Source organism: Sorex fumeus, unplaced genomic scaffold (genome assembly GCF_029834395.1).
Source record: "Sorex fumeus unplaced genomic scaffold, SorFum_2.1 ptg000008l, whole genome shotgun sequence".
Lineage (NCBI taxonomy): Eukaryota > Metazoa > Chordata > Mammalia > Eulipotyphla > Soricidae > Sorex > Sorex fumeus.
The window spans coordinates 4,041,779-4,113,867 of record NW_026606065.1 but is presented as its reverse complement, the minus strand read 5'-3'; positions in this window follow the sequence as shown (position 1 = coordinate 4,113,867).

Genomic DNA, 72,089 nt, shown 5'->3' with positions numbered 1-72,089 from the left:
AATACATATATTCATGGGAGAGAAATCTATGCTAATGTGAAAAAGAGGGGGGTATTGAAGGGCTGCTTCTCCCAAGAAAGACATAAAAGAACTCCATGGGTTTCTGGCCAGATGCCAGAGAGCTAGGTATGAAATGAATTTTTCAGAGCCTCTCTTTATCTCTATGACACCTTAATTTCAGACTTCTGACTTCCAACTTGGGAGGGAATACATTTCTGTCCAGTCATCCAGTTAAAAGATTACAGCAAACCTGGGAAAGTACCACAGTAATCCAGACAATTAGAAAGAAAATTTGTTCCCAGTCAAGTTCAACTCCTGCCCGGAATGACTCTTTGAAAACGATCTCATGACACTTCCTTATTACTCACACTGTAGCACTGCATGGTCACTCCTGGTAATCCCGGTCTCCACAATCTCTTGATATTTGCTGTTGCAGCCCAAATTCCATGAAATCCCCTATGTGATCAACCCTTTAAAACTCTGAAATGGCTGGAAAGAAAGATGGCAGCCGCATGGGAGCCTTGTGGACAGCAGGTTTGAGCCGGGGGTCGGGGGCGGCAAAAACCTCATGGGAAGGGGGGCATTCCTGCCCATCCTTCACACCCTACCGAGATCACCAGTTGCCCTCCACGAGCGGCTCTCCGGCACGGTCACAACTCCAGAGCACAGAAACCAGTCTCTTAATTATCTAACTTTTAATAGAAATACTTCCAGGGTTAATAAGTAAAATAGCAGAAATTCAAGGCTGCGCGACATCATTTAATTCTTAAACCCAGCTGTAGAAAGCAAATCATTTCACAACGCTTTTTCAGCATGTCTGATTTGGGGGCGGGGGCGGGTCATAAACTCTAAATAATAATGGTGCATCTTTTATCGAAACAATGAGTCTAGTCAAAGTAGATAGAGTGTTAACTAGAACTCATCTGCCTCACAGGAATGGGGAGGGGTGGGAGGTGGGGTTCTATTGGGGTTCGTGGTAGAAAATAAGTATTGGTAAAGGGAAATGTGTTTGATATTTACATGACTGAGACCTAAACCTGAAAGCTTTATAACTTTTCCCACGGTGATTCAATAAAAAATAAAACAACTCTGAAATGACTTTGTTTTACTCTCAGATGGGATAAAATGTGCTCTAAGTAGGACCAGCTATAAAATTTGTGGGGCCAAGTAAAAACTAAAAAATTTAAACTTCCTGCACAAGAAAAAGAAAATAAAATAAATATTTTAAGACAAAAAAATTATATCATTAAATCAAGATCTGAATCTTCTAAGAACAGACCACAAGTTGATGATGCTAACCCTGAATTATTTTTCTTTTTTATTTCTATTATTTTGTTATTTTTATTTTTAATGAATCACCATGAGGTACAGTTACAGACTAACAAACTTCCATGCTTATGTTTCAGTCATGCAATGATTGAGTACCCATCGCTTCACCAGTGCCCATTTTCCACCACCAATGATCCCAGTATCACTCCAACCACCCCCACCCTATGCCCCCAACCTCAACCCGCCTCTGTGGCAGGACATTTCCTTTTGCTCTCTCTCTCCTAATGGATGTTTGGTATTGAATGGCCATCGTTTGGTCTATAGTCTACTTTCAGCACACATCTCCTATCTCGAGCGGGTCCTCCAAGCACCCCATACTTAGTGGTCCCTTCTCTACCTGAGCTGCCTCCCCCTTCCCCCACCCTGCACGTGAGGTCAGCTTCGAAGCCATGGAGCAATCCTCCTGGAATTCATCTCTACTATTCTTGGGTGTAAGTCTTCCATTTTTTACTTTATATTCCATAAATGAGTGCAATCTTGCTATGTCTGTCTCTCTCTTTCTGACTCATTTCATTTAACATGATACTCTCCATGTTGATCCACTTATTTGCAAATTTCATGACTTCATCCTGCCAAACAGCTTCATTGCATTGCATTGTGTAGATGTACCAGAGTTTCGTTAACCAGTCATCTGTTCTCGGGAACTCGGACTTTTTCCAGATTCTGGCTATTGTAAACAGTGCTGCAATGAACATATAAGTGCAGATGTCATTTCTACTACACTTTTTTGCATCTCTGGGATATATTCCCAGAAGTGGTATTGCTTGGTCAAATGGGAGCTCAATTTCTAATTTTTTTAGAAGTGTCCATACTGTTTTCCAGAAGGTTTGAACCAGTCATCATTCCAACCAGCAGTGAAGGAGAATCCCTTCCTCACCACATCCGCACCAGCACCCGTTGCTTTTGTTCTTTTGGCTATGAACCAGTCTTTCGTGGTGTGAAATGATATCTCATTGCTGTTTTGATCTGCATCTCCCTGATGATTAGTGATGAAAAGCATTTTTTTCATCTGCCTTTTGGCTACTGGGATTTCTTTTTTGAGAAAGTTTCTGTTCATTTCATTCCCCTATTTCTGATAGGATTGGATATTTGCTTCTTGTAAAGTTCAACCAGAACCTTGTATATCCTTGATATCAACCCTTTATCAGATGAGTATTGGTTGAATATCCTTTCCCACTCTCTAGATTGTCTTTATATTCTGGTCACTGTATCTTTTGAGGTGCAGAAACCTCTTAGTTTAAGATAGGTCCATTTGCTTATCTCTGTTTCCACTTGCTTGGTCAGTGGGGTGTCATCTTCGAAGATACGTTTAGCTTCAGTGTTGTGGAGGGTTTTGCTGACCCTGTGTTCAATGTACCTTATAGATTCTGGTCTGATGTTGAGGTCTTTAATCCATTTTGTCTGACTTTTGCGCATGGTGATAGGTAGAAATCTGAGCCCATTTTTTCTTTGCATGTAGCTGTTCAGTTTTTCCAGCACCATTTGTTAAAGAGGCTTTCCTTGCTCTGCTTCACATTTCTTACTTCCTAATCAAAGATTAGATGATCATATGTTTGAGGATGTGTGTAAGGATATTCAACCCTGTTTCACTGGTTTGCAGCGTTGCCTATTTCCAGTACCATGCTGTTTTAATTGTTACCGTTTTGTAGTATAGTTTGAGGTTGGGGAAGGTGATGTCTCCCACTTCTTTTTCCTAAGAATTTATTTATCTATTCATGGGGGTTTGTTGTTCCATATGAATTTCAGAAGAGTTTGATCCATTTCTTTGAAGATTTTCATGGATATACTTATTGGGATTGCTTTGAAAATGTATAATGCTTTGGGGAGTATTGCCATTTTTACAATGTTTAATTCTTCCTATCCATGAGCAGGGGATATGTTTCCATTTCCTACTGTCTTCTTATATTTCATGAGGTAGCATTTTGCAGTTTTCTTTGTACAGGTCCTTGATATCCTTAGTTAAGCTGATTACAAGGTACTTGATTTTCTGAGGCATAATTATGAACAGGATTGCTTTAGTAATGACACTTTCTTCTCTCATTATTTGCATATAGGAAAGCCATGAACTTTTGGGTATTGATTTTGTAGCCTGTGACTTTACTATACAACTCTATAGTTTCTAGGAGGTTCTTGGTAGAGACTGTAGGGTTCTCTAAATGTAGTATCATATCATCTGCAAATAGTGAGAGCTTGATTTTTTTTCCTTTCATATCTGGATGCCCTTAACATCTTTTTCTTGCGTAACAACTATTGCAAGTAATCCCAATACTATATTGAACAGAACTGATGAGTGTGAGCATCCTTGTCTTGTCCCTGATCTTAAGGGGAAGGCCCTTAATTTTTCCCCTTTGAAGATAATGCTTGCCATAGACTTGTGGTAGATGACTTTGACTATATTGAGGAAAGTTCTTTCAAAACCCATTTTGGTGAGAGTTTTCAGCACAAACCTGTGCTAGATCTTGTCGAATGCATTCTCTGCATCTATTGGTATGATCATATGGTTTTTATCTTATCTTTTGTTAATATGATGGATTGTGTTGATTTATTTCTGAATGTTAAATCATCCTTGCATCCCCCGGATGATTCCCAGTTGGTCATGGTGTATGATCTTTTTGATGATTTGTTGTATTCTATTTGCTAATATTTTGTTGAGGATCTTCCCACACATGTTCATCAGGGATATCAGTCTGTATTTTTCTTTTTTAGTTTTGTCTTTGTTTGCTTTTGGTATTAGGAAGATATGTGCCTCATAGAAACTGTTTGGGATAGTGTCTGTTTCTCCAATTTCCTGGAAAAGCTTGAGAAGAACTGGCAGTAGGTCCTTTTAAAACATCTTGATGTGGGCTTTTGTTTTCAAGAAGAATTATGATTACAGTTTTAATTTCCTTGATAGTGATAGGTCTATTCAGGTATTCCAAATCTTCTTGGTTCAACCTTGGGAGGTTAAAGGAATCCAGGAATTTATCCATTTCTTCTAGGTTCTCTTGTTTCATGGCATACAGACTTTCAAAGTAGTCTCTGATGATCTTTTGAATTTCATTGGTTTCTGTTGTGATGTCCCCTTTTTCATTTCCGATTAAGTTTATTAGGGTTCTCTCTCTCTCTTTCTTTGTGAGTCTTGCTAGTGGTTTGTCAATCTTGTTTATTTTGTCAAAGAACCAGCTCTTGGTTTCCTTGATCTTTTGAATTGTTTTTTGGGTTTCCATGTAGTTAATTTCTGCTCTAAGTTTTGTTATTTCTTTCCTTCTGCCTGGTTTGGGCTCTTTTTGTTGGTCCTTTTCTAAGACCTTAAGCTGTGAGATCAAGTTATTTATGTTCTTTCTTCCTTCCTGAGAAACACTTGCAGAACTGTAAATTTTCCCCTTAATACAGCTTTAGCTGCGTCCCATAGGTTCTGGTAACTTGTTTCTTTATTCTCATTTGTTTCCAGGTATCTTTTTATTTGTTCCTTGATTTCCTTCCTGACCCACTCATTGTTAAACAATGAATTGTTTATTTTCCAGATATTTGATTTGGTTTTCTACATCTGTGTGTGATTGACTTCTATTTTCAGTGCATCGTGGTCTGAAAAGGGAGTTGATACACTAATTTCTATCTTCCTGATTCTATTGAGGTACATTTTATAACCCAGCACATGGTCTTTTTGAAAATGTTCCATGTGCACTGGGAAAAAATGTGTATTCTTTCTTTTGGGGATGTAAAACCCTGTATAGATCTACTAGCCCTCTCCTATTTCTTGCTTGAAAGCCAATGTTTCCTTGTTGAGTTTTATTCTTGTTGATCAATCTAGAGGTGATGAGGTGGTATTGAAGTATCCAACTGCTATTGTGTTGCTAGCAATGTCCTCCTTAAAATCTGTTAGTTGTTTTAAGTATTTAGCTTTTCCCTCATCAGCTGTGTATATGTTTAGGAGTGTGATTTCTTTCTGCTGTACATATCCGTTGATTAATAAAAATGGCCTTCACTGTCCCTTATAATCTTTATCAACCTGAAATATATGTTGCTGGATACTAGTATGGCCACCCTGGCTTTTTTTGAGGTAGTTGTTTGCTTGCAGGATTGTTTTTAATTCTTTTACTTTAAACCTGTGTTTGCTCTGACTGTTCAGATGTGTTTCTTGTAGTCAGCAGAATGCTGGGTTCAGTTTCTGAATCCATTTTGCCACTCTATGCCTCTTATTTGGTGCATTTAAACCATTGACAGCAAGAGAGATTATTGTCTAGAGGTTTTGTGCCGTCTTTCTGTAGGGTTTTTCTTGTCTTGCAGTAGCCCCTTTAGTCCTTCTTTTAAACTTGGTTTTCAGTCTATGAAGTTCCTAAGTTGTTTATCCATTAAATAGTGTATCGTTCCTTCAAGTTTGAGTGAGAGTTTACCTGGATAAAGTATTCTTGGTGAGGCGTTCATTTCAACGAGTTTTTTTTTTCTCACTATGTCCCACCATTGTCTTCAGGCTAGGAGGGTTTTCTCTGATAGGTCTGCTGTAAATCTAAGAGGTGCTCCTTTGTATGTGATTTCCTTCTTTCACCTTGCTTCTTTCAGTGCTGTTTCTCTATCTCTGGCATTCATCATTGTGACTATGATATGTCTTTGAGTCTTTTTATTAGTCATTTTCAGCTCACACCTTCTGGGAACTTCTCAGCAATGGTTTCTTTAACTGTGCCTTTTTCATTGTGGTTGACTCCCTGTCCTTCTGGTATCCCAATGATTCTTATGTTGTTCCTCTTGAGTTTATCCCCTAAGACTCTGATTCGCCCTAGAGCTATTTTGAGATCTTTTCCCATTGTTTGTTGTTGCCTGTAAGCTTTCTGCAGCTCATCTTCAAGCTCACTGTTTCTGTCTTCGACTGTAGCCATTCTACTGTTGAGGGCACCCACTGAGTTTTTAATTTCATCTACTAAATCCTTTATTCATGATACTTCTGTTTGTGCTTTGTAATTTATGCTCTCATTTCTTCCTGTATTTTCTTGGCAGTCCCTTCACTGTTTCTTTCATGTCCTCCTGCCCCCGCGCCTGACTGTCCTCGCTCGCCAGGACCCCTTGGAGGGGAGCTGGTTGAGCTTTCCTCCCCGCCCCAACCAGGGCTCCGGCAGCCAAAGACCTCCAGGACCAGCCACCACCATGCTGAGACCACTCTCCGCACACCTGAAGGTACCGGCAGAGGGACAAAGCCACGTGGGTTCCGGGGCTGAGATCTCCAAGCCTACTCGGATTGGAGTCGAGCATCCTCCACCCAGATCCTCCAAATTCCAGTAGGCGGGGGTCACACCCACCAACTGGCATTCGTGGCCGCGCGACATCTTATTATGACATCTTATTATCTCATTCCTACTTTGGACAAACTGGCAGGTTACCGAATGTAGCCTGCCCACACAGCAGAGTCTGGCAAACTCCCCGTGGCGTACCCAATATGCCAAATGCCAGTAACAATGATGGGTCTCATTCTCCTAAAGAGCCTTGAATATAATCTCAGGGCTAGGATGAAGGAGACATTACTGGGGCCTGCTCGAGGCAATCGACGAATAACAGGATGATTGTTTTGTGATTTGTGATGAATTTACTGGATGTCTATTCCACCATTACTTTGAGTTCATTGAACATCTTCAACATTACATCTCTAAATTCTTTATCAGAGAGATCATATTCGAGGGTATCCCCTGTGGAGGCTTCTGGAAACTTTTCTTCGTCCTCACCTCATGGTGGGGATTTTTGCTGTTTCTTCATATTGTTGTGGAATTATGGGTCCTTCCAGTTCTTTCTCACTATTCCCTCTTGCTGCGAGAATGGATTCTGGAGCTTAGTCGATGATGGTTGCCTTTTTTCCCTTCTAGAATACTTCCTTCCTCTCAGGCGCTCCTCTGTGACTGAGGCCTATAGTGAAGCTTTGGAGCGGGTGCTCTTTTATATTGGACTCATACAGCTACTTGTGTTCTCTGATAGTTTTGGTGAAATTGGAATAGGCTACTGGACTATTGGCCTATTGTGATTGAGAAGGCCAGGATGTTCTCCACAGAATCAAGTTATGAAGATTGTGATGTAAGTCCTGAGTGCTGGGAAGGGGGTTGGGGGGAGAATATTTGTGGCCACGCCCCCTTCTGTGGAGGCTACTCCCCCTGTTGTAGAGGCCATGCCCCCCACAAGTCCTGGTATGTTCTCAGGTATGTTGCTGCACCTGCATGGGTGGTGCAGCTCAGGCTGGCAGGGCAGGGCAGGGCTGGGGGGGGGGGGGGTCTCATACACCTGAGAAAAAAATCAGAGGAACTAGAAAGGCTGTGCTCAATAATCCTGACTTTTAAATTTACCTGACTGTCAGACACACACTCTTTGTTTAAAGGAGCCAGGAGTCTACATTTTTTGGTCTTTAAAATGGAGAAAAGGCTCTCATTTTCATTTAAATTTGAATTATTCTAAAGTAGGAAAGCTAACTGATATTTAGCAACCAGAAAAACAGAAGCAGAGCTTATATATCTGCACAGATCTATTTATCTCTATTCATTTATTGTACAGAAATACTTTGTCTTAAATTAACTTCAATATCTGTCTCTTCTGCCAAACTGACAGAAACGAAGGCTCAGTTTGATTAGCATAGATTTCTGTAGGATAACATTGGTTTGTCCTTTTTCCTCCACAGTAAGGACCTTAGGTTTACTACATAACACCCGACACAATGCTCCCAAAGCACTCCCATTTCCTTGGTATTCATCTTTAACTGCAATGTGCTCTGCTTTCTCTATCTGTTAATCACTCATCTCTCCTAACCAGAACTTGTGACCTGTAAGGTCAGAACCTTCCAAAGACTCTAAGTTTTGTATTTGTAAGTGAAATATTGCTCTTCTCTTTCCCTTACATCTTTTGCGTAGTTTACTTTAGAGCAATGTTCTTTTTTGTATAGACACTGGAAGACAGTTTATACTATGCTTTTGTAACTTGGAAGTTAATTGACTCTGAATAATATTTATTCCTAGGCATCTGTCATATTTACTCAACTCAAGCCTCAGTTGCCCTTAGTTCCTAGTACCCCTAAAGCATGGTCCTGACAAAGAGACTGGATGGACTCAGGGAAAGTTGTAAGCTACCCTGACATCAAAATGGAACAGGCCAATTGCCATAAAACTTATAAGTTAAGAGCATGGTTGTGGACACATTCTGTCATGACCCAAAAAGAAGTGATTGAACAAGGACTGCAGGGATTAGGAAGGACTAACCTGGCTTAAGGACTGTGGCCTAAGGAGAGACCCCAGGAAAGCCACACTATAAGCTTAATATATCTCTGTGTCTATACAAAATGACTAGAAAGATTATTAAGAAGGAAATCTACAGATGATTGTTCATGGGCTAAGGAAAGAAGAAGTATGTCCTTAGATGCAAAACACACCCTTGAATGAATCTTCTAGCAGGAGGGGATCTTTGTCTTTGAACAGCTTCCCAGAAGCAAGGGCTTTACATGTGTTGATTGTGCTATCTGACCTATGTGGAGTTGCTACCCTCAACACTTGGAAGTAGGGCTCTAGACTAAGGCTATGAGACTGAGTGCAAGGAGACTAACATAAGGGACAGGAGGAGATGGGAATAAGGAGCAATGTGAGACTGGAATGGGATGCTCAGTGAGATTGGAATAGTCACATGGGGAGAATGGAATAAACAGCGAGATGGAGATTGAAATAAATGGCAAATGATCACTTACCAGAGTGGCGGTCCTGTTCCCTCTTTCATGCATCTATTGGCAGCAGCGGTAGGTTGGGGTGGGGGAGTTGTTCATGGCCACTGAATGCAAGTGGCAGGAGAGAGCCCAAGCCACATAATATTGAATACAGTTTTCTTTCCCTGAAGTCAACATTTTGTATGAGACAATTCACACGGATAGTATTTAAAGTAATTTTATTGCAACCATATGAAATGTGCACAAAAATTGCAGTGCTTTGTTCATTTCATAACTACTAAATTAATATAATAAAAATTATTGCATTTGTTAAACACTGAAGATGCATTATATCTGTTAATTTGGAGACTATATGTCTAGCTTTCTTTTTAAAAATCAAACATTTTTAGACAAATTAATTTACATGTGTCTTATATCTTTCTTACCAAGGAGTAAAGTATTATCTTTGATGACAGATTCCAAATGACTTCATGTGCTCATCCAGTTTTTATTCCAACTTTACCAGGCAATCTAACCTCCAGAAAGATTGTATCTCAAGTCTGAATGAACTCTCCACGTTCTCTTTTAGAAGATAAACATGCACTCTATAAACTTCGTTGGCCTAAACAACAGAAACATCTGTTTAGACTCATACGCAGCTTTTGGCTGAATTCAGCAATAAGGAGGCTTAGGAAGTACATTCATCAGCTGTGTTCTGCAGCACCCAAACATCATCATTGGTCAAAATGATGCACAGTGGAGATTACCAAGCATGGGAATAACTAAACTGGATAGTTATTTCTAAACAATCTTTGGTAATACTGTTACACTATCCTCACATCCCACAGTGTTGTCTTCCATGAGAAATAAATTTAGGACATAACTAACTTGGAATGTAAAAGATGCTTGTACTTAGTGTCCTTAATAATTTAAATAAATATAAATATAAAGTCACAGAACAAAGTCTAAAAAAGCTCCCCAACATTGACTTACTCTGGTCACCAACCCTGTATTCAATCCTTCCAACTATACTAAAAGTACAAAGTCTATCACTTGTAAGTATTTGGAAAAGTTATTTATCCTCAGAATTCTGCTCCTATGAGTTCAGTGAGTTAAAAGTAAGAGCAGAAATATTTATCAAGTACCTGCTGTATGGTGTTTTATGAAAACTTCCTACTGTGAGTGTCATAATGGCCCCACAATAGAGATTTTGTTATCTTAATTTGATGAAAGAAAAAACTAAAGTCTAGAAAGTTTAAACAACATACTCATTTAAAAAGTTCAAAAATCAAATCAAATTATAAAATAGTCAGTTTTTACATTCTTTACTTATTTTTGTTTTAAAAAACTTTTTTTAAGGACTATAAACTGCTCTTTTAAATTTCAAATGTGGGGGCCAGAGCAATAGTACAGTGGGTAAGGTGTTTGCCTTGCATGCAACCTACCTGGGTTTGATCCGCAACGTCCCATATGATCCCCCAAGCACCACCAGGAGTAATTTCTGAATGCAAGGAATTACTTGCATTCAGGGGCACAGAGCAACTCCTAAGCATCGTCAGGTGTGATCCCAAAAGCCACAAAGCAAAAATATCAAACAAATAAAAAATCTTCAAATGTTAAGAAAAACTTAATGAATAAATTACAAGTGTTCAATAACCTATTTGATCTGTAAAGTCATCTATAATTTAGTAGATCTTAAATTTCATACAATTTCCAACATTGTAATTAAAAAAACAGCAGGTATTAAGTAGTTGTAAATAAAGAGCAGATATTAAAGAGCAGAAGAGCCCTGTGGAGTGTGCTAGTCGTAAATAAAGAAGAAAATAAACAAAAAGGTACAAGGGATTAAAAAGAAGTCCTTTTTGTTTACTTTTGTACCAGGTTCAGTACTATTTGTTCTTTCTTAGAAAGAAAGAAAATGACTGAAAAAAACTGACAATGTGATATAACACAAACCTAACTTTACACAAACTCTCTGTTTTCCAGAAATACTGCTCTCATATTGACTGGCAAAGGATAAGTCCAAGGAAACTAAAACATGGTAGTCTCTTTTCTAATTGAAACAAAAATTGGGGCCATAAAGATCACTAAATGGACTGGAGCACATATCTTGCATTCCGGAATCCTGGGTTAGATTTCTGCATCACAGAATATCCCCGTAAATGCCAGAAGCATCCAATGAGCACCCAACATGCAATATATCCCAAGCACGGCCAAGTGTGGCATGGTTCAAATGTAGTCCAAAACCAATACTGTCACTGCCACTGTCAATGTCCTCCCGTTGCTCATCGATTTGCTCAAGTGGGCCCAGTAACATTGTGAGACTTGTTACTGTGTTTGGCATATCGAATACATCACTGGTAGCTTGCCAGGCTTTGCCGTGAGGCGAGATACTCTCGGTAGCTTGCTGGGCTCTCTGAGAGGGGCAAAGCAAACAAAAAAACAGAAGAAAAAAAAATATCCATTTCTGGAATTAAAAGTCTTCCTGTACTGGTTTGAGACAAAATTTTCACCAAAATTCATGTGTGAAACAATTACCTTTTAAATATATTACTATAATTTTAAATTTCATTCATCTTTATTTAAAAAGTTAAATATGTAGACACTCATTGTCTATAAACCCAATACTTAAAACCATATTTAATGCATAAGAATAACCATCCATTTTATTTTAGATAAGACAAAATATTTTGTTATTCTAATGGAATATCATTTTAAAAGTATTTAAATATCTATTTATAAAAAACAATCTCATCATAGAAAACTTGGAGTGTGTGGGAAATGTAAAAAAATTTATAACAACCACCTTTTTAAGTCATTTTAAGTTAATGAGAGTAGTGCATTTTTGTGCCATTTTGTTGTTCATTTTGCTGATGTTACTGCTGGCACTGATTTTTTGGTAAATATTCAGACACAAGACAAGAAGATTACAAAGAGTGTTACCAACAGACAATACCTACTTTGGCTAGTTTGTTGATCTCCAATTTAAAGGACAGTCCTCAAGACTTGGCTTTTCATAAGAGCTTTAAGGATGAGATGTTACTGGAGCCCACTCAAGCAAATTGATGAACAACAGGAGGACAGTGCTACAGTGTTTAAAAAAAAAAAGTGCCTTTAAGCACTTCTGCTTTTGTCAATAGAAGCAAAAAATTATTGAATTGTCCAGTTTTGTAAGTTAGACATTATTAAGTGCAAATTCTAAGCAGAAACAGAGACTGAAAGCCAGTGTGGTTTTCAGTAGCCACTATCTATGTTGTAGAATCAACAGAGAGAAATAATTTTTCTATCACTGAACTTGTAGGAACAGGAAAAGAAAAAAGAACATTCAGAGCTGAAATCTATGCTGGGCTACAGAACTCAACTGACAACTGTGTCCTTGGGATTAAGATTTTAATTCAATGACAACCTAAAGTATTCCATGAATTTTTTAAATTCAAAAACTCTCCTCATCTGGGGAGTTTTATTCCAATACAAGTTTCGTTTCAACACATTTAGCCCTTGAGCATTTATTTAGAACACTGTGACATCTTCTGTGTCCTTGCATTTTCAAGAATGTGTTTCATTAAAAAAAGTAAGCTAGCTATAATTTATGGAGACAGCTTTTAAAATTCTGTCAGAGAATATCCCTTGTTTACATGCATTCGTTTTGGATGTCAATCAGCTATTTACTGTTTTATTGATTTGTTTGACTGGCCATGGTGCATATGGTTAAATTGATACTCAAAACCTTTCTTCTTATAGTGCAGTTTCCTCCACTACAATGGCTGAATATCTGAAAATTATATTTCCCCAATTTCCGTACAACTAGGGCTCTGCATTTTAGTAGTCAGATACCCTTAGAAAATACATAAAACATGTAATAAGGAGAATATTTTTTCTCCTTTTGGCTGCTTACAGAGTCAAACACATTTATAATAGGTCTTTGTAGCAATAATAGTTGCTATAATAGTTCCTTGTAGCAATAATTGGGGATCTGGTCACCAGTTTTATGAACATTAGACCACAGTTAAAGCAGCTTTCTATCGCCTTAATATACGTCAGTGCATTTAAGCTTCAGTAGACATTGAGGTCTAGAATTGTAGTCTTCAGCTGCCAATCTGCAAGAGAAAAAACACTGTAAATCAAATCACTTTTCGACCACTTTGGTTATAATAGCTGGTCAACAGGGGTATGCAGGATATGCCACTCCTCAGGTGTGAAAGGTTTGAAAGATGGCATCTCAAAAATGGCAGCTGGTGACAAATTCTTCCCTTCCTGATAATGACATTAAGAAATACACCACTGTACCACTGGGGCCTTTAAGAGAGAGATTTATGTAAAATGTAAAAGTCTATCATAGAATAATTCCCATATTAAGTATTCTCTCTCTCTCTCTCTCTCTCTCTCTCTCTCTCTCTCTCTCTCTCTCTCTCTCTCTCTCTCTCTCTCTCTCTCTCTCTCTCCCCACCCCACCCCCGACTACTACTCTAATTTTGCTTAATATAGTTGCAATGCTTTACGATGTTTGCAACCGGATTATGGCTGATAAATTTTCTTAGATGTTTTGCTATTCTTAGTCCTCTTCTGACTTTGAATAGCTGACAAAAGTAGTTTGCATGAGTTTAGGGTTGCAGATGTGGTCATAGTAACATTAGCAGTACCATTTCAGCTGCATCAAGATCAAAATGCTTGCTGCAGTAGTTTCAGTCTTTCCTAGAACTTTTCTCCCAAATTTCCAGAATTCTTCAGGGTACTTATTTGCATCCATGAATTAACCTCTATTTAAAAAGGATGAAGTGAGTCAAAAGCTCCAGGAATCACTTATACCAGAGAGATGCTACTCTGACCTCGAGTTTTGTTGACATTGTTCAAACCATTCAGGTGCCAGTGCCTAGGTATGGGTTAAAAGAAAATTTAAACCTGACACCTATTTCTCCCTATGACCAAAAACTCACTTTAAAGTGCAAGAAATCCCTGGGTAAGTTGATGTCATGAATTTAAATTTCAATAAACTATAACAGGAAAACTGAAATTCAAGTGTCTTTGTGCCAAAGATCCATGTTTTACAAGTAAATCACGTGGAAATGGTTGATATACTTGAGCAGTGAAGTGCCAAATAATTTTATTCTATGGCTCTTATAACTCAGTACCGACACACATGATTTCGAGCTGATTTCAAGTAGTGACCCCACAAGAATCTGGACATTTCCCAGTGTTGTAAAGCCTTGCGGTTAGTGATGAGAGAATTTCATTGGCTCTTCAATACTTGCTTGTCTAACAGAACCAGTCTATTTGCAGAGAGGATTACGAGTCTTTATCTACTAAAATCCCTGGAAGTGCCTTAAATATGCAAATAAATGTTCAAAGAAAAACACTAATCGGGAAGTTTCTGTTAAGATAAGAAATCTATCTTAGCCCACTGGGAGACTCGAAGTCTTACCACGAATTGGATTAGAACACACAGTTCCAATATTAGTTCAATGAAATTTTACCAGCTTTTTTTTCTCACACTAGTTACATTACAATGATTTTATTTGGAACACAGATAAAAAATGCTTTGCTTCTGATTTGTTTCTGTTCTATCTGCTTCAGAAGTATAAATTATTTAAAGGTTATATAATTGTTATGTTTTTCTATAACCATTATCCACCTGTTAAATTGTATCTCATTTCTTTTACTCTTTGTTTCTGAAAAACTTTGTCCTGCATTGCATTGGGTTTGGGTTTGTTTGTTTGTTTGTTTGTTTGTTGTAGGTTTATTCTAAGGAGTCTCTAGTCTGCACTTTAAATCTCCAATTATAATTTTAGTCTCAACACTGATTATCTCAATTATATAATTTTCATTTCTTGTTTTCCTTTCAGTTATTTTTCCCCTTCTTTTTTAAAAAGAATACTATGATTTTTCTAGAAATTTTTACCTTTTCGGGCTGGAGCAATAGCACAGCGGTAGGGCGTTTGCCTTGCACACAGCCAACGTGGCCGACCCAAGTTCGATTCCTCCGCCCCTCTCAGAGAGCCCAGCAAGCTACCGAGAGTATCTCGCCCGCACGGCAGAGCCTGGCAAGCTCCCCGTGACGTATTCGATATGCCAAACACAGTAACAACAAAGTCTCCAATGGAGACATTACTGGGCCCACTCGAGCAAATCAATGATCACCGGGAGGGTCTTACTTACTCGAGCAAATAATGCTTTTGGTCTTAAACAAAATTGTACTATTATACCTATAACAGCAATTCTTCTTGCAAAATTAAACACCACCTTATGTGAGCTCTAGCAATTAATTTCCTGGATAAACAGGTAAAGGTAAAGGTAAAGGCCCTCCCGTTGTTCGTCGATTTGCTCGAGCAGGCCCAGTAACGTCTCCATTGGAGACTTTGTTGTTACTGTGTTTGGCATATTGAATACGTCATGGGGAGCTTGCCAGGCTCTGCCGTGCAGGTGAGATACTCTCGGTAGCTTGCCAGGCTCTCCGAGAGGGGTGGAGGAATCGAACTCGGGTCGGCCACGTTGGCTGCGTGCAAGGCAACCACCCTACCGCTGTGCTATCGCTCCAGCCCTGGTATGGGTAAAAAGAATCCTGGATAAACAAGCGATTTAAAAACTCATATCCACACAGAAGCATTAACATTGTTGTTTATTACATTCTTATTTTAAATTTTCTAAAATGGGAACAACCTTCAATTGGAAAATAGGTAAATAACTTTTCATATAACCAAGGTAAAGGTAAAGGTAAAGGCCCTCCCGTTGATCGTCGATTTGCTCGAGCGGGCCCAGTAACGTCTCCGTTGGAGACTTTGTTGTTACTGTGTCTGGCATATCGAATACTCTCGGTAGCTTGCGGGCTCTCCGAGAGGGGCGGAGGAATCGAACTCCGGTCGGCCATGTTGGCCGCGTGTAAGGCGAACGCCCTACCCGCTGTGATAGCACAGCGGGTAGGGTGTTCATATAACCAAACAATTGAGTATTTGCTGAAAAAAGGACACGCTATTAGGCCATGAAAGACAGGATGGAATGCATAAGTAAAAGATGTCAGTCTAAAAAGGCTGTATGTGATAGGACTTTATAAGAAAAGCAAAAACATAAAGCCAATAAAATAATCTGTGGTTGTTAGGGGATCAGAGGGGAGGGTTCGGTATGGTAAAGCAGAATTTTTAGAGTTTCAAAACTATTCGGTGTGATATTTAAACGATAGATACATGACATTATCAAAACCATAAAACTACAACACATGGGGCTGGAGCGATAGCACAGAGGGTAGGGCGTTAAGCTTGCACACAGCCAACATGGCCAACCCGAGTTCGATTCCCAGCATCCCACATGTTCCCCCGAGCACTGCCAGGAGAAATTTCTGAGTGCATGAGTCAGGAGTAACCCCTGAGCATCGCCGGGTGTGACCCAAAAAGCAAAAAAAAAACAAAAAACAAAAAACCCAAAAAAACTACAACACACAAAATCTGTAGCACAAAGCATGAGCTTTCACTATTACTAATGAATCAAGATTAGCTCATTGATGATATCAAATGTACCCATATCAATTCAAGATGGTACTAATAGGCTACACTATCAGTGGGATAGAGGAGTTTTCTGGGAAATCATCGTATTTTCTGCTTGATTTTTTTTGTAAAACCAAACTACTCAAAACCGGTTGTTGTTTTTTTTTTTGTTTTGTTTTTTAATTTAATCAAGTGAGATACATTGTTACACAGTTATTCCTGGTTGGGTTTCAGTCACAGCACCGGTCCCTTCACCAGTATACATTTCTCACCACCAATGTCCCCAGTTTCCCTGCATCCCCCACCTCTGCCATGACCTGCCTCTATGGAAGGCACTTCTCTCTTTCTCTCCGTCTCTCTTCCTTTCCCTGTTAGTCTCTCTCTCCCTCTCTCTCTCTTTTCTTTTTGACGTTATGGTTTGCAACACAGATACTGAAAGGTTATCAATACAAAGGTTACCTACTTTCAATAATTAATTTTTGCTCAGAGTGATCATTGTACGCATCTCTTTTTAAAATTGGGTTTTAAGTAAAGTAAAAGTAAAGTAAAGGCCCTCCCGTTGTTCGTTGATTTGCTCGAGCGGACCCAGTAACGTCTCCATTGGAGACTTTGTTGTTACTGTGTTTGGCATATAGAATACGTCACGGGGAGCTTGCCAGGCTCTGCCATGCGGGCGAGATACTCTTGGTTTTAGAATAGAAAAAATGATGTAATACTTTTTTAAAAAATCTCCATTCTTCAGGGAGCTCGGGCCATGATGATTTTTACAGTGTTTGTTTTGTTTTTTGTTTGGGGGCAACACCCAGTTGTACTCTGGGCATACTCCTAGTGGCCTCCAGGGACTATATTGGGTGCCATGGATCAGAACCTAGATAGCCACATTAAGGCAAGTAAGCATATTACCCACTGTATTATCTCTCCAGCCTCAGCAATTGTTTAAAGTTACCCAACAAATGTCTAAGTGGATAGAATATTTTCTTTTGTCCTTGTAGTTTGATACACAATAAGTTGATATTGGGAGACAAGCCCCTTCTGATCTGCTTTGAGGTGCCACAGTAATTCCTGGGCTTGGCCTGGGTGGATGTTCCCAGAGCATTCAGAAACCTGTCACAATGTATATTTACCATCACAGGTCAATGCTGCCCTTGGACAGGACCCTGGCACCGGATGTGTCCAACAGATGTGCAGGTGATAGCCTATTCATTATGATCAAAGGAAGAATATCACCCTATCTATAGAACTATAATGAAACAATATAATCCTATCTATAGAACTGTGAGAGAACACATGTCTGTATGTGATCGTTTGCATGTCTTCCCTGTTTGCTCAGTCTATATAAAGCTTGCTGTTTGCTCAATAAATCGGGCTGGCATTACGGGACCCCCACTGTGCTCGTATGCTTATTTCTCTTTCCTTGGAGGAGGCGGTGGTAAGGTTATCTCTTTTTCCCGGACTCCTTTCCTTTAGCTGGAGGGAAGTTCGGCCCTATCCTCAGGACTCTGAACAGCGGCCTCTTGCTGGACAAGGCAGCATGCTGAACAGAGGTCAGGAGAAGACCCCGACAGGTTAGTAGGGCTCTACAGGGTACAACTAAATGTACAAAAAAGGTATTATTTTAAAACAATACATAATTGTCGATTTGCTCGAGCGGGCCCAGTAACGTCTCCATTGGAGACTTTGTTGTTACTGTGTCTGGCATATCGAGCGATAGCACAGCGGGTAGAGCGTTCGCCTTACAAGGGGCCAACATGGCCGACCCGAGTTCGATTCCTCCGCCCCTCTCGGAGAGCCCGGCAAGCTACCGAGAGTATTCGATATGCCAGACACAGTAACAACAAAGTCTCCAATGGAGACGTTACTGGGCCCGCTCGAGCAAATCGACGATCAACGGGAGGGCCTTTACCTTTACCTTTACCTTCCATAATTGTATTCAAAAATAGATTCATGCTAAACAGTTTTACATTACCGTTGAGGCTTTCCACAGGATCATATGATATGCCCAGAGGCATTTGTGCTTACTAAATTAATTTTCTAATCTTGTTGTAAATAGAATTTAAATGATCATTTAATTTGCCAGTTCCATGTGCTTACTGACTGGTACACTCTCAAAGTCATAGTTTCATTGATTGCTAGGCACTGATTTCATTGATGCTGTCAGTCTGCTTCTCTTTATAATTTACACTGGAGAGATCAGCTTAGCTGCATAAAAGCTGAAGATACTTAATATACAAGTAATATCACCTCAGAAATATGTTAATGTATTGATTTTATGCCCCTGACTCAAGACTAAGAAATAAAAGCTTTCCCCCCAAAAAATCACTTTTATTATGTTGTGATACAGAACATTGGGAAGAAACTTTAGATACTTTCACCCAGACAACTGGTACCATTCTTTCCTACTTACTTCATACTATTTATTTTTCCATATATTTTTTTCTTCAGCTCTATTCACTTTATTTCATTGAAATTTCATTTATTACTATTGCATTAATAGACACTTACATTTTCTAGGTGATACACCTTACCCATATCTAGGTGATACACCATATCTATAAAGAACCCAAAGTAAAATCTTCTCACAGGTTTGAGAACCTAAAGTAGTGGTTCTTTTTTCAAAATACAGTATATATAATACTATTGGTATAAACATAATTTTGTAGCACATAATAGTAGTGGATGATAAGTATATACTTTACTTAGCATTATAAAATATAATGTGTTTATAAAATCTATGATTTTCTGGATACTACTCCTCAAGGACAATTTTTTTTTCCTTTTTGCTTTTTTTTTGTTTGTTTTTTAGTTTGAGGCTACATCCAGCATTATTCAGGAATCATTTTTGGTGGGGCTCAGGGGACCATACACGGTAATAGAGATTGGACCCAGGTTGGCTGCATGCCAAATAAGCATCATATCTGCTGTACTACATACCTGTACCTATCCAACTCCAGTTCAAGGATAAAGCCCACCTGGATTCTGTCTTAGGGGTTATATAACAAAAAATACACGCATTTGTGTACTGTAAAAGTATGCTTCAAGATACCCTCTACCAGATAAATGTAGTGCCCATGTAGAATACCCATATGATATTTTTTTTCCAATATCTAGACTAAGGAAAGTTAGAGTAGTACACTGAGACTTATACCTATATCTACAATTCAGCATTGTAGGATTAATGATCTAAAATTCTTTCTCAGGTTGTTTAGAACATGCTTACTTATTCTCAATTAACATATTGCAGCATTAACTTTCTTGGATCCATTATGCTGCCTAACAAAATACTAAAGCAAACAAAATTTAGTATATGTATTGATAAACCAAAAAAATCAGATAATATGACAGAAGATCTAAAACAAAGAAATAAATCAGCTTAGCCACTTGAATAGAGATGAAAAATAAAGTCTACGTAGAAAATGATTACTTCAAAGTCTCCATAGTACTAATTCTACTCTCTGGAGACTAAGAGCTCATCTTTTGGCAGGACTTAAAATTTTTCAAAAACTTAACAAACAGATTGGCATATCTCATTAATTATACTTGCATAGTTCTAACCAGTTTAGCCACCCCCTGTATGATTTTCCAGTAGGTTCTTAAAGAATAGAAAAGGGGTACTTCAGTGAGCAATACTTTTCTTTGAGGTAATTACTATTGCCCTCACTTTTCAAATAATAATCAGAACTGAGTTGTCAAGTGTTCTCCTTGAAGTCCAACAGATAGTTGGCAAATGAAGCAAGAGCTGGATCCCAGGCTTATCTAGCTCTAAAACCTGTGTTTTCCCCACTGTCTTTCCCTTTCTTTATAAAACAAAACTTAAAATTAAATAGGGGCTCTAGGGAAAACTGATCCATGATATTTCTATAATTCAATGGACACAGTCTTTTCCAAAGAAATAAGGGGTTAATTTAAAAGGGAAGAAAAATTTTTTTAGTAAAGGTTTCCAAAAAGTTTACATGAAAACAATTTTAGCATTTTGTACCTCTATCACTCTTCGGAAGAACATAGGATAAATTTCTAACTTTAGAAGAACACAGGCTCTAAGAAGTGCCTTATAAAGTAAGGTTCGTAGCATATGGAATCCCAAATCCAGTGAAGCAAGTTTGGGTAAGAGAGTGGGTGAGGAATAAGGAAAGGAAGGTTAAAACATAAAGTTCAAGGGTGCAAATTGGGAATAAGTATACAATCAAAGCCAAAAGACCTCAATGTCTTACTATTAGTAACAGTATTTTAAACACCATGGATGGTTTTGGACAACATAATGAACTCAGACAGTCTCTCACCCTGTTCGTTCCATTCTAGGTGTGGGTCCCAACGTGGAGTTCTTTGGGCGACGCTCTCGGTCCTATCTTGGCATTAAAATCACCGACAATGACCTAGTAGAAGGTGTGTTGTTTTTTATAGAACGTCTCCAGCTCCATGTAGAACTTCTCAATTTCTTCTTTGCGGTAGTTGGATGTTGACATAGACGATGAAGATAGAAACTGCAGGCAATGAGCCACATCTATTCAAACGTAAATGGCTGATTTGGGTTGTTAGGCATTCAAACAAATCAATGCTCATGGCCAAGTTCATGTTGACTAGGACACCGACACCACTGTTGTCTGCAGTAGCTGACTCCCACCCTTCTCCTCCCTTGTATCGCAGTTCCAGAAGGCCAAATCTATATGTTGGACATGGGAGTTTCCCGGTGGACAGTTCTACAATGAAATTGAACACATCATATTCAATCACCGGTTTTGCCTGACCAATGTCTCTGTTGTCCCAAAATTCCAAACAAGATCAGACCACCATGTCCTTCGTGAGAAATTCTACTTCACAGAGTGGGTAGAAATGGCTGCAAAGTTTAAGAAGAGAACTCCCAGAATGAGGACCAACTGGGAGCTGTTGCAGCAGTATGGGAAGATGCTGTCATTGACAATGTCAGAAGCAGAGATCCTCTGCCTGCTTCCCCCAGTCTCTGGCAACCCAGAGACAACATCAACAAAGAATCCAATCAACTGGCTCAGCACCTCCATGATTGTGCAAGAAACGCTGAGAAAGAGAAAGCCACAAAAAGATGACTCTTTTCAGAAACTCTTGAGCTCATTCACCAACGTGGTTTGGCATGAGCCTCAGGCAATCTCAAGCTAACGTCCAAGCTCGCAAAACTGTGCAGAGAAGCAATAAAGGAATGCCTCAAAGAAAGAAGAGCAGCAGTGCTGGCCAATGAGGCAGAAGCTGGGAAAAGTCTTCGCAACACCCTCCTGTCCTTTGCCAACTGCAAGATGAAGATGTCTGCCCTCCAACATCCTGATGAATCTATCGCATCTTCCAGAAGGGCAATGGAAAAAGTTATCCACAACTTCTACTAGGATCTCTTTGATAGCCACGTCCATCTACTCATAATACCAAATTCCATAAGATGGGTATGTAGTTCCCAGCATTATCCCTTTCAAAATCTGACACATCATTTCATCAGTAAAGAAGTGTACAGTACCCGGTCCAGACAAGGTCAGACCCAAACACCTGAAGAATCTCCTGCCAGTACTCATCAATACACTGACTCGGCTTTTCACACTCTACTTGTTTGAATGCCAGGTTCCAACCCAGTGGAAAACCAGTAGGACCATCCTGTTGTACAAAAAGGGAGACATCCATGACATTGGTAACTATAGCCTGATCTGCCTGCTGTCTGTTATCTACAAGTTATTCACTTGAGTCATCCTGAATTAGATTGGCAGAACACTAGACGAAGGACAACCATGCAAGCAAGCCAGGTTCTGAAAAGGATTCAGCACAATCTACCATATCCACATGGTGACCAAGCTCATTGAGGTTTTGCAAGAGGTCAAGATGCTGCTCTGTCTAACGTTCATTGATTTAAAGAAGGCCTTTGATTCCATTGAGACTGAAGGGGTCATAGAAGCTCTAGCCAAACAGGGTGTTCAAACTCAATACATCAGGATCCTCCGTAAGCTGCATTATGGATTCACCACCAGGATTTCACCATTCTACAAGGAACTTATCATCAACATAAAGAGAGGGGTCCAACAAGTGCAATACCATTTCACCAAAACTCTTCAGTGCTACCCTCGAGAATGTTATGTGACGACTGGAATGGGAAGGAATAGGAGTGAAGATAGACACTTGGCGAGTATATCACCTCTGTTTTGCTGTTGAGATCATTCTAATAACACCAAATAACAGCCAAGCAGCACGAATGCTGGTCGACTTCGACCCTTCAACTATGAGTCTGGAAAGGTCAGACTGTAGCTAAATTTCATGAAGACAATGTTCATGAGAAACAAACTCTACTGATGTTCTATTTGCCCACAATGGAAAGAACACATTCGAATGCAGCAGTTATGTATACCTAGGCCGAGAACTCAACATGACAAATGACCTGGCACCTGAACTGCACAGGAGGAACAGAGCAGCGTGGAACGCCTTCAAGAGCATCAAAGAAGTGGCTAAGAGGACGAAGAACCTCCGATTCCAGGCACATCTTTTTGACTCCACTGTTTTTCCTGCACTAAAACATGCCTCAGAGACCTGGACCCCACAAAAACAGGATGAGAACGCTATTCAAGTATCCCAAAGAGGAATTGAAAGAGCTATGCTTGGGATATCATGTTTCACTCAAGTGAGAGAAGGAATCCAAAGTTCTGACCTCCGTTGATGATCAAGAATCAGGGATGCTGCCTCGTTTGCCAAGGGGTCGAAAATCAGATGGGCCAGAGATGTACTGCGATTTAGAGACAACTGCTGGACTAGAGTTGTTAGCGACTGGATTCCACAGGACGTCAAAAGAATGCATGTCCGACCACCTACGAGATGGTCAGACTTCTTCATCAAAACCCTGAAAAAAAAAAGCCTGGTTTGAGGCTATTCATGTACCTGGAGCGAGCAGACACCATTAGGCAACACTAGCACAAGACAGGGATGAATGGAGACATTACTGGTGCCTGCTCTAGCAAATCGATGATCAACGGGATGACAAGTGATAAGTGATACAAGTGATTTTCAACCACAGTGCCTAAAAGGAGGAAAAAAGAAGAAAAATGAAAAATAAAAAAGTGCCTACCATGGATGCTGACTGGAGGTGGGAGGGAAACTGGAGACCGAATTGGTAGAGGGAAGTGGACACTGGTAAAGGGATTTATGTTGAAACATTGGATGCCTAGAACTCAATCAATCATGAATAACTTTGTAACCTTGTAACTTACAGTGATTCAATTTGAAGATCAAATAAATTGGAATAAGAGTTCCTTACCTGAGAATGATACACAAAAAAACTTTACTATTATCAATATTTATTAACGTTTATATTGACCATAGAACTTGTAAGAGTGAAGAAACACATACAAAATACAGGTATTGAATCTAAAAAGGTTCTCAGAAGCAGCATTTGTGAGTGTGATTTGTGTGAAGACCAGTCAGTTTAAGATACTACAAGAAGGAATGGGGGGCAGGGGGAGAAATGAGGAAAGGAAGAAAAAGTATCTTAAATTCAGGTTTCATCTATGAAGAAGTCTGTGCTTCTGTTTCATGTCATCATTAGTTTTTCCACAAACCAAAAATGATCTGGCAAAGGCAATGTGAGTCACCTTTCCAAAATATTGAGAGATAATTTGACTCACATCTCAAAAATCACCTTCATTTTTCCCATTTATTTTTGGAAATAAAAACTGGATATTTTTGTAACAAAGTAACTTGAATCTTTGTTTAGTTTAATGGCAAATTTGAGCTAATGTACAAAATTAGCAAAATGAATCATAGTGAACTTTCTCAGACCAGTTTTATTAAGTTTCTACTTTATAGTCACCCAAAGTTTCTCATGGGAAATATGTCTAACTTCCAACGCCATCTGCCATGGTCTTAGCAGTACTGTAGTTCTAATGAGAAATGATTGATCCATTGAACTTGATTGTCAAATTAAACCATATCTAATTCTAATTCTAAGACAATGATTAAAAATGTGAATAGTTGAATTTGATTCAGAACTATCAAGCACGCTAACTTCAGACAATTAATCCTGCTGGAATCTTACTTTCAAAAGACCAGAATCATGGAAGTATATTTTGGCTTTAGCACGCAGACATTTTTCCATTGCCATAGTCCTTTGTTATAAAATCATTTCCTTAAGAACTTTCTGAGAACTCTGAGACTTTTAAATCTGTATCCCCTTTACTGATGTTTCAATTAAGTTACTGATAAAGTTATAAGATAGTTACTTACGTAAAGAAAAGAAAATACCAGTTTGTTATTTATTATTCAACACATAATATTATCATATTTAAATTACTCATCTAACCTATTTTAAATTACAGCTAGGTTTATTTAGTGACATCACCATTAACATCATATTGCCACATTCCTCTTTGAATAGTGTCTAAAAGAGAAATATTTGCCAGAAAATACCAAGCAGATTTCCATTTAAGCTGGCAAACCAGGTTTTAAGAAGCATAGGTTTAATTTTTTTCAGTAACAGAAAATTTTGTGTTAGCTAAATTTAAGTGAATTAATATTGTGAGAACTATTATAAGAAGTGAATAATAATAATTAAATTTTACTGAGTGCTTACCTATGTATAAAACACTTTCACAAAAATCCTTGGAAGAAGTACATTTTATTTTCAACTGAAAGTAAAAAGTTGACCAAAATTCTCGGAGTTCTGGTATCTTTCTACAGTCCAATACTAGTTTCCAATTTAAGTTTTAATTTGTTGAATAAAAAATTTGAAGACAACTAAATATGATCATGTTACAAATTCCCCTATTAGAGGAGAGAATAAACTGCTAACAACAGACATTTCATTTTTTATATCTCTTCTCTGTGAAAGTGGTGGTTCCTATGATTAGGTCTGATATTCAGTGTGATTATAAAATACCTAATATTTAAAGTGCAATCGATATGTGTAACTCATTTAAGGGTGCAGTTTTATGGTAGATCACCTGCCTTACAAGCATGAGGTTTCAAGCTTATTCCCATTCACTACCCCGGGATAACAAAATGGTTCTGACATTGCCACTGAGATCCTCAGTGTTACAAGTGTTTGATATCCAAAACACCAGAACCAAGTGTGTGCAAGCCCTAAAACAAAGCTAAGTATGCAATTATGACAAACAAGTCTGTGACCCCTGGCCAACATAATAACAAAGAAAAGGTGGCAGGAGATAAATTATATTCTAGATTTCCAAAAGGCCCAGACAATGAGCACTGAGGCATTAAACTAAAATTTTCAATATTGTCTGGCATAAGTTGAAAATAATTTGTATTTTCTTTTGCATTTTTTTAATGAATCACTGTGAGATAGTCTCTTACAAAGCTGTTCATGATTGGGTTTCAGTCATACCCATTCCTCCACCAGTGTACATTTCCCACACTAATGTCCCAGTTTACCTCTCATTGTATATTAATGGAGGAGCAATAAGATAGCAATTTCACATATTGGAGCTTGATATTAATGAAGTTAAGCTGAACTAAAGTCATTTATTTTTTTTTTATTTTTCTTTTTTTGATTTCTGATTCATACCCAGTAGTACTTAGGGTTTATTCTTTGCTCTATGTTCAGGGATCACTCCTGATGGTGCTCAGGGGACTATATGGGATGCTGAGGATTGAACCTGGGTTGACTGTTGCAAAGCAAAGGTCCTACACATTGTCCTATCACTCCAGCTCTTCAAGAGTCACTTTTGGTTCTATAGGAAACTAAATTGTTTCATAAAAAGTATTTTTTTAACACGCACTCATGAAATTTCTCACCAATTTTTTTTCCTGTAGAGCTTAATAAACATAACAAGTGATTTTGTTTGGTATGCTCCTTGTGTTCTATTTCCTAATCTATTAGATTATAAAATTATTAGATTGGATCTGTGTTACTTTCTACCTCATTCTACTTACATCCATGTTTGTTTTGGGGACTAAACCTGGTACTCAGGGGCTACTCCTGGCTCTGTTCTCTGTGCTTGGAGTCACTCCAGAAAGTGACCAGGGGACTCTGCAATGTTGGAGATTGAGTTCTCAATAAAGCATGTACTCATGTACTCGGTCCATGCCTTCTCTCTCTATGCCAACCTTTACATCTTTAAATCCATTCAATTAGGGGCAAAATAATATCTCAGAAAATGAACCTTAGTTTGTTGTTTATAGTAACGAATTAAAACAAAGGTAAAACATCTCAGTTTCCATGTGTCAGACATTCTAGGCATTGTTTTAACTCTATTTACTGTTTTTCTCACAAAATTACATACACGATTTGGAGGCTGATGCAATACTTCTCGCTGGAATTTGATGGTCTTTTTCCAAGGCTTGTCTTACTTTCAGCTGTTTATAAGTCTGGGATTCTTGTATTGAGGATGTCAATTTCAGTATATCCTTAGCCTCTTGGTGTGGTCCACAGATCCTTGCCATATGACCACTCACAGGTCCTCTGTCTGGACAACTGTTTTTGTGGCTGGTAACGGTCACACCAGGCAGTGCTCAGGGCTTATCACTGACTTTGCCCAGGGACCTTATATGGCGCTAGGGATCAAACCAGGGTTGGCCTAACACAACACAAGTGCCCTACTCATTATATATCTCTCTGTTCAGACACTAGTTTTTTTGGTGAACTTTATTTAAACACCATGGTTTACAAAGTTGTTCATAATACAGCTGTTTCTGTCATTCATTGTTCTAGCACCAGTCCCACCATCAGTGTGACCTTTCTGCCACCATTGTCTGCAATTTCTCATCGACCCCCGACACCTGCCCCCGTAGCAAGCACGCCGTGATATAATATTGCTTGTTACAACAAAATGGTGGCTGGAGCGATAGCACAGTGGGTAGGGCGTTCGCCTTACACGCGGCCAACATGGCCGACCCGAGTTCGATTCCTCCGCCCCTCTTGGAGAGCCCGGCAAGCTACCGAGAGTATTCGATATGCCAGACACAGTAACAACAAAGTCTCCAATGGAGACGTTACTGGGCCCGCTCGAGCAAATCAAAAAATACTCCAGTAAAAGAAAATTTGTAAAAAATGTTATAATTCATAATGATTATAAAAACTATCCGTCTGGGGATTTACTGAGCTATTTCTTGCTAGTTGAGACTTCTACGTTATTATTACTATTATTATTATTATTATTATTTTGCTTATTGAACTTAGTGAGCTTTTATGCTACTTTCCCATTTAATTTCTGAGCTCCCACGAGGCTGTCAGTATTGTGGAATTTGGAGGCGTCACTCCCGGACTCAAGGATCTGTATGTAGGACTAGATCGATTCTCAGCCTGCCCCCTCCCAAGGAGACCCCAGAGTTTTCAGCCTGAGAAGAAGCATACTGGACGTTCTATCAGCTTGGCATCCTTTCTGAGATTAGTTGTGAAGAAACCACTACTTTAAAGCCACTGAGTATTGCAACAAGGCAGAGTTCATCTTTTAAGAACTTTCATCTGATTATACCAGACTCTTGAGATTACCACAACATCAACTGTACCAACATCTGCAAAACCCCTTCTATACATGTAATCTGTCAAGGAAGTGAGGTACCCTACCAGCATCAGTTTTTCATGCAAGCAAAGAGAGAAACATTCTTGAGTGTGATTAAAGTAATGACCAGCTCAGAGTGTCATTCTACACAACAGAGAATGACAATACATTTTATTTACTTTAAACTTCTTTGAAAAAAATTAAAATTCTTTGAGTTCTTGGCAAACTAAAGGTAAATATTGGCGAATTAAAAAATAATTTAAATAAAGTAAACTTTTGGATGATTTCAAAAGACATTCTCAAACAGAAAAGTGATGACTATTTTAAAAAATCGTTCCCTCTTTATTCTTTTCTGTTGTTGTGATGACTAGAAATTACATACACTTGATTTCAGTGCTTTCCTGATTATTTGTAGTGCTTAGCAGGAATAACACGTATAAATCGTGGTACTTGTAAAAAGCTGGTTGCTGTACACCATATGTTGATCATTTTGTTGTTACAAAACAACATAGGATCTCAAAGAGCAGGACTGCGAGGAATTTGAATGTTCAGAACCGAGTCAAGGATTGATTTTTAGAGCCTCACATCAGGCTTTTTCACTAAATTTCCCTCATTCCCTCAAGAGGTTTGGTTTTGAGAATAGGCTTAGCAGCAACATGCACAGACCTCATAATCTCACCATATTTGAGGTCTAATTTAGAGATTAAAGTCTTAATTATTTTCTATCAGAGAAATTATTTTCCTAATTCATCTTACATGTAAATTTCTGTATTTTAAGTCTTTTTGGAAGAAAAATACAATTTATAGATGACATAAATGTTCTCGGATTAGATTTGGGGACATAAGTAGAGTAAATACTAATAGAGACAGCAGGGAATTGCTAAATCTAAGCCAGTAGTGGGAAGATATGAATATGTCATTTATTATAGATAAACATTTAAGTAAAGTACTATTCTGAAAATGTTTTTATGGTTAAAAGGTGGCTTTATTATGAAAATAATGAATTTTTTGTTTCTGAGAGATATCATTTCATAAATGATTTTGCAATTCAGATGATTAGTTCTAGTTAGTAACGTAAAAGTTATGAAAAGTAATGAAAACATCAAACTGAAAAATTTTGCAGAGGTATCATGGAAAGAATGAACCATTGGCGAGGAAAGAGACATCCATCCACTCACACTCTCATCTGCTCATGAGCTTTTGAAAGGTATTTCACTAGCAGAGAATTCGCTTCAGAGTGTGGGTGTTATAAGCCAAAACCATCTAAGTTTGTTTTCACTGATATTACCAAAAACTCATGATCTGTCAACAGAGTTGTAATGTCATAAATACAACCAAGAAAAAAGTACTTGGTACTCAGAAGTGGAATCACATCTCATCTGGAATTGATATGTTCCCTCTGTAATGAGAACTTGAAAAATAATCACCTTCAACATGATATTATACACCTACAAAATATTTTAAAAGTATAAAACAAAAAATTCCCATTCTAATATATTACATACTATTTCATACTTCTAATAAATCTAAAGAAGCCATTCTTAATTAGGCCAGGTTAAAAAAAAAGTTGCAGTTATACAAAGAAGCAACATATTGTCTTTTCAAGTTAAGATAATATGTGATAGGTAATTTTTACTATTAGTTGGTTCGTACTAAAGTTAATCAAGTATTTCACAATCACAATCACAACCATCCTGTTATTCGTCGATGGCCTCGAACAGGCCCCAGTAACGTCTCCTTCGTCTTAGCCCTGAGATTTTTTTAAAAAGTGCCATATTCAAGTCTCTTTCAGAGTTAGGAGAATGAGACCCACCATTGTTACTGGTGTTTGGCATATTGGGTATGCCACAGGGAGTTTGCCAGACTCCGCCATGTGGGCAGGATACATTCGGTAGCCTGCCAGTTTGTCCAAAGTAGGAATGAGATGATAAGATGTCGGTAGCTTCCGAGAGCTGGGAGCTTCCGGGAACTGGGTTTTATAGACTCTGAGTCTTGGCCCTTGATGGGATCACACTGCACCAGGGGGCCAGTTGGTGGGTGTGACCCCCGCCTACTGGAATTCGGAGGATCTGGGTGGAGGATGCTCAGCCCCTATCCGAGTAGGCTTGGAGATCTCGGCCCCGGAACCCGCGTGGCTTTGTCCCTCTGCCGGTACCTTCAGGTGTGCGGAGAGTGGTCTCAGCATGGTGGTGGCTGGTCCTGGAGGTCTTTGGCTGCAGGAGCCCTGGTCGGGGTGAGGAGGAAAACTCAACCTGCTCCCCTCCAAGGGGCCCAGCGAGGACAGCCAGGTGCGGGAGCAGGAGACTCTGCGCTGTTCTCTTCCGGGAGCTGGGTTTTATAGTCTCTGAGTCTTGGTTGTTGATGGGATTACGCGGCGCCAGGGGGCCAGTTGGTGGGTGTGACCCCCGCCTCAAGTATTTATCTCACAGTTTATTTCCCTTCATATCTGAAGGTGAACTTTTAAAGCAGGAATCCATAATATATCATTTTTTTTCTCTTTCATAAAATTTGAAGGAAAATTAAAGCATTAGCTACTTCTCTTATTTTTGAGCAATTTCCTTGTATATACAATTGTGTTAGTACATTTAAACATCTGCTAGTGTTTGGACATCTGTTTCACTTTAATTTTTTAAAATTTATCTCTTGCTTTCATATATAACCAAATAAAACAAAAATCATCTAAAAGTACAATATATTGTGAAACACTATGACATCACAAATTTTTCTAGTATCACTCTAGACAACCAAAAGTATTATATTTATAATAGAATTATAAACTAGAGAAAGTTAAGATTATTTGCCTAAGTAAAAACCTATATGTCTAACAATATTTTTTTCAATAAGACATTTTATATCTTCTAAGAAGTGCCTTAGACTTACAAAATAATGCCGTGCTGACTTGTCACTGCATGCTTATGCTGAGACCTTTTGTACCTCCGTTCCCAGAAAGCTTATGTTCCCTATATAACACAATTTTCTTCAGAGCATATTTTTTTGCTGGCCAAAATGAAAACATTTAATATTCATATTATAAACACTTTAATAAGTAAATACATTATATATACTATGATTTTTATTATATAGAACACTGTGATTAGGTAGGAATAATTATTACGATCTTAAAAAACATTTTGGCCACACCTGGAAATACCCAGTGTTTTTTCCTGGTTCTGCAACCAAGGATCACTTCTGGTGAGGCTTGGAAAAACATATGGATGCCTGAGATGAAAACCAGGGTAGTCAAACGCAAGGTAAGTGCTATCTCTTTATTATTAGATAGATGCCACACTACTTTTATATTTTACATATAAAAAACCCTCTGGGAAGTAAAGTAGCTGCAAAAAGTATTACCAAATCAAGAAGCTGTTTACAGGTATTCAACTCAAATACTCCTTTGACCAGAGAGGCAAAAGAGATAGCACAAGTTATATTATTCAATTATCTTGAATTTTAACAAAGGATTTATTAAAGACTTTTCATTATAGGGGGCTGGAATGATAGCACAGCGGGTAGGGTGTTTGCCTTGCATATGGCTGACCCAGGTTCGATACCCAGCATCCCATATGGTCCACCAGGAGTAATTCTTGAGTGCAGAGCCAGGACTAACCACTGTGCATGACCAAGTGTGACCCAAAAAGTAAAAAAAAAATTATTATAGTTTAAGTAATATGGAGCGATAGCACAGCGGTAGGGCATTTGCCTTGCACGCAGCCAACATGGCCGACCCGAGTTCGATTCCTCCACCCCTCTCGGAGAGCCCGGCAAGCTACCGAGAGTATCTCACCCGCACGGCAGAGCCTGGCAAGCCCCCCGTGACGTATTCGATATGCCAGACAGAGTAACAACAAAGTCTCCAATGGAGACGTTACTGTGCCCGCTCGAGCAAATCGATGATCAACGGGAGGGCCTTTACTTACTTATTTACTTAGGTAATATGGATACAATACTGTCAAGGTTTATGGTATTAATGTACAAAGTTATTACACCCCACCACCACAAAAGTGTCCATGAATTTCCACCACTGTTCCTTGTTCGTTTGCATGTTTGTTTCTGGTTTTTATTGTAAAAATTTGCTGTTTTCATTATTTTGAATTATAAGCTTCTAGAGAGAATAATATATTTTTTAATTGAATCACCATGAGATACACCAGGCGGTACACATTACAAAGCTGTTCATGGTCGCACAGTCATACAGTGGAACAACACCCATCCTTCAACCAGAGTACATTTCACACGACCAGTACCCCCAGGATTCCTCCTACCATGCCTCCACCCAACCCCTAGGCTGTCTCTGTGACAGGCACTTCCCTTTTCTTTCTCCCTCCTGTCTCTCTCCCTCCCTCCTTTTGGGCATGATGATTTGCAATAAAGATAATGAGAGCTGATCATCTCTCTCCCTTTACCTTTTTTCAGGACACAGTTCTTATCCAGAGTAATCGTTTCCTACTATATTTTTCACAATGGTCTCTTTTCTATGCCAACTTTGTAATTGCAAACCAAGTGTTTAACGTCCACACTGTCCATACTGTCCTCCCGTTGTTTATCGATTTGCTCGAGCAGGCCAAGTAATGTCTTCATTTTGAGACTTGTTACTGTGTTTGGCATATCGAATATGTCACAGGTAGCTTGCCAGGCTTTGCCGCACGGGTGAGATACTCTCGGTAGCTTGCCGGAATCGAAGCCAGCTCTACCAGGCTAGCTACGCACAAGGCAAACACACCCTACCACTGTGCTATCACTCCAGCCCACATAGTTTTGTTTTTGTTTTTGCAGTCAATCTTATCAGAGATATTTTCCTTGAATGGATAAATTTGGGACTGAGACCATTATTCAATATTTAAATTACACACAAAATTTGGAGAGGACTTCAGCTGAGTGATGCCACAGTACCTCTCAAGGCCAGTACTCTGTTCTATTTGAAATTACTTTGACAGCTGTGTAGAGGGGATTGGGGGTGGGAGGGTGTTGTCAAGGTTTGCTCCTACATTGGATCTTATGGATCAACTTATGGATCACTCTTGGCAGGCTCAGAGGACTTCATGAGGTGCTAGAATGGAACCAGGTTAACTGTGTGCAAGGCAAATGCACTACCCGCTGTTTGGTGTATTATTATTGCTCCTGCTCTGAGAATGACTTTTAGAACTAAGTGGCCACTTCCTTCCTAAAGTTTCAAATCAATTAAGCAAATATTAAGTAATAGTATTTTTTTATGCCAAGTATTTTCAGGAATAGAACGACACTAGTGGTCATTGACTTTAGTGTTAATGTTTATTTCCATTCAAGGGAAATATCTCTGATAAGTTTACCTGTTAAAAAAAAGCTGTGTATTCTCTTGGTCTACTGGTTTAAAATAATACACAGTAAAAGTAACATAAAACAAGCTGTAAGTAAATATTAACTAATTTGAGGTTAAAATATGCATATAGAAAGATGATTATTTCTTAAAATAGTTTTTATGAAGATCCTGAAAAAATACTGCTTCAAATGCATTGACATTCTGAGGTTTTATTTACCAAGGCATATTTCTGCTCTTCTGGCATTTTTATTTTAAATCATATTTGAAATAGATAAAACTTTATTGAAGAAAAATATTTATAGCAAATAGTACTAACATATATTTAAATGTGTACTTAGATGATTCAAATACTAGAATTTAGTCTTTAAAAATCTGCCAATTCCCAAATAATCATGTTGTTAATAACTTCTGTGAATCTTTCAAGGAAAATTAATTCTAAACAAAGATATAAAAATAACTTATTTTTGTTTTTCTTAAAAAACGATTACTGGTTGGGACCGGAGCAATAGCACAGTGGGTAGAGCATTTGTCTTGCATGTGACCAACCCGGGTTCGATCCCCGGCATTCCATATGGTTCCCCGAGCACTGCAAAAAGTGATTGCTGAGTGCAATCCAGGAGTAAGGGGTAATCCCTTAGCCTCGCCGGGTGTTACCCAAAAAGCAAAAAATAAATAAATAAATAAAAATAGAGATTACTGGCTTGCTCTTCAAACCTGAGTTCTTCCTGGCACACACATCTCACCTACTTGTATTTGCTTTTTTGTGAAGTAATTTTCACTGACAAGCCTAATTTTCCTCTTGAACAATTATTTCTCCTCTATCCTTTCAAGGTTCTCAAAGGAAGTTTCATTTAGTAACATTTACCTTGCTTAATTTAAAAATATCATTTTTGTTTTTATTGTTGTTTGTGTGGGGTATCATAATTAGATTTTTTTAAGGATATACTCTCGGCTTGGTGCTCAGGAGATTATGCAGTGTAAAGATCAAACTTGGGGCTACTGAAAGGAAAGAATGTACTCAAACCTACTGAATGAACACTCCAACCCCTCATGTTAATCACTTTTGAATAGCTGATATGTTTATTTTTTATTTTTTTACATTTATATTGAATGATTGTGAGATAGACACTTACAAAGCTGCATAATTGGATTTCAGTCATACAGGATTCCAACTCTACGATTAACGGGAAGTCAAGTGATTAAGTGACAATTCTACGAAATATTTTCATAGAGACTATAAAACCCAGCTCCCGGAAGTGAATGCAGCCACACGACATCTTATTATCTCATTCTTACTTTGGACAACCTGGCAGGCTACCGAATGTAACCTGCCCACATGGCAGAGTCTGGCAAACTCCCCGTGACGTACCCAATAAGCCAAATACCAGTAACTATGATGGATCTCATTCTCCTAAAGAGCCTTGAATATAATCTCAGGGCTAGGATGAAGGAGACTTACTGGGGCCTGCTCGAGGCAATCGACGAATAACAGGATGGTCGTGATGGTCGTGATGAGTATTCCAACACCCATCCCTCCAGCGGTGTACAGTTTGGTGTACATTTCCCAGCAGCAGTGTCCCCAGGTTCTCTCCCATCACCCCTACCCCAACCACCTGCCTGCCTCTATGGCAGGTGCTTTTCTTCTCTCTCTCTCTCTCTCTCTCTCTCTCTCTCTCTCTCTCTCTCTCTCTCTATGTCATTCTCTGGGCATTGTGGTTTGCAATATTGATAATGAAAGATTATCGAGAATAGCTCTCTACCCACTTTTAACCCTCAGATCTTGTCCAGTGTGATCATTCCCAGATATTATTGTCATAGCTTCTCTATCTTCCCTAACCTCAGCCCCACACACACTTGTGGTTAGTTCCAATGGCTCAACAATTCAAGCATATATAGAATTAGATAGGTAGTTAAAATATTTCTTACTGTGTCTTTTAGCAACTCATATTTTTATTTTGAAGTTCACTTTTTACTCTTTATTCTTTCCAAATTATTTTGTAAATATTTAAGCAGAGTATCTATACCTGACAATCTCCTAATCATCTGATTAAAATTTAAAATACCAGCAAGGTGGATGGAGAATGGGCACTGGTGGAGGGATGGTTACTGGATCATTGTATAACTGAAACCCAAGCACAAAAATGTATAAGTCTGAAACTGTACCTCATGGTGTTTCACTAATAAAAATTTTTTAAAAATTAAATTAAATATAAGCATTGTGTCTATAATTTTATTACATCAGTATTTAATTGATCATCATGTAGGTTTCAGGTATGCACCATTAAAAGTAAATATGTGAGTGGCTTGGAGATAGTACAGTTATTAGGTTGCCTGCCTAGGACGCACGCAGCTAGAGTTCAATTCTTGGCACCACATGGTCCCCACCATCTCCAACTGCAGGCCTAGAGAGTCATGATCACCACTGGCTGTGGCTCTCAAGGCACCTTAGGGCTGGCAGGAAGGCCCAAGTGTTCACTGTAATGTAAGGTCAGAGAAGAACTCCATTCTCTGTTCCTTGCACTGAATTACAGGATTGGATTGGTTGGCCTGAATTACTTGTTTATCTGTCTCAGGTCTACTGAGCACCACATGGAGGCCTCAGTCTCCAAATTAATATGCAAATATACAATAGTAACTTCACCACTAAGATCTAATTCTATTGTCCACCCCATAATTTATCCCTCTTGCTCAACTAACACACCTCTACTTCCCCTTTCTTTCAGGTAACACTAATTGATCTTAAAGGCTTTGTGTTTCTTTGTGTCACTGTAGATCTTTTTTTTTTTCAGTTTTCAGGTATTTTTAGTGTATCAACAAACAAAAAATCTAAAGAAAACAAACTTATAGGCACAAAGAATGCATTGGTTATTACTACAGATTTATGAAGAATCTTTACACTACCTTCCATAAAAATCCCTACTAAGAGTTTACAATTGTTTCCTTCTCTCAACAACCTCTCCAATACTTCAGTTTCTTGTCTTTTGGATAAAAGCCACACTCCCAGATGTGAATCGACAAGTTTTGGCTTTCATTTATAAGATTTGCATGTCCCTAGCACTGAGATTATTAACATATTTTCATGCTCCTATTCATCATCTGCATGGGTTATTTGGGGGGTGGGGGGGCCTAAATCTTCTGCCTGCTTATTTTAGATTTGATATGTTTTTGCTTTTAAATTTTATGATTTTCTTATAACTTTTTGTATTAAAACATCTTGCAAATAAGAATGCCAACTATGCTACTCAGTGGGTCTTCTCATTGTGATACAAGTTTTCTCTTTCCATAAATATTTAAGTTAAAATAGTATCATATATTTTTTAATTTCTTTGCTTTTTGAGTCACACCTAGTGATGCACAGGTGATACTCCTGGTGCATGCACTCAGGAATTACTTCTGGCGGTGCTCGGGAGACCATATGGGATGCTGGGATTTGAACCCGGGGTGGCCGCATGCAAGGCATGCAAGGCAAATGCCCTACCCACTATGCTATTGCTCCAGCCCCTTTTCAATTTCTTGGAGATTGACTCTTCTCTTGGTTTATGTGCCATATATGAATGAGAAAAATTAGCTTTTAACTTCGCTTCTAACTTCTCTGCATAACATGACTTCCAATTTCATATATTTTGTGGAAAATAGGCAAGATTTAATATTTTTTTAATAATTAAGTAGTATTCCACTGTGCATATATACTTCATTATCTATATACTTTATATTACATACATTATATTATATGCTCACCTATTGCTGGATCTCTGTTGTTTTCAGACCTGGATTATTATAAACAATGTTATAATAAACAGATGTGGATAATTCTTTTCAAATCAGTGTTGCTATTTATTTTCTTTGGTAGAATTTAGGATGTAGTTTCTAAATTATATGATAGTCCCAGTTTTAGTTTCTTGAGAAATCTTCACACTGTTTTTAATAGAGGCTGAATTGATTTACATCCACATCACCAACATTCAATAGGGGTTCCCTTTTCCACACTTCTATCAGTCACTTGTTGTTCCTGGCCTTTTTACTAAGTCATTCTCACGGTATTGAGGTGATGTGAAGTAAATAAGAAAGAAATCATGAACATAAGAATGCAATCATGAACATAAGAACACAATATGTGAAGAGCTCTCAAGCTGACGTGCTGGTCTGAACTTCCTATAGAGGATGATCTGAAAGAGTGTAGTCTAAGACAAAATCTGTTTTCGATATCTGAAATTGATATTCTTGTATTATAACATCTTCACTAGAAATATCAAGAAATCCCTGTCTCTGAGGCAGTGAAGAAACACAGGAGATAAGGAATTGAACATATAAAAATATGTTTCTTGAGAAAAATAATTATTAAAATAATGTTGATAGGAAAGGGTAAAAAGAAACCTTATATTTGGTTATAAGGATTTAAAAGATTATCCCTCTATCACCACCAAGAATAAACTTACTCAAACTAAAAATGATTTCATTTTCTCACTCTATATTTTTTGCTGTCTTTATGAAAGCCATTTTGTTGTCATTATTCTCTAAATTAGAAACTCAGTACTGAAAATGTTGAAGGTAGTTTGATTATCATAATTCCTCTATATTATAATTTACTCCTAATGATTACCATATTAACAATTTAAGGCACCTAAATTTCCCAATTTTGTAAAAATAATTTTACTTGTATATATTTTACCAATGGATTTGTCTATAAACATTTAGGTAAAGGCCAAGGTGTGATAATAGTGTTTATGAAGTTAGAAAAATATTTACTGCACTTTTAAGACAGAACACACTGTCTTTTAAAGTATTTGCCATGAGAGGAAATGAAGGGATGTGCTCACACCATGTGAAGGCAGGCCTTATCTCTGAGGGGAAGGTTTTATGACCAAATCCTGCTCCCCACAGCTGGGTCCGCTTGGAAAGCATAGAAAGACAGGAAGAGTGGAAAGTCAACAACCAGAAAATGAGGTTAGGGCTCTCCAGGGTAGAATCAAGAGGAATAACAAACTTTTACATACAAAAGAAAGTTTTGCAAATGAATTTGACATTAATCATGGAATTTCAGTGTGTTTCACTTTATTTAATTATATAAATTGTGTTTAAGAGAAATTAATAAATGTGATAACTTCGTGGTCAATAATTCCAGTATCTTAAATATTGAATCTGAATACTTTTTTGTACAGGAAAAGTCTTCATCTTTAGAAGTGTGATATTTTTCACAATACATAGCTCCAGATATTAGGGTAGAGTTCTTATTGTACATTATAAAACATAGCATATTCTAATTTTTGAAATCATATCATTATATAAGAAATCATATTTTCAATAACTGGAGAACTCTGTTATTCAGTAACTATTATTTTAAAATTACATTTAATCTATTTAAAATTTAGGTTTGGTATTATTTAATAAAAACATATAAAATTATAAGATATGAGCATCAATGTCAGTAAAATGTAGTTCAGTCTATGTACTTCAGTTGTTTTTAAACCAGAATCGGATATTTAGCCAAGAATTTTACTAAATCTTTAATATCTTACTAAAATAATATTTTAAGATGTGTGCATTTAGTTAATTTATTTTCTTTTTCTGCCATTACACAGTATAAAATTTAATAACTTTTAATATAAAGATAAATCAGAAGTTCTTTAATAACTTGGATATGTTAGTACATATATAAGCTCTGCATTTCACATTACTCTGTAAACTCAATCCCTATTTCCTTTCAATATATATAACAGATTTTTTTTCCTGAAAGTAAAGAACAAAGGCTATGTTAATTATTATAAAATAAAATTCTCAAAATATCAGATAAAAATAAACATTTCTAGTTCTTTTTTTAATTGGATCATTTCCACTGGTTTTAAAAACATATTACAGATTTAAGTAGTTATTTAATGTCTATAAATAATCAACCATTGTCTAAAATTTCTGATGCAAATTCATTAGTAGCCTTCTAGAAGTATTATTGTGAATATACAAAAATTAAATAAACCTGAGTTTCGGTCTTTGTCATAATTCCCAATCCTGTGTGTCTTTTTCTTTAACTAATTTCCTTCCTTTCAGGTACAAACCCTGTACCTTAACTCATTTCCCTTTGCAGGATTCTCTATCACTACTACTCTTAGCATTAATATAACCAGTGCAGACAGTTTGTACCTCATCAATGAAAGAGGTTATTTATTCATTTGAAAATATGTTTTATGGATGAGAACTTTAAGTACACAGAAAACGAAGCAAAAATCAGAGACTAACAGCATTGACCATGAATGCAGGTGCTGTTTAAAAGTCTCCAGCACTTAGTACATAAAGAAAATTTTTACATCTCTTATGAGATTTTACATGTTTATACTGAGTAGGTTCAGATATGCCTTAAAGATGCAAACTCCCAGGAAATATCTATATTTATCTGGGGGATAAAGAAAAAAAAGTGAGTTATTCATATTTACAGCACAAATGGGTCTGAAAACATCTGCATCTATCAAACTGAAAACTAAAACAATAAATTCGTTTGAATGTGACAAATATAAATCAACTGCAAATGATGTCCAAATTGGAAAAAGTTTGGATTTTGTCACCATCGTCCAACATTTGAGTTTAGATTAAGAACAGGCTCATTTTCTACTGTGTTTCTGGAAGGATCACTTAGTCCAGCTGCGAGGAATAAAATTTTGACTTATGTCAACTAGATTCACACAATTTGACAACAGATTGCTAATCTAAGCATAAAAATGAATTTTCCAGATTCTTAAAAAAATAAGTAAATTTTGCTTTAAAAATATATTTTAATATATAAATTAAAAGAACATTATGTTTTATATTTGTACATTAATAAATTATTATCTACCAATAGAATTTAGAGGATATATAGTAAAACTTTCATCTAGTACTTGCTTTAAAAATAAAAAATATTACTTCTATTGCTTACTTATATATCTTAAATTACTACAGTGTATCTGAAAGTCAGTTTTATTGTAGCTTAATATTGTTTTAAATTTTTTAAAAAAATCATTTTAAAAATATAAAGGTAAATGTCATTACTGCCAAAAGATGAAAGTCTCTATATAAAGGTAAGGTAAAGATAAAGGACCTCCCGTTGTTCGTCGATTTGCTCGAGCGGGCCCAGTAACGTCTCCATTGGAGACTTTGTTGTTACTGTGTTTGGCATATCAAATACGTTATGGATAGCTTGCCAGGCTCTGCCGTGCGGGCGAGATACTCTCGGTAGCTTGCAGGGCTCTCCAAGAGGGGCAGAGGAATCGAACTCGGGTTGGCCATGTTGGCTGCTTGTAAGACGAATGCCCTACTGCTGTGCTATCGCTCTATATAAAATGTTCTAAAATTATTTTAAAATCTTGCCAACACTAAGGAAAGGAGAAATACTTGTTTGGAAAAAAAATAAGTAGCATGAACCCTGAGGTAATATGAATATAACTCAAAGTCTTTGAGTTCTTTAAGTTGTTTTGTTTTGTTTTTAGACCAACCCAGTGGTGCTCAAGGCTTACTCATGGTTCTGTACTCAGGGTTCACTCCTGGTAGGATTTCTGGGACCATATGGGGTTCCAGGATTGAAACCAGGTTGGCTCCATCCAAGGCAACATGCTACTCACTGTCTATCTCTCCCAATCTCTTACCTATCATTCTTAAAACCAAAAGCAATTCACCAACCCACCTATCTTATCAAAGAGGCAGGTACTAACCTCTCTGCCATCCTCTCTACTCATTCATATTTTAAAAAGAAAATAAGAAAATAAGTTGTCTTGGGTCAAAGGAAAAGTTTAGACTTTGTATTTGCTCTTGTATCAATTGTAGCACTGTAGCACTGTCCTCCTGCTGTTCATCCATTTGCTCCAGCAGGCACCAGTAACATCTCCGTTGTGAGACTTGTTACTGGTTTTGGCACATCAATATGCCATGGGGAGCTTGCCAGGCTCCGCTGTGAGGGTGGGATACTCTCGGTAGCTCGCCAGGCTCTCTGAGAGGGATGGAGGAATCGAACCCGAGTCAGCCTCGTGCAAGGCAAACGCCCTACCGGCTGTGCTATTGCTCCATCCCCTTGTATCAATTACTGACTTTAAATGATTGTAAAGATGTGAAATAGCAAAAAGAAGGTGAATTTCTAGTAAATATGAAGGACTTAAAGAATTCTTACTTAACTTCTTCTGGTTCCTCATAATTTTTCATTGACTTATTCATTCCTTAATGATTAGATAACATAATTGGAATAATAACACTTCATTAGAAAGTGACACTACAATAAAATAGAGACCCTTTCATTTAAGTAACTTAACAATATAGACTTTTTTTTCATGACTGAAGATAAAGTTCTGGTGTTCAGTAAGGTGAGAGACTTTTCTCTATACAATATTTCAGGATCTTGGCTATAGCTGTACTATTTTTATTTTAAAGTAATTTTTTTATACTAGAAGACCACATCCAGTAGTGTGGTCCTATCTGTGCTCAGGGATGACCCCTGGCAGTGCTCAGAGGACCATTAGGAATGCCATAAATTGCATGATGCCAGGCTGGCCACATGCAAGGTAAGTAAGTGCCCTACCAGCTGTATCTTTGTTCCAGTCCTAAGTTATATCATTTTTAAAGTGTGTCAACTAATATCACTCTGAATAGTTGTATCATAGTGGACTGGGAAAGGAAAGGGAAAAAAGACACACGTAGGAATATTTAATAGACTAGATCTAGGTCCTAAATCCCATTTATTTAACCCACATTATGCAAGGGAGATTGAATGATATCAATAGGTAGGTGTCCTAAGAAGAGAAGTAAAGTTTGAGTATATAGTATTTTCTGCATATCAAGTTTTGAAAGAAAGCAACTACAAAACAACGTGTACTAAATTCTGTAGCTTAGATTTATTCTTAGAAGGAAAAGATAAATATTTGTTACAATAATATTAGTATTAGTACTATGAGAAATGACCAAACTCACAAATACTGTGTTTAGTGCATGAGCTCAAAAGCTCTGAAAATGACTTTTCAGCACAATATAAATGCAGATTCATCGGTGTTTAGACTATTATTTGCTTCTGTGATCTAGCTAGACATTACCCAACATCTTCTATGTTCAGTGGCCTTTATAGGTAAAATAAAATAATAATGTTAGCTACTTCATTAATGATGTATTATGGATTAAAGTATTACTCATATAGCAATTAGTCTTAATGAATGGTAAATGTTTAACAGCTGAAGCTTGTCATAATGCTTCTATTTTAATTCCTTATTTGGATGATTTTCAGTTTCTTTAAGCTTGGGGAATTACGAACAAAATGAAAAGGGATTTCAGTAGCGAGTCAATTATCCATGGCTTCAGTGATTTACTAAAATTCGTTTTTTCCAATAAGGTTAAATGGGAAACTGGGGTGAAAGGTACAAGAAACAATAGCATATCCAAGCCAGTCACTCATACCGCATTTTTAAATTCGGCTCTACTTTCACCACTAGACGTGAAAAGTTATTATACTGAAATATTATACTGAAAGAATTGGAAAAGGAAATTATATGAGTGTTGCACTATTTAGAGTCTAATGGAATTGTTAGACATGGATTTGGGATCAAGGAGCTGGGGAAAAAAGTTTTAAAGTGGCCAACCATGGTGATGATGGGTGAAATCCTGTGAGTACCACTGACAAGGTATAAAACACATCCAAATATAGAAACTCCAGTGGAGCAAACAAAGGGATTCAAATTTCCTAGCACTGCTGGTGCAGCTTAAATTAATAGTTAGTTATATACTCACTGGCAATTAGAGAAGACCAACCTGAACTCTTGGTGATCTTTTTTTTTTAAGTTATTGTCCACTTTAATAACTTCATTGAGATATATTTTCACGTACTATTACATTCACACCTCTCCTCTAATGTTTACAATTCAGGGTTTGTAATACAGTCACGTAACTATACAACCACAATTAGAGAAATATTTATCACTCCCCCACCAAAAAGCAAAACCAAAAATGAAAACTCTGTATGAGTCAACAGCTACTCCAGGTTCATCTCAACGTTCTCTACATGAAAATCCATGTTGTGGACTGACATATAAATGAAATCTTGTAGTCGGAGGGATAGTACAGTGCTAGCATTACACGCATCTGACCTGGGTTCAGTCCCCAACACCCCATATAGTTCCCTAGTCTGGCAAAAGTGGTCTCTCTGTACATAGAGCCAGAATTAATCCCTGAGCACCATGAGTTCTGGCTTCAAAACAAACAAACAAAAATAAAATAAATCATATACAAGGTTGTTTGTCACTGATTTTTCTCTTTGTTTTCTCACCATAAGTCTTTCAAAGGACATTAATGTTGTACTTTCTATCAGCACTTCACTTATTTTTATGACTTAAAATCTTCTATTGTATTTTTGTTATCTGTTCATTGATTGTTGAGTTTTTGATTTGTTCCCACTCTGGCAATCATGAATACTTCTATTTATCACTGTATCACTACTGTCATCCTGTTGTTCATCGATTGCCTCGAGCAGGCCCCATTAACGTCTCCTTCGTCCTAGCCCTGAGATTTTAAAAAGTGTCACATTTGAGACTCTTTCAGGGTCAGGAGAATGAGACCCATCATTGTTACTGGTTTTTGGCATATTGAATACGCCACGGGGAGTTTGCCAGACTCTGCCGTGTGGGCAAGATACTTTTGGTAGCCTGCCACTTTCTCCAGAGTAAGAACTAGTTAATAAGATGTCTTCCGGGAGCTGGTTTTATAGTCTCTGGGTCTTGGCCGTGGATGGTATTACACAGCACTGGGGCAGTTGGTGGGTTTAACGCCTACATGCTGGAAGATGGGGGATCTGGGTGGAGGTGGTCCCAGTCCCAATCCAAGCAGGCTGGGAAATCTACGCCCTGGGTCCCGCACACCTGGGTTCCTCTGCTGGTTCCTTCATGTGTGAGGCTTGTCTAAACATGTGGAGAGTTAGGACTAAGCATGGCTGTGACTGGAACCGGAGGTCTTCAGCTGCTGGGTCTCTGCTCGGGGTGTACAATTTTTTGTGTGTGAACAAATATTTTGTGGTGTTAGGGTTGAGATTTCTTTGTCAAATAGGAATCATTTATTATTGTTATAGTTATAGCTAACCTTATGGGTGATATGCTGGCTTATGATCATTTTGATTTATAGTTTATTAATGATAATAATATTAAAATGTCTTCATGAGTTTGCTGGTCACTATAACTTTATCTTTGGGGTTCTCATGAGAAACAGAACTAAAATGAAGTTATACGCAAGAGAAGTAGTAAAGAAATTAGTTCATAAAATTGTGAAGATTAGCAAGTCCAAAATCTGCAGGGTGGGACAACAAGTTACAAGATTCTGGCTCATCTCAGGATCTCTGCAGTGATACACTCTGGCTGTACGGAGGGCAGATTTTTTATTCTAGTTAGGATTTCAATTAGTTGGACAAGAACCATTTGTCTTAAAGAGAGAAATCTGCTTTATTTAATGTCCATCAAATTAAATGTTAACTTTATCACCACCTATCTTATATAAATATCGTTGCTTCAAATCTATAAAAATTAAAGTTTGGGTGAAGAAAATGTCTAGGGAATTTTGGGAGCTTCACATTCAAAATATATACATGCACTCATGCAAACACAGAAAAGGTATGCAACCTTTAACCACTTCTTTGCCCTCTGCTCAGACATTTTTGCACAAAACACCAGGATCTCTGCAATCTTCCCCTAATTTTCCCCCTTTACTTTATATCTTCACCAATTACTTTGATACAAAAACAATGTCAGTTTACTTCTCTACTCGAACACTTCTAGGCTCCAAACATAAACAAAAGCCAATATCATCATGATGATCTTCAAGGCTGTATAGAATCTGTTCTTGTCTCTAATTCTACAACTACTTACTCGCTCCAATCCTACTGGCCTCCATTCTACAGTCCCACTTGGCATAAATAATTGCCTTTTACATTGCTCATCTCATCTGGCTGAAATACTTCCTCAATTTTTGTAAGTGTTTGCAGGATGTGCCACTTCTCCAAGAGGACAATCTCCCAGCCCTATTCACAAAGCACCAACATCTTTTTTTATTTTTATTTTTATTAGTGAGACACCATGAGGTGCAGTTGTAGACTTACAAATTTTTGTGCTTGGGTTTCAGTTATACAAAGATCAAGTACCCATCCCTCCACCAGTGCCCATCCTCCACCACCACGGATCCCAGTATCCCTCCCACCCCCCATTCCCCCATCCCCCCTGCCTCTGTGGCAGGGCATTCCCTTTTGTTCTCTCTCTCCTATTGGGTGTTGTGGTTTGCAAAAGAGGCAATGAGTGGCCAACATCTTTTTACTACCACTTCACTGGTGCTTTCTCCGCCACCCTCTTTCTGGTGCAATAGCATTTAGGAACATGTAAATTAAAGGTAAAGTAAAGGCCCTCCCGTTGATCATCGATTTGCTCGAGCGGGCACAGTAACGTCTCCATTGGAGACTTTGTTGTTACTGTGTCTGGCATATCGAATATGTCACGGGGAGCTTGCCAGGCTCTGCCGTGAGGGCGAGATACTCTCGGTAGCTTGCCGGGCTCTCCGAGAGGGGTGGAGGGATCGAACTCGGGTTGGCCATGTTGGCTGCTTGTAAGACGAATGCCCTACCGCTGTGCTATCGCTCCAGCCCATTAGGATCATGATAGTTCTTTAAAAACTTGCTGAATGAAGAAACCCTTAATTTGACCTTTTGCAGACTCCTCTCCATTGTCAGGTGAAGGACCCTTACCACAATCTTGACACATGCACACACTCCAGTTGTACCATTGTGGCTTGCTTGTACCACTCTGGCCTGTTTGGACACTGAAACAGTTTGCTTTTTAACCTTGTAAACCTTATAGCACAGCGATTGTACAGCAGGTAGGACATTTGCCTTGCATGCAGCCGACCCGGGTTTGATTCCTCTGTCCCTCTTGGAGAGCCCAGCAAGCTACAGAAAAATATCCTGCCTGCACAGCAGAGCCTGACAAGCTCCCTGTGGTGTATTCTACATGACAAAAACAGTAACAACAAGTCTCACAATGGAGATGTTACTGGTGCCTGCTTGAGCAAATTGATGAACAACAGGAGAACAGTGCTACAGTGCTAACCTTGTAAAATTGTAAGCTGTAAGATGGTCAGGCAAGGTAGTTTTTGGTGATAAGTACTGAATTCTTCCTTTAGAAAAGTAAAACTCTACCTTACAATTTTGGGTTGATGACTCTCTTCGTTCAGCTTCAATGACTAGTACTTTGCTGAAAAGTGTGTTGCAGACGAGATCATATTTTAAACATTTTGTTACTTTTCTGCCTTTGTTCTGGTTTCAGTCTATGTATCAGGTATGCCCTTAATGAGATAACATGTGTACATTTTATTTTAACATATAGAGTCACTGGTTCTGAAAATATGGGAACTGTACCATCAGCAGCATCTATAGTTAGTGAATGAGAAAAACAGGATTTGAGATATCATAACTCATCTCCCATGAGATTTCTAGGAATCCACAGGCAATTCTTGGGTTTATGCCATTGGCAAATGTTAATCAATTGGACATATCCATCATACCCATAATTCAATCGATGCTATAAAAATGCATTTTGTTTATTTGTTTTTGTTTGGGGGCTACTCCTGACTGTGTTCAAGGTTGGTTGGATTAAGAGGGGAAATGCAGTACAAGTAATCAAACCAAGGTATACCACATGCAAGACAGCACATTAACCTGTGTAATATCTCTTTTGCCTAAGACGGAGATTTTTGTCATGGTGAAACTTTGTTTAGCTAATTAGTATCTTAGTTTCAAAATAAAGAAAAAATTAAGATATATACAAAACTCTAACATGAAAATCAATCCACAAATCTTCCATATATGTAAGAGCCTATAAAATCTTACTTTAATAATTTTAACATAGAAATATATCGAAGCATTATTGCCTGTAGTCCTGTAACTTTGAAAATACTTTTTGATTCACTCTGTAGTATGAACTTATCCTCATAACAAATATGTGTAAAAGAAAATAAAATTAAGCTCCGCTTAGGTCCTACCCACTTCCACACTCCCACAAAAAAAAAGTATGATAGAAATTAAAAGAAACTCTCAAGAAAAAAGTAAGAATAACCAAATGTGACACATCTAAATAGATATCTCTCGTCTATTGCACAATGTAGTGTGTTTCATGTCAAACAGTGTTCAGACAGATTAGTAAAACAATGATTCATGTTAAGTAAAATGTGAAGAACATGACACATTGTGTTTAAAACACCTTTGTTATCGCAGATTCAACTTATGAAAAACTGCTAGCAGCTCATTTTTTTCCTGACTTTGGTAAAGTAGCATACTTTCCTGGAATATTGAAAGGAATGAGCAAAAACTAACATTAGCCAAAAGAGTCTCTAAAATGTTTAAAGCTTCAAAATATGTACTAAGCCTGTTTTCTGAAAGCTATGATGTGAGAAACATAAGAATTGACAGAAACATTTTCATCATCTCTACTGTTTTGTTCCATGAATCTAAACTCAAATTGCGTTTAAGAATCAAAGTAAATCTGTGAATCAAACAGCTCTTTTTTTCACATTTATCATAATGGAGCAGTTTCTGGCAACTGACAAATGCAAAACTGATTCTGGTTTGACATCTCCAGTTGAATAATTTAGGCTGGCAAGGTATTACAGCAGGCTGTGTCTCCTTAATTCTCATCTTCCTGCTGAAAATTCATTGCAGTTTAAGGGCAATATTCAAGGAAATAAGACAGGTGCCATAAACATAGGCGAGCAGGTAAAGATGAGATTCCAAAATCCGTAGCTTTCAATTGTTTTTCAATTCAAGAAGACAAAATTACAGATATCTGTACAGGAGTGTTTCTAATTTGGTAAAGAGAAAACTAGTACCTCAGTTTGATAAAGGAGAAGCAGTAATATCTAAAGGAAAATAAACAGGAAAACACTATCACTCTTTTAAAACCTGATAGTAGACCAAATATGAAGATTATGGGAGATTAATTTGGGATTAAAAAAAAAAGTTCAGCTTTCAGGGACCAGAAGTGAAACTTAGAAGTAGAATACATGCTTTGCATAGAGGAGGTGCTGAATTTAATTCTGGGTTGAAATTACATTGTGAGTGATAATAATTTTAATTGTTAAACACAGAACTATTTATCATGTGTTTCACTACAGAATAGGGTTCTTGTATTTTTTAATTGTCAAACATTCCTTTAAGCCATAATTTTAAGAGTAAAGGTAAGGTAAAGGTAAAGGCCCTCCCGTTGATCGTCGATTTGCTCGAGCAGGCCCAGTAACGTCTCCATTGGAGACTTTGTTGTTACTGTGTCTGGCATATCGAATACATCACGGGTAGCTTGCCAGACTCTGCCGTGCGGGCGAGATACTCTCGGTAGCTTGCCGGGCTCTCCGAGAGGGGCGGAGGAATCGAACTCGGGTCGGCCATGTTGGCTGCGTGCAAGGCAAACGCCCTACCGCTGTGCTATCGCTTATATTATCATATTATTTCAATGTGAAATGGAAATTTTAAAGTTGAAGATCTAAAAGTATTGAGGGGAAAATGTCAGCACAATTCATATATTTATGCTATGAGAAATATCTAGAAATAATAGAATGGAAAATTACTTGCAATACAACTGAAATACCAGATTGTTGATTTTCAAAAGTGTGAAGGAAGAGTAAGTCTAGGAATATATATAAGCAGAGAGTATAAACAAATCTATCAGAAAAAAGACTGTGGATTACAAATTATTGTTTAAGATATGATGAGGATGAACTAATTCGGGAAAGTTACATGCAACATTAGAAGAGTTAGTGTCTGCACTTGTCTAATTTATTATTTTTTTATTTTAGACAGTATAGTCTTTTTTATTTTTATTTTATTTTTATTTTTTTGGTTTTTATTTTTATTTATTTTTCTCTTTTATTTATTTATTTTTTTATAGACTTAAAAATTTTTGTGCTTGGGTTTCAGTTATACGATGATCAAGTACCCATCCCTCCACCAGTGCCCATCCTCCCCCATCACGGGTCCCAGCATCCCTCCCACCCCCCATACCCCCCATCCCACCCTGCTGCTGTGGCAGGGCATTCCCTCTTGTTCTCTCTCTCTTCTTTTGCGTACTGTGTCTTGCAAGAGAGGCATTGAGTGGCAATCATGTTTGGTCTATAGATTACTTTTAGCATGTCTCTCCCACCCTGGGAGGGTCTTCACAACACCCTTTATTTGGTGCTCTCTTCTCTATCTGAGCTTCCTTTTCACCTAGCACATGTGGCTGGCCTTCAAGTCATGGAGCAAAATTCCTGGTACTAATCTCAGCCATTCCTGGGTGTTAGTATCCCATTTTGTTGCTTTATGTTCCCCAGATGAATGCGATCTTTCTGTGTCTATCCCGTTCTTTCTGACTCATTTTGCTTAACATGATACTTTCCATGTAGTACCACTTATATGTAAATTTCATAGCTTCATCTTTTCTAACAGCTACATAGTACTCCATTGTGTAAATGTACCAAAGTTTCTTTAACCGGTCATCTGTTCTCGGGCACTCAGGTTTTTTTTCCAGATTCTGGCTATTGTAGAGTGCTGCAATGAACAAACAATTGCAGATGTCACTTCGACTAGTATAGTCTTTTTTAAAAAAAATATATGGGCTTACTACTACCATCTGGCTGGAAAGATAGCACAGTGGTAGGGTGTTTGCCTTGCGTGCAGCTGACCCAGGCGAGGTGGGTTCGACTCCTCCGCCTTTCTCAGAGAGACCGACAAGCTACCGAGAGTATCTCGCCTGCACGGCAAAGCCTGGCAAGCTACCCCTGACGTATTCGATATGCCAAAGACAGTAACAACAAGTCTCACGGTGGAGACATTACTGGGTCCGCTAGAGCAAAGCGATGAAACACGGGAGGACAGTGCTACTACTACAGTCATCATAACATATACTGCCTTGACAAGACTAATAACAAAAATTATTTTATATAATATAAAGTAAACCAGAATCATTGAGAAGTATCCTAAATAGAGACTATATATAATCCTTTGTATAGAACTTAAATTCTACTCTCCCAGCTTATAGAGTAATTCTCCTCACTGATTTCTCCCAACCAAAATTTACCTTATAAAACCCATTTAGACCCCACTTATACGTAATTGTTTTTCTGTTTGTTTCTTTGGTTTTGAGATCACACCTGACTGTGATTAGGGTTTGCTCCTAGTTCTTTTCTCAGAGAGCACTCTTGGCAGTGCTCATGGGATCATCTATGAGTCAGCTATGTGCAAAATAAGTGCCCTACCTTATACCTGCACCTTAGATCCAAAGTTCCCTGAACAAAATTGTATTGACTCTGGGAGAACCAAGACACATGTGATAGCCCATTACATCATCAACTATTGATCCCATCTATTAAAGTGATATGGATTTACTTCAATTTTCTCTTCCATCTCAAGAAAATATAAAAATGTTTAAATTTATACTTTAAAAATTAACTTTTTATCTAAATTTAAAAATTTTTGAGCATTAACATTTGTTGAATTTTATGTGCCATCATTCGAATGCTTTGTTTTCCATATTTTAGTTCAAAATGTTACTGTTTATTCAAAATGATATTGTTTCTCCAAAGTAATGTCAAAGTATTTTTTAGCACCACTTACCAAGCAAGTGGAAACAAAGATAAACAATGGGACTATATTAAACTAAGATTCTTCTGTACTTCAAAACAAACAGTGACCAAGATAAAAAGACAACCCAGTGAATGGAAAAAATTATTCACCCAATACCCCTCTGATGAATGGTTAATATCAAAGATATAGAGAGCACTGGTAGAACTTTACAAGAAAAAACTTCAACCACATCAGAAAATGAGGAGAATGACCAGAAACTTCCTCAAAGAAGAAATTAAAATGGGTTGAACATAAAAAATGCTCTAAATCACTACTCATCGGGGAGACACAAATCAAAACAACAATGAGATATCATCTCTTACCAAAGTCTGGCACACGTCCAAAAGAACAAGAACAACCAGTGTTAGCGTGGATGAGGGAAGAAAGGGACTCTCCTTCATCATTGCTGAGAATGCAGACTAGTAGAGCCTCCATCCTTTTTGGAAAACAATATGGACATAACTCAAAAAACTGGAAATTGAGCTCCCAATATTACCCAGCAATACCACTTCTGCAGAAACACCATCTGCACTTCTATGTTTAGTGCAGCACTATTCACAAACAGCCAGAATTTGGGAAGAACCTGACTGCCTGAAAACAGGTGACTGAATAAAGAAACTATGATATATCTATACAATGTAATACTATATAGCTGTTGAGAGAGGAAAATGTCAAGAAATTTGCTTATAAATGGACGGACATGGAGAGTATCATGCTGAATGACATGAGTCAGAAGGATACCTAGATCACTTGACACCCCCTTGCTCATCGATTTGCTCGAGTGGGCACCAGTAACATCTCCATTCATCCCTGTTGCATGATAATGTAGCCCAGTGGCATCTGCTCACTCCAGGAACACGAAGACCCTCAAGCCAATTGTTCAGGGTCTTGATGAAGTCTGACCATCTCGTAGGTGGGCAGTCACATGATCTTTTGACGTCCCATGGAATCCAGTCAAAATGTCTCTTGTACAACAGTCATCTCCAAATCTCTTTATGTGTCCAGCCCATCTGATTTTCAATGCCATGGAAATGAGACAGCGTCCCTGATTCTTGACCTTTGACAGAGGTCAGAACTCTGGATTCTTTCTCTCATTTGAGTGAAACGTGATACTCCAAGCATAGCTCTTTGGATTCCTCTTTGGGAGACCCAAATAGCATTCTCATCCTGTTTTCGTAGGGCCCAGGTCTCTGAGGTGTATGTTAATGCAGGAAGAACAGTGGAATCAAAGAGATGTGCTTGGAGCCGGAGGTTCTTCGTTCTCTTAGCTATTTCTTCAATGCTCTTGAAGGTGTTCCAAGCCGCTCTCTTCCTCCTGTGTAACTCAGGTTCCAGGTCATTCGTCATGTTGAATTCTCGATCTAAGTATACATAACTGCTGCATTCGGAGATGTTTGTTCTGTTGGGAGTGATGGAACGTCAGGAATGAGTCCATTTCTCATAATCATTGTCTTTGTGAGATTCAGCTGTAGTTCGACCTTTCCACACTCACAGTCAATGTTGGCCAGCGTTTGTGCTGCCTGGCTAATGTTTGGTGTTATTAGAATGATGTCATCAGCAAAACAGAGGTGGTGTAGTTGCCAACCGTCTATCTTCACTCCCATTTCTTCCCATTCCAGTCATCGCATGACATTCTCGAGGGTGGCACTGAAGCATTTCGGTGAAATGGTATCACCCTGCCAAACCTCTCTCTTGACATGGATGATCACTTCTTTATAGAATGGTGAGATCCTGGTAGTAAATCCGTAATACAGCTCACGAAGGATCCTGATGTATTGAGTTTGTTCGGCAAGGGCTTTGATGACCACTTCCATCTCAACAGGATCAAAGGCCTTCTTTAAATTAATGAACATCAGACAGAGCAGCATCTTTAACTCCTGAGAAACCTCAATGATCTTGATCACCGTGTGGATATGGTCAATCATGCTAAATCCTTTCTGGAACTTGGCTTGCTCGCATGGTTGTCCTTCATCTAGTGTTCTGCCAATCCTATTCAGGATGACTCTAGTGAACTGCTTGTAGATGACAGACAATAGGCAGATCAGGCAGGAGTTGCCAATGTCATGAATGTCTCCCTTCTTGTACAGTAGTGCAGTCCTGCTGGTTTTCCATTGGGTCGGAACCTTGCATTCAGACAGGTAGCATGTGAAGAGCTGAGCCAGTGTATTGATGAGTACTGATGACAGGTTCTTCAGGTGTTCAAGTCTGACCTTGTCTGGGCTGGGTGCTGTTCTTCTTTACCAATGAAATGAGCGTGTCAGATTTTGGAAGGGAAAATGTTGGGAACAACATATCCATCCTGCAGAATTTGGTATGTGGGCAGGTAGACGTGGCTATCGAAGAGATTCGAGTAGAAGTCATGGATAATCTTCTCCATTGCCTTTCTGGAAGATGTGATAGATCCATCAGGACATTGGAGGACAGTCATCTTGGTCTTGTAGTTAGCGAAGCACAGGCGGGTGTTGTGAATGCTTTTCCCAGCTTCTGCTGCACCTGCGAGCACTGCTACTCTTCTCTCTTTGAGGTCTTCCATGATCGCTACTCTACACGGCTTTGCGAGCTCCAGACATTTGTTCACGGTTGCCTGAGGCTTGCGCCAAACCACATTGGCGAATAAGTTCAAGAGTTTTCAAAGACAGGTGTTTTTTTGGCTATCTCTCTCTTGGCATTCCTTGCACAATTATGGAGGTGCTGAACCAGTCAACCATATTCCTTGTCAATGTTGTCAATGACGGCATCTTCCCATGTTGTTGCAATAGTGCCAAAGAGCTCCCAGTCAGAAGGAAAGGACCAGATATAGAATGTTTCTATTCTTTTGTGGGTTATACAAAAATATAGTATGAGGCCAATAGCCAATGCCAGGGAAAACAGGGGCCTGGTGGACAGAGATCAATGGTCGGAAGCTAGTGTGACACAAGTGTGTCAGGGGCCAAGGAAAGAAGGGAGAAAGAAGGGACCAGTATGACAATAGTAGTTGAAAATGCTCACACTGGACAAGAACCAAATGTTGGAAGTAGGTAAAGAGATTTACATGATCACCTTTCAGTATTTCCGTCTCTGAATTGTAAACCATAATGCCCAAAAGGAGAGAGGAAGTGGGAGAGAGAGCAGCAGAAGGGGGAAGGATAAAAAAGAGTGAAGAAAATTGCCCACTATAGAGGGTCATAGGAGGGAGTTAGAGACATTGGTATTGGAAAACATACACAGGTTAAGGGACAGGTTTTGCAACATGGTATGACTAAAATCTAATCATGAAAAACTTTGAAATTGTGTATCACACTATGATTCAAGTAATTTTTTTAAGTTTTGTTTCACCAGTAGTGCTCAGAGCTTACTTCTGGCTTTGTGCTCAGGGATCACTTGTGGTGGTGCTCAAGTGACCATATATGATGCCAAGGATTGAATATGACTTCTCTGCATGCAAGGCAAGTATTTTACCTGATGTGCCATCTCTCCAGTCCCATGTACAATGCCTCTGATCTTTGAAAATGGATTAAAGACTTGATTTTTTTTACGCCTGAAACTATAATATACATAGATTACCTAAAGATATGCCAACACTTTAGCATTAGAGATTTATTGTCAATTCAGCTCCACAGAGAAAATAAACAAAGGCAAGAATAAACAAATATGATGACACGAAGCTAACTTTTTACATATAGAAAGAAATCGCAACAAAAGTAAAAGTTACACTAACAATTTGAAGAAGATAATTTCATATCATGCATCTGGCAAGAGGTTGTTAACCAAATTATATAAATAGGCACACAGCTTAAAATAAAAAAGTCAAACAACCTAATTAAAAACATAAAAGGAAATGAGTAGGAAGTTTTCATAAGAAGGCATACATAAAAATCTTTTTAATATCACTTATTATTAGGGAAAGGCAAATCAAAATCACTCTAAGTGATCCGCTCACAAGAATGAAAATAATTATATCAAAAAGATTGAAAGCAGCAAATTCTAGAGATGATGTGGAGAAAAAGGAGCTCTGGTATGCTGCGGGTGGAGATGTTAGCATGTGCAATCTCTACAGAAAATGGTGTGGGTATTTATTTCTAAAATAATTACAGAAAAAATAAAATAAGTATAGAATAATTTTCTATTAATCAGAAGAATCCATATGATCCAGAAGTACTACTCTATACTTTAATTTAAAGGACATAAAATTGCTCCTCAAAATGATATTTGCAACTATATAATCAATGCAGTATTATTAGCAATATTAAGAACATGTAACAAACTTAAATGCCCACAGAATTGAATTAAAAATAAAGAAGCCTTGGCAGGTATACTCAATGGAATACCACGCTTTAATTAAAAGTGTGATGAAACAACAGCCCTATGAACCTAGTGGACAGAACTTGAGATTATTATGCTAGGTGAAATAAGTAAGGATATGAAAGATCCAATTAGAGGATATTTTTACTAATTGTGTAGACTATTAAAAACTAAAACAAATTAGCCAGAAAAAGTAACAAAGTAACTGCCAGACATGTGAAACTATGGGGGTTACTAAAGCCATAGGTGGATGGATAGGAGGAATGAGTAGAGGGGGTATTTTTGGTGGTGAATTTTATTATCAAAGTAGTGAAATTAAAACATATAAATTTAGCAAAATTAACATTAGTCTCAATTAACCACATTACCTATCATCAATGATCAAGAATTTAGTATTGCTTTTTATCTCCTGAAGACACATAATTAATGCACAGGTCCTTTGGTTAGAGTAGAGCTAGTGGTGTAGAAATTAAATTTTTATGCCACCTTGAAAACTATATAAAAAAAAAAACTTATAGAACAAGAGTTTTATTCTCCACTTCTCCCCTGCCTTAAATCTAATACATAAAATACCCTTGTCTAATACTTCCGTGTAATCTTATCTAACCCTAAATACTAATACCAAGATTTACATCTATATAAATGTACCACTGCAATAAATTCTTAAATGTAAAGAAAGAAACAAGCAATGCGACAATCAAGGAACATCATTGCAAAATATCTATATAAGCTTTTGACATGTGTAAAATTTAAGCATTTGACATTATTTTAAAATCATAGATCACATATTTTATAATACTGTGTCTCCATTCCACCTCCTTTCTTAAACAATTCTTCTATTCTTTTTTATTTTTAATGCAAAACTTCTGGGAGACCCACTCACTGAATGTTTCAGTCTTTCGTTTTTGAGAAATGGGTCCCATACCAGTAGAAGATTTTAAAGGGATTTTTTTTTCCCAAAGGAACCATACCAAAATTAAGTAACTGTTCAAATTATTCTAGGAAAACCCTCCCTGCAAGTTGGCCAGGCAGGATGAAACTGGATAATGTTCTTTAAAACCTAAAGAGACAAATAAGACACTGGGGAATTAAAAGAAGTGAAGTGCCAAAAAAAAAAAAAAAAAAAAATTCCCCACAAGGAGGAAGAAGCAGTTTAGGAGCAAAGCAGAGTTCAAAAAATAATGTCTTTTAGTGCCTGCTTTCTTAATAATGACCTAAATGACTCAGAAATTTCTTTTTCCCTCTATGGTTTTTATAATTAAAGCTTTGTTCTTCAGTGAAAATGAAAATAACTATAGTAAATAAATACTCTTCCTAACAATTCTGTTTCTATTAGTCAAGGCATTACAAATATAGCAAATGTGATATATATGACCCACTAAAGATAATTTACTATGGAACTAGAAAGTCTACATTTGATAGGAGCAAAACCAAATGACTTAGTCCTTTACTGTTTTATCAGCATGTTCAGTAATATTTGTTAAAGGAAATTCTTTCCAAAGAGAACTTTTTGTATTTGAAAAATAATTTAATTCTAATTGATGATTTTACTAACACTAAAAGTTTGTTTATTAATCCCTTCCCATCCTAAAAGTATAGCACTGTATAGCACTGCACCCCGTTGTTTGTTGATTTGCTCCAGGGGGCCTAGTAATGCCTCCATTGTGAGACTTCTTGTTACTGTGTTTGACATACAATGCATCACGAGTAGCTTGCCAGGCTTTGCGGGTGCAGGCGAGATACTCTCCGTAGCTTGCCAGACTCTCTGAGAGGGGCAAAGGAATCAAACCCTGGTCAGCTGGACTGGCCGTGAGCAAGGCAAACGCCCCACCTCTGTGCTATCGCTACAGCCCCATCCTAAAAGTAATAAAACAATAAAACATAGAAAAGTGTCCAACTTCATTCACTGGTTTGTGTAGGATCAAAGCTGGACTTGAATGTATCATTTATATCACAGTGTTCTGTCTGAATGCCATTCAACATTCTTATAAGTTAGATGTAACTAGAGTAAATACTCAAGCAGATAAATATTTTAATTATGTCTATCAGGACGCTAAGTATAAATAGAGAAAGTTTTATCATCCTTTCCCAAAGAGAAGTTTTGATAAGTTTGACATACTTTATATAGAATTTACCCAACCGGTATTTTCATTATAATTTACTTCTTTTGAAATCTTACAGTCAAAATATCCAACCATAATCACTGTATCACTGTATCACTGTCCTCCCGTTGTTCATCGATTTGCTCGAGCGGGCCCAGTAACGTCTCCATTGGAGACTTTGTTGTTACTGTGTTTGGCATATCGAATGCATCACGGGTAGCTTGCCAGGCTCTGCCTGGTTTATTATCCAACCATAATAAACATGTCAAATGTATACCATTTCTATAGAATCAGCAGAAGTACTTTAAGAATCCTAAATGCTGTTAATTTAATTAACTCAGGTTGACAAAAAATAGAACGTAAAGCATAAACTTATGTACTGTGACTGTCTGATGTATATTCCTAGATTCAAAAATATTTGGGCCATTCTCAGCAGTGTTCAGAGCTTACTCCTTTCACTGTGATCAGGGATCACTCTTGAAATGTTCAGAAGACATATGGAGTGCCAGAGATTTATAGCATGGCTGGCCACATGCAAGGTAAATGCCTGCTAAACTATCCATCGAGTCCCTTTAATGTAAATTCTTAAATACTCAACCTGTGAAGTATATTTTCATTGCAGTATTTTTATTAATTAAACTAGTATTACTGTTACAAATATAGAAAGAAATGTTAGGTTAATATCTATACAAAATACATTTCTGAATTTTATAACTAAGAGGTAGATATTACTAATGTTAACCTAAAAAGAATAAAATGACTATAAAATTAGGGTTGATTAAAAATGCCATAGTTTGGTGGTTTTCAGTTACTAATAAAAAGCTTACTGTACTTATGTACTTGTATTAAAAATACACTTCAAGAGTGAACTTAGACATGTATAAAACGTAAAATTTCCCTGGAAGTGATAAACATTTAAATAACAAGCCATTAACTGCAGAGTCTGCAAATTAAAATGGAAAATAAAGCAGGTAATGAGGAAATCAGAGGGTCATTCATGAAAGTCATCAAAATCAAAACCACAGGCTTTGCACTCATTTCGCCTCATGTCTAGTTGGCAGACAGAAATGCAAACGTACCCACATGTTGACTGGAATTACTTTCTCCCCAAAGAGGTTTCATAAAATGGAAGTAATTCTAAGGGATTTGTAGTCTGAGGCTAATTTCTCATTCCGATATATTGTTACTCCTGAGCTTTCTATATTGTCAATATCCTTCTGCCCTACAATACTGAGATTTCTATAGAGTTTGTTGTTCGTTTAACCTGATACATCGTTCACACATGCACCTGCGTAAAGAAGACTTTACCAAAAGTTTGTGTCAATGAGAGATGGGATATTATAAACAAAACTACAAAACAAAGGATTTCATTGTGAAAATGGAACTATCACTGTGCTCAAAAGTCCTTCGGCCATTTTGGCTACTTTCCTGCAATTTTTGATACTCCTATTATGTCTGTGTCCCCTTGCCTCTCTTATCTCTCTTGCTCCAGTCCGTTGTATTTCTTTTAACTTCTATTTTTTTCAAATTGAATTACCATGATTTACACTGATGTTAATAATAGTTTCATGTATAGCACTGTAGCACTGTCCTCCCATTGTTAACTGATTTGCTCGAAAAGGCACAAGTAACGTCTCCATTGTTAGACTTGTAGTTACTAATTGTGAGACTAATTGTTAGAGTTGTAGTTACTATTTTTGGCATATCGAATTTGCCACGGGGTGCGTGCCAAAGTCAAAAGTAGACTTTGCTTTTGGCTATACAAGTGAAATTCATTCTGTATTTTCCCTATCCTGCCTGACTTGACTTACCATGATATTTTCTAGTTCTGTCGCAAATTCCATGATTTCATCTTGCTTATAGTGGAGTAATATTTTTCTATAACCGAGTAGTAGATTAACCAATTAACATTAACATCATAACTAATTAACATTCCCACTAACAGTGGATTCCTTTTTCCCCACATCTGCACCAGCACTCATTTTGTTTGTTCTTTTATATGTGTGTCAATCTCACTCTTGTGAAGTGATATCTCATTTTGCTTGATATATTTCTCTGATCATAAAGAAGAAATACATTTTATCACATACCCAAAGACTGAAAGTATTTTTTCACAGTAATTTGACAGAGGATTAACATCCAAGATAGATAAAGCAACCCAAAATACTTAAAAACATCAAAAACACCATCAAAAGTATGAAAATAACAGAAACGTCCTCAAATAAGTCAATAGGTCTACAAAATATGCTGTTTTAACCTCTTTAAGTCATATTTTTCCTTTGTTTCTCTGGCTTCTAGACTATGTCTTTATATCCTAATTTTTGCCCTAAAACAGTATGTTCAGATGTTTTTCTAGCAGAGACTTCCTAAAGGAACTTTCAGGTCAGGTGTTAAAATAACAAATTTATCCCTAATAATATATCTGAAATGGCATGATATGACATGACAGTCCCTATAAAATCAGATGAAATAAAGTAGCAGCAATTGTAGAATAAGAAAGCAATGAGGCCCCAGTTTTATTAAGTATCTTAATACAATTTGTCAATTAACTCTTTTCTCATACAGATATTATAGGATAAACTCATTATGAATGTTAAATCTGAGTTAGTCTAGTGACAACAGTATCTTATTGTAGCAAGGTCTTGTCCTTGGCCTTCAGCTCTTTTGACAGGCATCTTTTAGACCTGGGCTGCTTATATTTTGTCACTCAAGACCACTTTTCACCTGTCAAATATAGTACAGATGTTAAACTGCCAGAAACATCTTGGATTATTTACATGGATTATTTTGAATTAGTTTTTGATGAGGAACATTCAGAAAAAATTTACTCTTGTCAAATTATTCACAACCCCCCCCCCGCCCCAAGTACACATACACATTCAGTTCTGCAATCCCATATGGGTTCATGACCCACAATTGAAAAGACTAGGTTTTTAGACAGATAGCATGGCAGGGAGAGATTAAGATTGTTACAAATAAAGCAGAGTATATATATATGTTAATTAATATATATTTAACATATTAATGTATTAATGTATTATGTATTAATACATAATGCATTATGTATTAATATTAATATGTAACAATTAATATATATTAACATATATGTTAATTAATATATATTTAATTATTTAGTTCTAAAACAAGTATTCTGGAATTATTCTTAACAGTGGCACAAAATGGCAAAAATGCACATAAATGAAAACACAGGAGACTAATATTGTGGAGTAGTGGAAGATAAATTAATACAAAGAAACTGGGTGGGGTACTAAAAGCAGAATAGTTATTTTGGATTAAATTCAACAAGTTAGAATAGATCTGCGATATTATTGATAACAAATTCCACCAGTTGAATAATTAGCAGAGTGCTCAGAACATAAGATTTAAGTCTCTGTGTTGTCTGCCCAGTCAAACAATTTTCATAGAATTCTTCTCAAGTTGGGATTCTGTAGTTCAAGGCACTTTGATAAATTCCAATTCACTCTAAATGAGAAGCAATAAGGAAGTATTAGACTGTAGACTGACATTAGACTGAAGAATGACAAAAGGAGAAAAAAAAGGGTGCTTATCCTGTACAGCAGAAATTGCAAGCAGCTAACTATAAACTGGGCATTTTTGAAAATGTGGCTTAGTATTTTTGGCTTTTGAGTTTTTAGTGTCCATAATACAGCTGCTTTTCAATAAAGATCTGTTTGATGAATGAATAATTGAATGGCCAGATGTCATATAGAACAGAAATTAAAATTGTTCTTTGTTTCCACAAAGGGTAAAAGGTTATGGAAATTGTGGAGATGGAAATAGAGATAGAAGTTTCATATAAAGAAGGCTTTTAACATGTCAAATCCTCAATAGTGAATGAAGCTAGTGCCAAAGCTGGTCATGTTGGGGTGAACAAGCTCAGACTTGAGAAGGTTTGACTTATAAGCACCCTTTTGTAGGGTCACTCACTAGTTTAATAAAAATTTTTGAGTTATTAGCATGAAACAGATGTCTTATAATAATCCAACTTTTTAATATTACTTATATGTGCATCAACAAATAACCCTGTAAAATTCTCTTCATGAACAAGTTTGACATTAAAATTTTTGTTTTTCATGAGTCATGAATGGGTAAAAAGAGCTTACGTAGCAGAAAATGCCAGGTCACAACTGAAGTCAGGAAATCTCACCAACAAAGCAAGCTGTAGATATTTCTACTTTAACTCTTTGGGGTGAAGGAATAAGAGGCAGAATGGAAATTCACAAGCAGTGCTTAGAGGGTCCGGAGATCTCTACTTGCTTTACTCAGACAACTGCACCACACAGTTCAATACTTGTACCCAGCGATGAAATGTTGCTTGGGTCAGAAGTGCTCATCATCCGTGCAGTGCCAGAGATCAAACTTTAGTCCCTTAATATACAAGACATGCATCTTTGGATTACTAAATTATTTCCTTGGCCCCAAAGTAGCATATCTTAATCCACTTTCCTTTGTCCCCACTGATCCCAAAGGAAGCATATAATTGTTGTTTATATTTCCTAGAAAGATAAAGCAACACTTTGTTCTTTTATATTTGTGCATACATATCTATCTTTAAAACCTTGTTCATTAATAGCTGTATAACTTTGTTATTTTTTTGCAATGGCATTCAATCCCTCTATTCTCATTATTGAACTAAATTTCGCACCAGAGTTGTCTAACCTCATCTTTGAGAGGCAGCAGTCATTTCCCAGATGTGGCTTAGTAATATTTCTTCCTAGACCTATCATAATCCCCAAAGGCCTATTTACAGTTACAAAAGAAACTTAATTTACCTGCCTTTGCTAAGTAATTAAATTAACGCTTTAAACAGACATTCTAATAATGCCTAAATTTATTCATTCTCTTTGATAGCTCCTGTGAAGAAAAATTTTAAAAATCTCAGTGTCCATATATGTAATCAGAGAATAAATAAAATTTCTGATGGAAAGCACTAGGTAAAGATCCCTAAGAAGAAAAATATAAGTAATATGAAATAATTTCTTATTGGAGAAAAATTCAAGAGTCTTTCTTTGGACTGAAAATTTGTGAACAACCAAAATTTTAATGTTTAATATAACTGCTGAATTAGAAGATACTAAATGGTGGGTCCTTTGAGAAGTATATGTCATGAGTATGGCACTTACATAAGTGAATTAGTGAGTTTTTTGTTCTCTTTCTACTCTGTAAGGTTAGAAGAAGACAGATGTCTATGAATCAGTTACTGAATTTGCTGATATCTTGATCTTAGATTTCCCAGCCTTCAAACTCTGATAAATATACTTTTATTGTCTAATACACTGAGTCTATAGGGATGCTGTTATAGCAGTCAGGACATATGAAGACTAGTTAATTCTATTGCACCTTGGTATCTGTATAAATTAGAAGTCAATTAAATTTTCTGACCAATAATATCCATATTTTCAAAAGCTAAACTAAATACCTTAAAAGTTAACTCATACTCGGGTACTGGGGCTAGAAAAAGTGATGCTTATAAATTTCCCATGACAGCACCTAGAATAGAACATACGCTCACTGAGAGGGAGACAGCAATGGAAGAGTTGACTCTTGACTAGGGGATTCATTTGATGGTGTTTGGTCCATAACTGAAACATCTGTAAAGTGTTTCTGAAAATGTTGGGAGGAACTAGATAATTAATAAGTTTTGTTAATAAGATTTGATAATAGGTGAGATGTATAGTTTCTCAAAACAGGGCTGCTGGACTTTTGGCCTGAGACACTTCATAAAATGCTATACTTTGTGTATGAAAGAACTGGGGTTTGAGAAGATAAGACATAAAAGGGGCAAAAGTCAGAATTCCATTCTGGATCTGTTAAGTTGGAGAATATGAGACACATCCAAGAAGAGATGTCAAGCAGACATCAGACATGAGAATAAGAAGTTCAAAGATGTGGAAATGTGGGACTCATCAGGACAACATAGCTCACATCTCTGGGAACTGATGAGATCACTTAGGGACAAAAGGAAAAGATGACAGCCTGAGAGCAAATCCTAAATTACTTGAAATGGTCAGAAAGGGAGCCAGCAAACAAAACAAAACACAACAATGGATGGGGAAAAGAAAGAAAGAAAGAAAGAAAGAAAGCATGAGAAAGCAGTAGTTTATTTTGGTTTTTTGTTTTTGTGTTTTGGTTTTGGGTTTGTTTGGGTGGGGTGGGGAGGTGGATCAGGTTGAGGAAGGGAGTCAGTTGAGGTCAGGGCTTGCACTTGTACTTATTTCTGCCTGCTATACTTTCTCCCTGGCCCAAAGGAAGAGCAGTATTTGAAACAGAATGAAGCCTTAAGTGGCAAGCAAGAAGGGGGTGGTAGGTATTGAATCCATGACATTGTGAAATGGGAGATTTTAAAAAATATTAACTCTTTCTTTCCCTCAGGTAGGATTCATAGTACCTATAACACAAGAGGCAGACACTTCTGCCATGACAGATGGATGAAGCAAGTTAGTTTGGGTGCAAGAAGAGGAAGGAGTTCTATATCTGATGCTTACAATTTTCCCAGTGAAGTATGAAACTCTGATAAGTCAAATAACAGATGCAAGGAACTACACAAAATAAGCACAAACTTTCAATATGCAATAGTTTATATAAGTGAGACCTACTTCTGACTGTAAACACATAAATTATCAAAATTGCATAAGATTGTAAAATTTCAAAATATATAATAGCATCCATAAAAATGAGCTTGTCAGAGCAGAGCTTGTAAATGACTTGAATGAACAAAATAGTACACTGGTTTCGAACTGCACTGAGGGCATCCTTTCCAAGAGGCCAATAACCCAGCGGAAAGAGAGGTCATTAAAAAGAAATAAATGAGAGTTTTACTTCCTCATTAGTCTTCCTTTTCACTGAAAGGTTAACTTTGCTTAAGCTTATTATCATATTCAAAGTAATGATTGGCCTAGTAACTTGACACATCAGGATAATAAGCAAAGACAGAGAGAAGGCAAGTTTTTCGATTTTATAGACTGACCTACCTTGACCTTGTATTCTTAATCTAATTATTCCTGGCGACTGAAATGATAGAACAAAAGTTCAGCAATGCTACCTGTAGATAAAATCTACTTCAAAAATATAAGGGAAGACATTCATTTGAGAGTCTGCCAGACTTAAAGATCAAGTGATGCAACCACACAAGGAATGGGGAGCTTATGTTCACTTTGTAATATTAGTTCATTTATCTTTGTTGTTGTTCTGTTAGCGGGGGTGTGTGTGGGGCTGGGGACTGTACACCAAGCAGTGCTCAGGACTTACTCTTGGCTCTGCACTCAGGGATTGGTGATCACTCCTGGTTGGGCTCAGAAACCTTACATAGTGACAGGAATCACACACAGTTCAGCCTCATGCAAGGCAAACACGCTTCTATCTATACTATCGCTCCAGCCCCTGTTATATTCATTCTAAATAAAAATGCACATCAGGTTTCAGAAACTAAATAAGGCTAAAGAGAATTTTACTAAAGTATATTAATAAAACCCAGCTCCCGGAAGCGCACGGCCGCATAGCGCAACCTCTTATTATCTCATTCTAATTTTGGATAAACTGCCAGGCTACCAAATGTAGCCTGCCCACACGGCAGAGTCTGGCAAACTCCCCATGGCGCACCCAATATGCCATATACCAGTAACAATGATGGGTTTCATTCTCCTAACCCTGAAGGAGCTCTGAATATGGCACTTTTTAAAAAGATTCTCTGGGTTAGGACAAAGGAGACATTACTGGGGCCTGCTCAATGCAATCAACGAATAACAGGATGGTCGTGATGGTGATATTAATAAAGTATCCATTTTACGTCTCTTCTAACTTGAAATTGACCATATTTTTTTGTTCCTTGACACTAAACTGAGTTCAGGGAAAACTGGAGTTCAGGGACACATTTCAAACGGAAACCACCAACTATTCCTCCTCTGAGAATGATCTTACTTCCCTTCCTTAGTTGATTTCATGTATTTCTTCACCATCTCCCTCTCCTAAAATAAACTAGTATATTCAAAGATTGAATAAAACATAATTATGTGTACCACTCTATAGCTATGAAAATGGAGAACATTGAAAATATCGACAACATAAAATGTCAGCAAAAAAGTGAAGCAATCTCGTCCATTGCCTGCGAGAATACAAGATAGGAAAGTCTCTTTAAAAAGGAGTTTAGCAGTTTTTTCCTAAATTAAATGTATTATATGACCCAACCCAATAATAATGCTCCTTGATATCTACCCATGTGAATTGAAATTTTATTTTAACATATATAGCTTCACACTGATGTTCATTGCACTTTAATTTATAATTGACAAAACTTGATAGCAACCAAAATGACCTTCAAGAAATGAAAGAATGAACAGCAACTACATCCAGACAATGAAGTATTATTCAGTGCTAAAAAGAAATGATCTGTCAAAGCATTAAAAGGGACGTTCGGAACAGTAGAGGTGGGCTGAAAGTAGACTATAGACTGAACATGATGGCCACTTAATACCTCTATTGCGAACCACAACACCCAAAAGGAGTTGTAAAAGGGAATGCCCTGCCACAAAGGCGGAGCAGGGTGGAGGGAACAGGGTGGGGGTGGTGGGAGGGATGCTGGGACCATTGTTGGTGGAAAATGGGCATTGGTGGAGGGATGGGTGCGGATGAGTGCTTGATCATTGTATGACTGAAACACAAGCATGAAAGTTTGTAAGTCTGTAACTGTACGTTGTGGTGATTCACTAATAAAAATTTTTAAAAAAAGAGTAAGGGACGGTCAAGTGGTGTTGGAACATAAGGGCAGTTGGGATAGAGAAGGACTCACTTAGACAAGGATGTTTGGAAATGATCATTCCGGACAAGAGCTGAAAGTTTAAGTAAAGACAAACACGTAACGTTCCAATTCCTGTAGTGCAAGCTATAATGCCAAAGAGTGAGAGAAAGACACACAGAGAGAGAGAGAGAGAGAGAGAGAGAGAATTTTCTCCCATAGTGCATAGTGGCAGGCTGTGGTGGGGTGGGGATGAGAATAAAACTGGGACATTAGTGCTGGGAAATGTAAAATGAGGGATGGGTGTTCGAACATTGTATGACTAAAACCCAATCAGGAATAACTTTGAAACTGTACATCTCATGGTAATTCAATTAAAAAATAATAATAAATAAGTGAAGAAATATTCAATTCATATGACCAAATACAATATAAGCTAATATAAAAGTCTGTATGCTATTATTAAAACTGTATGACGTTCTGGAAAATGCAAAACTATATGATCAGCAAAACATTAACTTGCTGGCAGGAGTTGGAAAGGAGAGAGGGGAGAAGGATGTACAAGAGCAGTATGGAGAAATTTTAAGGCAGCAATACTACTCTATGTGATTTTACAAAGGTAATAGAATACTGTACGAGAAAACACATAAAATGAAAACCATCAAAAATCAACCTTACCTTAGATTATGGACGTTTGGATTAATTATGTTTCAGTATATATTCACTGATATCATAAAATGCACAACTCTGGTAGGAGATATTGACAATAGTACATAGTGCATAGTGATTTGTGCATAGTGGCAGGAGGTATTTGGGAATTCTAGGCACTTACTGCTCAATTCTTAAAAACCTAAAATTTCTTTAAAAAATGGTAATTGATAACAAACTATAGATACTGAAATAGAAATTGAGAGCACCTGATCACGAAAGAAATACACAGGAAAATGACACAAGAGGTAAGGGTGGAGGGTGTCTTAGGCACTTTGGTGGTGGTGAGGGGAGGAAGCTGTGGACACTGAGACCACTCAGGTCAACACCATCGAAAACACATGACCTTAAAGATAATGAGATAAGCAATTAAAAGTTTGAAGCCAAAGCCGTAGTACAGCAGGGAAGGCATTGGCCTTGCACACAGCAGACCTGGGTTTGATCCCCAGCATCCCGTATTGTTCCTCAAACACTGCCAGGAGTGACCCCTGAGCATCACAAATATGACCAAAGAAGTGAAAAAATAAAATATAAAAAAGTAAAAGCAATAAAAAAATTTGAAAACTTTGTATTCATTAAAAAATTTTAAAAAATAAAAATATGGTATAGAGCCTGATGATCATTGTGGGAAAAATAAAAGATAGATATGATTTAATCTCCTCAAATAAACAAATAAGTAGTCCATTAAGAATGACACTTCCAGTTCCATCCATGTTACAGCAAATTGCATGATTTTACCGTTCCTTACAGCTGAGTAGTATTTCAATGTGTGTATACATATATGTATATATATGTATATATATGTGTATATATATAAGTACAGATAGATAGATAGATAGATAGATAGATAGATAGATAGATAGATAAAAAGAAAACATCTTCATTTTTCCACTCATCTGTTGTTGGACATCTCAGTTAAATTCAAATCTTAGGTATTATACTGAGTATTGCAGTGGTGCATATGTTCTTTTGAATGAATGCTTTTCTGTCCTGGGCATATGTGTAAACACACAAAAAAGAATGGACAAAGGGATGGCAGTGGCCTATCTCTCCTGCCTCCAGCATTCGGTATTCTCAGGTCGTTTCTCCACTCCAGGGAGGTCAATGGCGATGGTCAGGCGAAGGAAGAAAACGAGGGCCAGGCTGGTTGGTCTTAGTAGCAATTTATTACATGGAAGAAATGTATGTCGTGGAGGCCCCAGGATCTCTCAAGCACGTGCTCCTTTTGATGTAGGCAGGTATAGACAGGGAAAGATCCTTGGCAATGAAACTTGATTAACAATGGAAGAAGAATTCTAGGACTGACCCACCTTGTGGGTGCAGAAAACAAAGATCTCATGTCGGTGGGCCCCACGAGCGACTTATGTGAAGTGGGGAGGAGAAAGACGGTCACTTTCTCCCCAACAGCCCCTGCCACCCGGGACCCAGGGTTACTGGGTTCTTGTCTTGCCTTGCAGAAAGGAATTTCAGGAGTAGACAAGCAGTGAAATAAATAGATTTTATTTGGAGGATTTTTAAGGTGTGGAGAGGGAGAGAGTGAGAGAGAGAGAGAGTAACGTATTCAACTGAGAGCACGGGCTTCTCCAAGGGCAGAGAAAGCACCTACACACATCATAGCATTAGACACAAAAGCTGGAAAGTACACATCTCAAGAGGGGGGATGCGGGGGACACATGTGCTCAGGCACCACATGTGCTCCGCCACGTGGGTGCAAGCACACACGGGCTGAGGCAGCATATGTGTGCCCTTCCTTTGTTCAAGGTGGCCTTTATAGGGTTTGCCCAGCCTGCCCCCACTTGAAGCTTCTTCCCAGGTAAAAGTCCGTTGCTAAGGAGGTTACCAGGGAGGTTGGGAGCCTTGATGGTCTTCTTTGGGCTGAATCACTAAAGTCAATCAGATTAAAGGGGAGGTCCAAAAAGAGGAACTTCAAGGGGAGGAGAACTATATCCTCAGAGTCTGTGGATGGTTTTATCAGGTCTTTGTTTTCTGTATCCAAAAGGTGGGTCAGTCCTAGAATTCTTCCATTGTTAATCAAGTTTCATTGCCAAGGGCCTTTCCCTATCTACCTGCCTACATCACTTTGAGACCTGTCTCTTCAGTTCTCTCAGCCCCTTCTTCCCAGGTTCTCTAAAGCACGTTTTCCCCCAGAGAGCCCCCAAAATCTCCTTATATAGATCATGGTACCTCTAAAGGGTGCAATACAGTGATGTCATCAAAAGGAGTTGCAGAAAGAACACTGAGGCAGCAAAACATACATTGTTTCTTTACATCTGCAGGCCAGTAATTTTGGCCTCCGGAAGGAAGATACAAAACCAAGACTGAAACCTTTCACAAACTACAAGCACTTGGATTTGCCTCCCAAAGACCAGTCTGCTAGAGCTTGGAATCTACATCCCAAAGACAAGTATCTTAGCTTTGCATCCCAAAGACAAGCCTGGCTAGAGCCTGGAATCTACATCCCAAAGATCAGGCCTGGCTAGCACCTGAGATATGCATATCTAAGTCTCTCTAGGTTTCTGTGAGAAAAGGGAAACTGCCTCTTACAATATACTGAAACTATTTACTAAAGGCAGTTGAAGGGGAGAAATGATCAGTCTCATTCAAGCTAGTCAGGACACACAGCTGCTTCTAGGACAGATTCTCATTTAGCAGATCAACCCACCCTAGAACAGAATTCTCTGGGTTGTTTCTCCTCTCCTTGTCCAACAAACATATAAGCATACATAATATAAATTATTTTGTATGGACACAGTAAGAAATACCTTAAGCTTATAGAATTGCTCTCCTAGGGCCATCTCGACCTCAGACTGTAGCGCTCAGGCCAGATATCTTTCCTATTCTTAGCAGGATCCTAGTCTCGTTGTTACTATTGGATCATGGCAGCATTTGCCTATGATCAAACTCTTAATCTATAGTTAAGAATCGTGGCACCTTGGCCTGGCCTATCTCGATGCCAGGGTAGCACATAATTTACCAGCTTGCCCTGGTTCCATCCAGTCCCTCGTCGGGCCCCTGCCCTTGGGGTGCTAGGAAGTGAGAGCAACTGAGGCTTAAGTTGAGAAAGCAGATGCCCGGGAGTGAATAATATTCAAAGCCAATTAAATCCTAAGTTACAAAGCATAATATTGTTTTTCTGTATCTATACAAAAAGGACATTGCATTAAAGTAAACTATTCAAAAGACATAAGGAGAGGAGAAAGGCAATATTAACTTACAAGTTCAGCATCTTAGAAGGATCTGACCTTACAAATGAACAGATTCTGATGGGGGAAAAGCTGATTAACTGGTTGGGGAAGAGAGCATAGAGAAATGGTTACAGAAAAACAAAGGAATGGGAGTGACTTGGAGCACTGTGATGGGTACAAGCTGATAAACCTAAGCTCCTTGTGCTCCAACAGGCATAGATACCCCAAATGAATTTCTGGTGATAGGGTAGCTCAATTTTAAGTTTTCTGAGAACTCTCCATACTGTTGGGCTGGAGCAATAGCACAGCGGCAAGGGATTTTGCCTTGTGCGCGACTGACCAGGCCGACACCAGTTTGATTCCTCCAGCCCTCTCGGAGAGCCCGGCAAGCTACCGAGAGTATCTCGCCAGCACAGCAGAGCCTGGCAAGCTACTCGTGACGTATTCGATATGCCAAACACAGTAGCAACAAGTCTCACAATGGAGACATTACTGGGCCCACTCGAGCAAATCAATGAACAATGGGAGGACAGTGCTCCATACTGTTTTCCATACGGATTGAACCAGACAACATTCCCACCAGCAGTGAATGAGAGTTCCTTTTTTTGACCACATTCCCGCCAACAGAGATTGTTCCATTATTTTTTGATATGTGTCATTTTCATTTGTGTGAGATGGTATCTTATTGCCATCTTGGTTCACATTTCCCTAATAATAACTGATAGTGAACATTCTTTTTTTTCCTGTGTCTGTTGACTTTCCTCAGAGAAGTGCCTATTCATTTCCTCTCTTCATTTTTTATAAGGTTTTTGAATTTTTTTTTTCTGATCTTTGTGAGTACTTTGTATATTCTATATATCATATCAAATGAAGTAAAGCAGTAAACAAAGGATGACATCACTTATCTATGTTATTTTGAGTAACTGGATATCGGCTGGAGTGATAGCACAGTGGGTAGGGTGGCTGGAGTGATAGCACAGTGGGTAGGGCGTTTGCCATGCACACAGCGAGCCCGGCCGAGCCGGGTTAGATTCCTCCGCCCCTCTCAGAGAACCCGGCAGCTACTGAGGGTATCTCGCCCACACGGCAAAGCCTGGAAAGCTACCTGTGACGTACTTGATATGCCAAACACAGTAACAAGAAGTCTCAAGATGGAGACGTTACTGGGTCTGCTCGAGCAAATCGATGAACAACAGGAGGACAGTGACAGTGACAGTGGATAAGGAGATGCAATGGTTTAATGGGGGGCTGCCTAGATCACCCTTGGTCCCAGAGTATAGGGAGGAAAATGAAAGAAATAAAATGAAGGGGAAGGGGAGAATAGATAAATGAGTAGCAACAGTAACAGGAATCAAGGGTATTCAGGTACATTCGTGGTATTAAGGAATGATAGAGCTAAATATCTAAACCTCAAAGTCAACAACACTGAAATCATGAGACCAGACTTTAATAACAAACTTAAACGGTGTCTGTCAAGATGGTAGTGTGGGTCCTGGGTGGGGGGAGAAGGGATAGGAGAGGAAGCCTAGGAACAGTGGTGGAGGGAAGATGATACTGGTGGCAGGGTCGGTGATGGAATATTGTATGTCAAAACCCAACTATGTATAACTTTGTAACTCACGGTGCTTTTATAAAATAAACTTTGAAAAAAATTAATAAATAATTTTTTTAAAAAAAGAAACCTGATGAGATACTCACTTTACGTTGGGTGATTATCAGATGAGCTGAGAACGCTAGGTCTCTCACAAATAGTGCTTACTATGGTCATCATAAAATATTAATTATCTATTTAGGTAATAGAAAAACCTTAAATCTTATTCTTCAGTGAAATTATTTCTCTTGGAAACTATATGCCTCCCCTCAAAGTCCCAATTTAAAATATCATTAAAATTTTTATATACTCTAGGATAATTTATGTTCTGGACAATAGAGAACATATAATTCTCTTACTTTCTATATTCTACTTAATGCCTAATAATTCAGGAAAACAGAGAAATGGTATAAAATTTTAGTTTAGAATAGATTTTAAAAGTTATAGTTCCAGCACTATGAATTAATGCTAAGAAAATAACTGCAACAGGTCATCGTAGGCCCTAATTCAGAACAAGCCCAAATTCCACCTCTCATTGCCATGCTAAATAGGAAGGAATGAATACCTAAAAGCCATCAGGCAATTTCACTAAAACTTTGCAGTAGTTTCATATTTTTAAAAGAACTTTTCTAGTAGTCTGGAAGGTTTTATTTCATTTGTTTGCCTTATAAAG